The following is a 72,089-nucleotide window of genomic DNA, read 5'->3' as shown; positions in this document are numbered from 1 at the left end:
TTTATGAAAGTTACAGGGAATAGGTTTTATGATGTATAAGAATGGAGGTCAGTGAAATTACAAACCCATATCTTCCTCCTTTGTAATACAGGACCCTAAAGAAAATACCAAATTATTCTTCTGATTTTCCAAGAAAGAACTCATATACAGTTGAATAACACCGATGCAACATTTCATTGTGATGTAGATGAAGGATGCTGGGCACTTTTAGTAGATGACAAACTTTGGTTTTCAAACTTTGGAACAAACCCCATTCATATTAAACTTCGGTCATACCACAATATTGCAGTAGTATTGCAGTATTCTCTGTGTATGAATGGCCAATATTGGTACATGTATACATGCAAGTATAACCGTTACAATTATTGCAGTATTGGCAGGGTATTATATATTAAAAAGAAGCAAAGACATATAGCTAAGAGGGGAATAGATGAAACTATAACAGATTTCAATTCTTGTCATCTATTGGGGGACAAATAAATACACATCAGTGGAATGTTGGTTTGCAATTCATTATTTATTGATGAGAGAACCTGAAATACAAAACATGAACACAAAAATGTTATTCAAAAAGAAACCTATCATCGAAACAGGTGCTAATGAACAACAAAACAAGGTATTCCTAGATAAGAAGATGCTTCAATCATAAGGGAAATGATACTACCGATTTAGCTTCCAATCATTCAAATTCATGCCAGCTAGATTGGCTGGGATAGACATGAGTTAAGACTTGGGAACTAAGGAATACACACAAAAAGAAACACTAGCTCTGTTTTTTAAAGGAAAATTTCATCAAGGATAACCTAATTTTCATTCCAATGTCATTATTTACTAGTACTTAGCTCTAAAGAAATCACCACTATAATCCAGTTGAACAATAAAACTCTAGGTGGTAGAAAACTAGAAGGATTGGCCAGACAAAAAACACGTTACACTAGAAAAGGCTAAATTAAGCAACGGATTACTCAAAATAATTTGTTAAAATATTTAAAATCAATGTTCACATAGCTTGAAGTTGATTGTACTAGCCACAAAGTACATCTAGCCTAATAAAAAAGAAGAGATTGTGGCTTTATAATTGATTTTCTTGTTCGATTACTACTATCAAAATAAGTAAAAGGGGAAATTTTTCACCCACAATACGTAATGTTTCAGATATTTTCACATACAGTATCCCTTCATTCAAGTTTTATTGCCAGTGGCCATGGATAATGTTACCAATCACCAGTGATGATAAACCACAATGTCTGAATGCTCCTATGTTGCTAATGGTGGTTGATCACCCTTCTAAGCATGTTTGCGCTATATTTTGTAAAACTTGTAACGTATCATAAAGTGGTAATAATATCTGAATGGCATTTTAACAATCGCCTACTGTGATCTATCACAAGGTATCACAAAGAGTACTTGGTGAATGGCACATTACTGATAGTGATTTATTGCTATCTATCTTGAGTGTGGTGATAACATCTGAAACCATCAAAATTATCCCCCTACCTCCTTGCAAATAAAGTACCATTTATGTACATTACTTAAAAAGACGTAGAAGGTTAAGGACACATGATGGACATAAGACTAAAAATTAATTTGTCTATGCCTGAAAAACAGAAATGTCACATCCATAGCTGCAACATTCTTATCATTCTAGCAAATAAAAAAGCTAATTGATGATTCAGTGCCAATACATGTTAAGTCAATCCAAGTTTCTAGAAACTAAAAGAAGCAGGGTATATTATATATTCAACAATAGCCTAGTTGAAAATTCAATAAAAGTCATATATACATTATTATTTTTAACGATTGATAAACTAAATATAGGCCAGTCACAAGGAACTGATCATAGACTAAGGACCCAGAAAATATTTTCAAATAGTCCTAAAACAATGTTTTGACATCTTTCACCAGTGCTAGAAAATCTTGATCCATGATTTCTTAAATTAACACCAAGAGAAAAGACAGAATATTCTTTAATGAATGTAAAAAGATTAAGTCTATGGCTACAAAAATTACATCTGTACATCTTGCTAGTCTAGAATATGAGCTTCAGAGGGCTTACATGTACATATTTTTAGTGCATGTTTGCACAAAAAGCAGATGTACATGTATATGTAGTAAATAATGTTTGCATCGTATGGGCTTATATAGTAATAGTAAGTTATGGATAGAGCAAATAATTATTTACAACCAATCTTACCTTTCAACAGAAAGAGAAAAATACATGTCTACATGCAGATGCTTTTTGAAAGAAATTCAAAAATCATAACTTTATAATACATACAATGTCCACATTTTTATGTGTCAAATATGTGGCTTGTTGTGGTGTCAAGTCATTTCACCATCTGCGACAAATTTTGTTAATAAGACCTTAAAATGTTTTTTTTTTTTTTGGATTTACACTAGATTTCATATGAAGATAACATTCAGTTAGACTAAATAATTTTTATAAGAAGAACAAGGTATAACAAATAATCACTAGCAAATAAATATATACACTAGAACACATAGCCAAAGTCTTGAATTTACTTGGAATATATATGCTAAAATTCAAGTTGGGGTCTTGGATGTCACATCACTAAACTAACCATGTATCAAGTAAACCTAATGTTAACTTAATCATTGAAGTCAAGTGTCCTGCAGTTAACAACCTAAAGAAAATAATGCAATCAATATACTACATATAATATTAACATTGATTGCATGATACAGGACACAAGTCTCACACTTGAAAACCTTAAATTCATTTCAACTCAAGGCCGGTTGGACTTCAATCAGAAGAAATAGAAAGCTAGAACTTTTTGCCCCAATTCTATACTCATTGTTACAACAACTTGACATCTAATATATAACTAAGTTAAAAAGTGATAGGATCCTTGAATTCTCCTTTATTGATACCATTGTATTCACATAGACCTATCATGAAGAGCTCTATTCTAGTGGTAATACCATGAATTACAGCACTATGCTGTAGAGTTGTGATCACCTAGGTCACAGGTTGTAGCTGGAATCTCAAGGCAAGTACTCAGTAAAGTACTCAAAATAGGTGGCTAGTGACTAAAGAGTAGGCCGACTGGAAGGCTAAAATAATACAATCTGTGAGGTGAAGAAAAAAAATTATGGAGATTGAAAAATAAATAACATGTGAACATCTACATTCATGTCACAGGCTAAATAGAAATAGAGAATATGAAAAATTACATGTAGGACTAAATGTGATCTGACACATTATTTGTATTTTAAACATGACATTCCTTTTGACAACTCACATTGGAAACTATACTAGAATTACAGATTAAGGGAATGACTGGGAGGAGTATCATTAAGGTTAACCACCATAAAGTTGCCGGATGTGAATTCTGATTAGAGGTCAAGTCCACCCCAGGAAAATGCTGACTTGAATAATTAGAGAAAAATCAAACTAGCATAGTGCTGAAAATTTCATCAAAATCGGATGTAAGAAAGTTATGACATTTTAAAGTTTCCTTATTTTTCACAAAACAGTGATATGCACAACTAGGTGAGTCAGTCGATGATGTCTATCACTCACTATTTCTTTTGTTTTTTATTTTTTGAATTATACAATACTCCATTTTTTTATAGATTTGACAATAAGGACCAACTTGACTGAAACATATAGTATTAAACAATGCTAATTCCACATGTTCAGGGAGGAATAAATCATTGCATCACTTAACAATGAGGAGAAAATTAGAATATTTCATATTTCATATAATAAAATACAAAAGAAATAGTGAGTGGATGACGTCATAGTCTCCTTATTTGCATACCAGCCAGGACGTGCATATAACTGTTTTGTGAAATTTTAGCCTTAAGCAAAACTTTAAAATGTCATAACTTTCTTATTTTAGATCCGATTTTGATGAAATTTTCAGTGTTATGCTTGTTGGATTTTTCTCTTTTTATTCAAATTAACTTTTTGTTGGGGTGGACTTGTCCTTCAAATAATGATTTTTGGCTTTAGAGTGATATACCACTGTTAGGATGGCAACAACCTACATAGACGTGCCTGTTGCACTCAAATTATAAAAGACAAAGAAATCAAGTAAAACATCATTTTCAAACAATCAGAAATAGGCATTTCAGAATTGCATAAGAATTATGAAATAATGGATAATCAAAAAATATTTATGCAACTGGCATCAAAAGAGGTTAGCAACTTTGCTGCTCTAATCGGAATCCACACTATCCTCATAAATAGTTTTCACCTAGACGTTGCATGCTTGCTTGAGTGTTTTAGTTAAGTGGTGACAAATGTGCAAAATATCACATTCTACAATTGGTCTTCAGGGCCTCTGCATTTATATGGAAAATATATTCTTAAGACATGCTTGAAAGAATAAAATTACATGACAGCACATAAAATTCTGCTGATTGAGTTAACGCTGATAGTGGTTTTATGGTAGTGGAATAATGAAAATGCCTTTTGGAGTGACACAAATTTGATCCACGTCTACATGCGTTATTTACCATTTGTAGAATATAGACCTATATTTACCAGACTACAGTTGAAATATGAAACAACTAGGGCTAATAGCTTTGTTACTAGTATTATTACTGTACAGTTATTCTGATAGAATATTGTACAAGACCATAAACAGTGACAGCCATAAAAACTGAGTAGTAAAACTAAATTACATTATATAATTCAAACTAAATAGCTTGATTACATCAATTTCTCCCCAATAATAATTTCTAACCTCTACTAGCTTGAAGTTTGAAAATGAATCAAATATCCACCCCATAGCCACAAAAAGAGCAAATACTTATTACCGACATTGCCAGTCATTGTTACTTTTGTTTTGAGTAAAAAAGTGCTTCTTGTATCTGGCCTACATGATCCTTTTACTAAAACCAATTTCTCATCAGGGGGAACTTTCCCTTTAACACATACAGTATTTCCATCCACTGGATATCCCAAAACAAAAACTGATACACAAGAATGATAGGGGCAATAGACAAATTAGATGCCCATTGTAAGACACCATTAACCCTTATTAAACTGGGGGGGGGGTCAATTTGACCCCCCTCAACAAATTTTGTCACTACGCCGTCGCACAAATTTTTTTTACTGCGCCGCTCACTGACTTTTACTTTCAAGTCTTGCGCATCTTTTGAGACCAAATTTGCGACGCCCGGGTACGCGGTTCCAAAATTACGCAACGTTTTGTAAGTGCATGTCAGACTTGAAATTGCTCAAAAACGTTCCGTGTAAAAAGTCAATGCAAATTATTATTTTCGACCAAAAATCATCAATGTATGATTATTTTTAGTTTTGTTGGTTTAAATGGATTTATTTTATGCTATTTATGATCGCAAAAGGGTCCTCGACAAAGTTCATTGGGAAAAACAAAGGTTTGAAAAAAACAAAGAAATACATAAGAATTTAAAAAACAATAAAATACATAAGAAATCAATTATATTTATGCTATTGTTTGGGTAGATATTTGTTAGAAATGTAATAATTGGTACTTCCACCAAAAATTAGCATTCTACTAGCTATATAAATTGAGTTAAAGGCAAATACATACACAAAAAACCAAATTTATGGCAAATTTCATATGCTTATTTGCATGATTAATTAATAATTTTTTTTTTTTTTTTAAATTTTGAAAATGTTACTACACACTCTTGTAGTTTAAATCCGGCTCTACGCGCTCTCGCGGCGATTGCGCAATCAGCGGCTGAGATCTGAGGGGGGGTCAAATTGACCCCCCCCCCAGTATATAGGCCTACTGGTCCGAAAAAGCCCAGTTAAGATAGGGTTAAAGTCTGAAAAACATGAAAATGGAGCAGTGTCACTACCTGTTATTAGGAGTCAGGCCAAAAATTAACTTTGCTGGACACCTTTATACCACAATACAAAATATATATATCTTCAAGTTTGTCCTGTGGATGCAAAAGTAAATTCTTTCATTGGAATCTGGAAGCAAACTGATACTTACCTTTGACTTGTTTTTCAGATTCTTGAACACATACAGTTCTCATATTCCTGGCATTCCCCCATAAGGTCCTGTACAAAAAATATGGGAATAAATGGGAAATACATGTTTTTTTAGGTGACAAACATGTGATCTTCCAAGAATAGTTCAGATTGTCTAAATTTCTCCTACCATGATTATTATCATTCACAGAAAGGAAATACAGGTCTACAATGGAATTGCGTAACTAATTAACAGTATTAATTTACTAACAGAATTATTGGGTACATAATATATTGTCTTACAATATTCCTATAGTCAGATTCGGTTTTATCTTTAAAAAAAGTTTAATTTAACTTTAATGGTAGCCAAATGTGACAAGTCCAAATGTTACTGCTAAACATTTCATTCATCATTTTTTTTTAATAGTAACTAAAAAAAATATATAAATTGTGGGGTTTTTACCTTTTTGACAAAATTTGCCTGCAACATTTTGGTCATTAATAGCATCAAATTTATTATCAATAAAAGCAAAAATAACATAACTCATTTTGATTTTTTAGCTGAAAACACACGTTGCATTGACTTTGTGTATGAAATTACATATTTTTTTAGCAATTTGGGGTCTGACATGCATTTACATAATGTTGCATATTTTTTTAACCATGTATCCGCATCCCAATTTTGGTCCAAAAAGTTGTGCAAGATATGAAAGTAAAAGTCAGCATGTAGTGCGGTAAAAAAAAATGGACAGAGGATTTACCAGGAAAAAATTGTTTTGAGGGGCAAGAAAGCCCCCAGTGACTATTCGACGTGCAGACAGGTTAAATTATTTTAACTATCCTCTAATATTTCAATTACAATTGCAGAAAATGATATCGGTTATTACCTCCAAATGAAGAGCCAGGGTAAGCAGGTTCTGTCTTCATTGGACCATACTTTGAAGGCATGTTGCCATAGTTTGACCCTAGACCACCATAGCTAGTGTCTTGATCTTGGTTCCCATAGCTGGTAGTCTGACCTTGGTTTGCATATGGATGACCTTGACCTTGGTTTCCAAGGGAACCACCATGACCTTGATTGCCAAAGTTGCTGCCAGTATTACCAGCAGCTCTACCTCCAAAACTGTCAACCTGAGCTCTGTAAGGGTCTTCATTTCCGCCACTAATTGGTGCCACCCCTGGTGGTTGAAGGGGTGCCCGACTCGGTGCTTGACTAGGTGCTTGCCCGAGTGTTTGACCAGGCATTTGCCTAGGAGCTTGACTTGCTTGACTCGGAGCTTGAACTGTAGCTTGATTTGCAGCCTGACTAGCTAGTTGACTCTGGGCTTGACCCCATATCCCATCTACAGCACCAAAGGAACTAACTTGCGGCTGGCTGGTAGCTGGAAGGGGGTCTCTAGAAGAACTTGCTGTTATGCTATTCACGGTTGCCTCTGCAGCAACAGCAGCTACACGTAATCAATCCAAAGTAGAATTAGAAAATATAGAAATCAAATTCATTTTCAGTAATTTTTAGTATTCAAGTGAAATTCAGATCCCATGGAGAGCTATCCAACCTTACAGTATCTCACTATAAGTAAGTTATATCAAATTGCTTTGAAAATTGAAATGGTATGCCATTCTTAATTTCAGGTTACAAATAATATGTCGATAATGACTGATATCTGCCATTTTAACATAAGGAATCTTGATATGTTAATATGAAATGAATTAGGATAAACTTTGACATTTATCTTGAATCAATTTTGGTTTACTGTTCTAATGAGAAATGCAGCTCTCATGGATAATAACAGCACATCAACTATTGGTAAAAAATATAAGGAAAATCCTAAAATAACCATTTTGGATGGGGTGAGTGTTGCAAAAGAGTTCAGTATGTTTACATGTCATTTAACTTGCATTTACTGTATGCAATGCCTTATCTCATGAGCACACTACCTATCAGTACACTACATAAACTAAAAGTAAAAATGTCACCAATGTTTTTATGTTATGTACTACATGGAAATAGAAATTTAGGGGCAACTTTAGCCCCTGATCTGGAACAGATTGTTATACCTTTGGCTGCTGTCCAGGTCTTCATCATTTGATACCACTTGAGCTTCCACATGTACATGGTTTTGTAGTACTCCTTCATCTTGGCCTTAGAAATTTCTGTATTTGTATAATATGGAAAGTGTGGGGTATGGTAAACACATGCACACTGTAATGCTGTAACACTGAATTAGGACATTTTGCTCTTGGGCCTTTAACACAACATTTAGTGTTAAATAAAACATTGAATTGCAGCAACTGACCACATGATCAATCACCAAACGTTGTGTTACAGGGCCCTGTCCTGCAATGGCAAAATAAAGGAAGGGTTAACAGTACCATTTCCTGAAAGAAAACAATTACATGTACAATGATTTCAAAACAAACATCAGACATGCCTAACAACACACATTAATACAAATGCAAATGGCACACATTCTTCTGAACTGAGGTTGCTTGCTTTAAAGTTCTACACTGTTTCAATTAGCTGGCTCTTGGCTGGCTACCAATGTGATGCCCCATAGTAGTCCCAATACACCCTATGTAAAAAAAACAGATCTGTTGTAATTAAAAAGAGGATTAGGACAAAGCGTGGGAAGATCTGTTTTATTTGGTCCGACATTCTTTTGCCTTCTGTCCCACATGTACTTTGGAAAGCTCCCTGTTATAATTCACTAACAGTAACCTCAATAACAGTTCTTCTCAACCAATCAAAACTATAGTTTATCAAATAGTTAACAAATGAATCTTCATTACCAGCAACTTTCAGGAAATAGTGCCTTGGTTTAGCATCTAATATTATATTTCTTGGAACAATTATTGATATCAGTTTTATAACATAAGATGTGGTAGAAACCTGATACTTAATGAATACCAAATTATAATCATCATTTAATTGTTATTATTAGGAGGATGAAGAGAAGAAGAAGAATGAAGCACTTTTTTACCTAGTTGCCCATTCAAAGGCAAAATATACAGTACCCCAGCTTTATGTCCAGCTAATGTTTCAAGCACTTGGTGCATTGAAGGCATTATTCAAGCCATTATTAAGTAGAAATGGATGGATAAATGCAACCTGGATGACCAGGAAAGATAATAATCAAATAATAATTAATATATAATTGAGTTTAAACTCAACAGATATAATTACCAAGATCCCTTTCTACTTCACCCAGCTCTTGTTTGAAATCTCCTGGTATTCCTCCTGATCCACCAGGACGAGATGGTGGTCCATCTCCAGGGAAACCAGGGAAGTCCATGGGACCATCTCCAAACTGACTTCTTAACATTTCGTCTGTGGGCATACTGTCAAACATTGCCTCTGTACACAAAATAGAATAATAATGTCAGGAATCACAATCATTTTATTTTTGTATGATGTTATGAGAGATTTTGAAAAAACTGCACCATCTTTAATTTAATAGATGTAAGCAATGAAGCACTTTGAACCACACACTTTAATGCAATAGGCTCTCACAGATGGATAGACAAAGTCTTTCCTGTTTATTATTAAAGGTATTCAAAGTATTTTAGATATTTCGTGATTATGTATGGACACTAACACTATAAATCTGAATTTGTTTGTTTCTTTTGAAGGAATCATCTTGTGGAAGTAATTCAGTCTGAAATTGTGAAAATTTTTAAATAGAATTATTGTAATATTGATGATGACAATGATGATGGATATTAATGATGACGATGATGATGAGAATGGTGATGCTGCTGCTGCTGGTGGTTATAGCAAATGATATGTTACATCTAAATGCAAATGGAATTTACAAGTGACATTCATTCTTGTTTGTCTTCAAACCCACATTAATTTAAATTGAACATATTTGTCTTTTGTGCAATGGAAAATTTAGGTGACGGCTACTCGTACATGACTAACTTACCATCCCATTTATCCATGTCTCTAAATCCTTGTCCTCCCCTTCCTCCTCGCTCCATACCTCTCCCTTCTCTTGGTCCTCTTGAGCCCATTCCCATCGATTCCCCTGGAACTCCAGGCATATCTGGTCCTAGTGATCTTCTTCGATGCATATCTGGTCCCATGTCTCGCATTCTGTCCATCATTCTCCCACGATCCATTCCACGGTCCATTCCCATCGGCCCTTCTCGTCCCATACGGTCCATTCCCATCAGCCCTTCTCGTCCCATCGGCCCTTCTCGCCCCATCGACCTTTCTCGTCCCATTGACCAATCTCGTCCCATTGGTCCTTCTCGTTCCATCAGCCTTTCCCGTTCCATCAGCCTTTCCCGTTCCATCAGCCTTTCCCGTCCCATCGGTCCTTCTCGTCCAAATGGCCTTTCTCGTCCTATTGGCCCATCTGGACCCATACCCCCATATCTATCTGGTCCCATGTCAAAAGGGGGTCTATCCCGTCTGTAGCCTTGGTCGAAGTCTCTATCAGGTCCAAATTGTTCGGGACCATCAAACATGTTTCTCATGCTGTCTCTCCAAAGATCTCTTCCACCAGCATCATGTCTCTGTTTATCACCACCCATTTCTCCACCTGTTCCTCCTCCAAAGCCTCTGCCACTACGCCCTCCATCACGGCCGCCACCACCACCACCTCTTCCTCCACCTCTTCCACCACCTCTCCCACCATCTCTTCCACCACCTCTTCCACCATCTCTTCCACCTCCTCCTCTTCCTCCTCCTCCTTTCCCTCCTCCCCCTTTTCCTCCTCCTCTTCCTTGCCCACCTCCCTGCCCTCCTCTACTTGCTCCCTCGGGCTTGCCTTTAGGTGGAGGTGCTTGTGGAGGAGGTACAGAGTCTCTCTGTAGTTTCTCCTTTTCGATAGCTCTTTTCACCTCTACTTTCCGCCCAAAGAAATTTAAATATTTCATTCCTGAAAATAAAAGAAAAGAGTTAGAGAAATTAATCAAGATGCACATGGAAGTTCACCTAAATTAAAAATTCATTATCCTTAACCCTAAATAGACTGAGCTATTTCGACGCTTAAGAAGACGGGGCGGGGGACCCCCCTTATGATCTCAGCCGTCGATCACGCAATCGCAACAAAAATTGGCACGCGAGTTACCCATGGCATAATCTACAAAACTATAAGATCAAACCTCACTGCTAATACATTATGCTAATTTATGTGTAAAATCAAGTTTGGTCTGTTTAACTAAATAATACCCCTAAATGCTAAATTTTGTTTCATAGACTCTTTATATAGGAATCTAATCAAATCATGTACTTTAAAAAAATTTCAACATCGCAATTATTTTCTAATGTATTATATTGTTTTTATATTTCTTATGTATTTTTTTGTTTTTTCAATAGAAATTGTCGGGAACTTTATTTTGACCATCAACAAGATGACATTAATTTTTAATAAGTAAAAGGAAGAAAAATGATACATTTTGGCTAAAAACACTATTTGTATTGGACTTGTACACGAATTCACGTTTTTGAGCAATTTCGGGTCTGCATGCTTTTACGAAATCTTACGTAATTTCAAAACTGTGTACCCGGCGGTCGCGATTTTGGTCTAAAAAGTAGCACGAGACATGAAAGTAAAAAGTCAGCGAAGCGACATGGTCAAAAAATTTTGCACGGCGGATTTATCACGAAAAAATGGCGAGGGGGGCTGAATCAGGCCCCCCTGTCTTATTAGGGTTAAAATTGTAGTAACACATTTACATGTATATTTACACATGACATAAAGCCAGAATTCTTAAGGGGGACAAAATAAAGCATAAAAATACTACATTTCTTAATACTTACAGTACAGGCCAAAATTTTGGGCCACCCCCATATTTAAAATAAAATCATACAAAACACTGCATTCTATATTCATTCAAATATATTGATATTGAATTGGTTATGGCAGTTCCATTACATCGCACAAGCATGTTTCCAACCAGTTTTGATTGCCCTTCTGTCAAACCCCAGTCGGTTTTCATAATATATTTAAATTTTATACATACATTTAAACTTTTAAGTCATGCATAAAATTTCAATATATATATATTTAATGCAAAGATTATTTTTTGACAACCCGAAAGTTTGTCAGAGGATTGTCTGACATAGAAAGAAATAATATATGTCAACATGCAGAGTAAACCTGTCAATTGGACAGTCAACCTGCTTGAAACGCTGCGTTTCATCTCTATAACTCATTTAGCAAACTCAAGCCAGCTCTCATCTTCTCAATCTTCTTTCCCCCTCCAACTCAGCCGGCTTCTACTCAAGCCTCTCATCCTGCTTTAATACTGCTCAAGCTTTCCACTCTTTCTTGTTTACAGTCCTCTTTAAGACTACACTCATTTCAGAAAAATACTGTACCTTCTAACCTCCACTTTCTTACCTCTCCATTCTGTTCTACCTCTATCCACCTTTATCTCAGCCCTTTCCAGGACTTTATATATATGGTTAAGCTTGTAACCGATTTTGCAATCGGCAACCGATTCCATTCGATTTCACCACAATCGGCAATCACTTGCCGATCTTCGATCATGCCCCTTGAAGGAAAAAATAGAAAATAAATAATCGGCGTAGATCTCGTTACAGTGCGTGATCGCTCAGAACATATTTCAAGATTGTTTTTGAGGTGCTAGCTATTTAGAGGTGGCATTATTCAGGGAGAAAGACGCGGTATTATCTATGGCGATGTTTAAGAGGATAGATATCTTCTCTTCCGCTTCTCTTCCAACTCATGGTGATAGCGGATGCCGCCGTGAACTTTGAAAGGTCGTATTACCGACGGAGCTCACTGCGTTACTCTCTTACATCGTTTATGATTATATACATTTTATTTTCAACCTCGTGGTGATAGCGGATGCCGCCGTGAACTTTGAAAGGTCGTATTACCGACGGAGCTCACTGCGCTACTCTCTTACCCCCTTTATAATGATATAAATCTTCTCTTCAACCTCGTGGTGATAGCGGACCCCGCCATAAACTTTTAAAGACTGTACTATTGACGGAGCTTATTGCGTTGCTCTCTTACATCGTTTATGATGATATTCATTTTATTTTCAACCTCGTGGTGATAGCGGAAGCCGCCGTGAACTTTGAAAGGTCGTATTACCGACGGAGCTCACTGCGCTACTCTCTTACCCCCTTTATAATGATATAAATCTTCTCTTCAACCCCGTGGTGATAGCGGACCCCGCCATAAACTTTTAAAGACTGTACTATTGACGGAGCTTATTGCGTTACTCTCTTACATCGTTTATGATGATATACATTTTATTTTCAACCTCGTGGTGATAGCGGATGCCGCCGTGAACTTTGAAAGGTCGTACTATTGACGGAGCTCATTGCGTTACTCTCTTACATCGTTTATGATGATTTACATTTTATTTTCAACCTCGTGGTGATAGCGGATGCCGCCGTGAACTTTGAAAGGTCGTATTACCGACGGAGCTCAATGCGCTACTCTCTTACCCCCTTTATAATGATATAAATCTTCTCTTCAACCTCGTGGTGATAGCGGACCCCGCCATAAACTTTTAAAGACTGTACTATTGACGGAGCTTATTGCGTTACTCTCTTACATCGTTTATGATGATATACATTTTATTTTCAACCTCGTGGTGATAGCGGATGCCGCCGTGAACTTTGAAAGGTCGTACTATTGACGGAGCTCATTGCGTTACTCTCTTACATCGTTTATGATGATATACATTTTATTTTCAACCTCGTGGTGATAGCGGACCCCGCCGTGAACTTTCAAAGATCGTGCTACTGACGGAGCTTATTGCGTTACTCTCTTACATCGTTTATGATGATATACATTTTATTTTCAACCTCGTGGTGATAGCGGATGCCGCCGTGAACTTTGAAAGGTCGTACTATTGACGGAGCTCATTGCGTTACTCTCTTACATCGTTTATGATGATTTACATTTTATTTTCAACCTCGTGGTGATAGCGGATGCCGCCGTGAACTTTGAAAGGTCGTACTATTGACGGAGCTCATTGCGTTACTCTCTTACATCGTTTATGATGATTTACATTTTATTTTCAACCTCGTGGTGATAGCGGATGCCGCCGTGAACTTTAAAAGGTCGTATTACCGACGGAGCTCACTGCGCTACTCTCTTACCCCCTTTATAATGATATCAATCTTCTCTTCAACCTCGTGGTGATAGCGGACCCCGCCATAAACTTTTAAAGACTGTACTATTGACGGAGCTTATTGCGTTACTCTCTTACATCGTTTATGATGATATACATTTTTTTTTTCAACCTCGTGGTGATAGCGGATGCCGCCGTGAACTTTGAAAGGTCGTACTATTGACGGAGCTCATTGCGTTACTCTCTTACATCGTTTATGATGATTTACATTTTATTTTCAACCTCGTGGTGATAGCGGACCCCGCCGTGAACTTTTAAAGATCGTGCTACTGACGGAGCTTATTGCGTTACTCTCTTACATCGTTTATGATGATATACATTTTATTTTCAACCTCGTGGTGATAGCGGATGCCGCCGTGAAATTTGAAAGGTCGTATTACCGACGGAGCTCACTGCGTTACTCTCTTACATCGTTTATGATGATATACATTTTATTTTCAACCTCGTGGTGATAGCGGACCCCGCCATAAACTTTTAAAGACTGTACTATTGACGGAGCTTATTGCGTTACTCTCTTACATGTTTATGATGATATTCATTTTATTTTCAACCTCGTGGTGATAGCGGACACCGCCGTGAACTTCAAATTGATTTGAAAACGCTAGCTACCCAAAACATTTTAATAACATATTTCAAATCATCGTGCGTGCTTGCGTCTTCTACTTCATTTTAATTGCACTTGCGACTTTAAGATGATGCGTCGTAAGAGATCATTCCAATAATTCTAAATCGCTAGCACCTAAAAATACTTCTAAAAGATGTCCCGCCGATCGTTCATTAACCTGTGATCTATGAGAAATATTTTCATTTTATTTTCCTTTGCGCCTTTGCTCGGAAGATGCGTCTTTCGTTTATCTTTCTAATAAAAATCACTCGGTTTATTTTAAAGCAATAACACCTCAAAACCCCTGGCTTTAAAACGATCGCGCATGTTGGCGACTTCCATTCCAATGCATTCGTCTTTGTGACTTTGTCAGGAAGATGCGCGCGACCGCGAACAAAATTTTGATGTATTTCTTTGTTTTTAAACATCGCCGATTCGATTTTCGATTCGATTTCGATTTTAGAAGCTTAACTGCCGATCCGATTTTCGATCTGATTTTTGATCCGATTTACAACATTATATATGGTATACTGTATAAACTACTTCAGCAATTGTTTATGCCACTATGCAAACATTCAACCTGCTAGAATCCCATTTGCATATATTATGTGTTGCCATGTCAGACAAGCCTCAGACAAATTGTTCAGGGTTGTCCAAAACAACCTTTGCTAATTTAAATTATATGCATACCTTTGAAAATGAAAAGGTATGCGTAAAATTGAATATATTATGAAAACTGACTGGGGTGTTCACAGAAGCGCAGTTAAAACCAGTTGGAAACGCGCTTGTGCGATATAATGAAACTGTCATAGCCCATTCAGTACCAACACATTTGCTATTATGCAAAATGCAATGTTACATGTATGATTGTCTTTTAAATCTGAGGGTGGCCCCAAACTTTTGGCCTGCACTGTGTAGGTAAAAGAAGGGCTCAAACTAATCTAAGGATGAACTAATTATTTGCTCCAATCCACTAATTTTAAACTGAGAATACTGGAAATTTACTCTGATCTACATGTACTATTTGCTTAAACTGATCAAAGTTCATATGCATTTTCTTATAAACATTCAGCTAATGTAAAAAAATATATATATTGGTCTACATTATACTAATTCACCACATATCCCACTAAGTACAACGGTATCTTTCAGAATTGCTTAGGATTATTCCAGCTCTTCATTGGCAGCTAGATAGCTAAAACCAAAGAAGCATCTGTGGAGCACCAACAGAGCTGTGCAATGAATAAGCTACATGTATCATTATTTACAATCATTAAGCTTGACTTGCTCTAAAGTATTTCTAATTTTTAAAACAATCTTTTCTACCAGAAGAAATCACAGATAACCCAATACTTGATTTCGTATTATAGAGTATTGTATTGTAGAGAATAACTACCTGTCGCATGAAAAAAATATTTGTGAAAATAGTCAAGGACGATGAGTGAAACTAATAGAGAAATTATAGCATTGCGTGCTTGAAAAATCTAGTCGGCATGGTATCGGGATATCATAGTACTGTAAAAGAAATGACAAAATTTATGACCCTGTCAAATATTTTATCTGATCTCTGCATGTACTGGGATAATGCGTATTTATGAGCGCTATAGAGAAGATAAAAAAGTTATGACAATATTAATGACTAAATATATGACTTCCACCAGAATACTGATTCTGTCATACATGTATCTCTGAGAACAAAAAAAATATCCAGAAAAGACAATGTTTTTTTACTGCCCCTGGGCCCTGTAACACAAAGGTTAGCAATTAATTGCTATTATGAAATGGCATATCACAAAAACCATTGTTGCATGTGCATTTTGCTAAATAGACTGACTAGAAGCCAATCAGAATTGTTTTTAAAATTAATCTCTAACCATTGTGTTACATGCCCAGGTTAACAAAAGCCTACACAATAACTTCTCCAAGTCTCTATAAAGCTTTTAACTACTTCATTTAAATGTCATATAGGGCTTTAGATGCCGATAGTCAAAGACTGCCAAAATGACCAGACACTTACCCACAACCTTTCCCACACTCTCCTTGCTTGCAAATGTAATGAAAGCAAAACCACGTGCCTTTCCAGTCTTCTCATTTGGTGGGATATCAACTTCTATGATTTCCCCATATTCACTAAATCCCTCTCTCAAGTTTTCTTCAGTGGTTATTTCCGAAATACCTCCAACAAAGATCCGTGTTGTATTCTCATTAGGCACAGCAGCCTTTAACATAGATGCTTTAGAGCGGCTGGGCTAAAAGAAAAGCATCAAAAACTGGGAATTAACCTCATATTGTTTTTATTAAAGCATTCTAAAAAAAATTAAAAATTCATGAATAATGGTGGACCATCATTCTACCATTCCAATCTTAGGTTAAGGCAATGGTAGATTATAAACCTCTCAAATACATAGCTGCCTTTGATTTTTATGCCTGCAAAACCATTTGAATCATACTGTACTTGTCTTCCTTAATCAAAATTAAACTTTTGAACATATTTACCCTTGCACACAAAAATAAGAACTTTTTGCAAACCTTTCTGTGATTTCACTTATTGGAGAAAAATACATGTTTGTCTCTTTAACTCCCTAATTTACTACAAATTAAAAAAAAAGGAATAATTTTTGTTACATATACATGCACTGAGTATCACTCTTTACACATTCATGAGTGAAAAAATCACATCAATTTGACCTTTTCAGATGACGCAAAAAGTTTTTTTTTCTTTCTTTTCTTACTTGTAAATTATTTTCATGTCTAGAGGAAGATATTTAAATGCCTTTCCTAAAAAGAGCATTCAACAACAGTTACTGTGTAAGCTGTTATTTTTGCGTACAGAATTTTTCGTGAATCGTGGGGGTCCCAACATTTCACAGGTGGTTGAATTTGCGAATCGAAGATGTACCAAACCGCAGCATTTCAGAGAAGTAAAAATAATACCAAACATGTGCAAAATATATGTATGCTCCTCAAAGTCACCATGCATCCGCGAAAATGAAACCCACGCGAAAATAACAGCTTATACAGTATCATATTTGAGAATCACCAATAGATTTCTGTCTTTGAATGAAAAAAGAGGATATTTATTCTTCATTACCTCGCCTTCAGATAATCTCTTAACTTCCACGTTCTTTCCATCCACAATGATGCGATTGTCTGGATGGTCAGAAAATACCGCCTCTAACATGTATGATTTGGTAAAAGTAACAAATCCAAATCCTTTGGGTTTGCCATTTTTATCACGAACAAAGAGAACCTCCAAAATGTGGCCATATGGGAGGAGAGCTTCATAAAGGTGTCTTTCTGAACTTTGACTTCTGAGTCCACCCAAGAACAGCTTCCTTGACTCTAGAGGCTCATCAATTTCACGGTACAGATTATCAAACTCCTGGAATAAAGTGACAAAAATAAAGCAAATTAAAATCAAATACAATGAAAATGTACATATATAGCAAAACAGGAAAGAGTTCTATATCATGTACCCCCACCAAAAAAACTAAAAGATATTGACACTTCTGGTGTACTCGCTTACGAATCTACTCTCGAAACCTTGATTCTTAAATTTTATTCTGTTACCTTTTTTTACATGTCTCGAACTCACCCCGAAGGAACTGCAGTCAAGAACTCTGTCCACTATGCTAGCGAGAAAATGCTGATAGTGGAAGTGCTTTTAAGCGATTATGAGTGTGTGCGCATGTGTGTAATTGAGTTGTTTTTTTCAGACGTGAACCAATCAGATATGATTATTTACATCTGGGACCAAACTTTAACATCACCATCCAAAGACATCACCTAGGCTCAAACCTCTGCATCAGTTTGTATCTTCCCACATACTCATAGCTAGGATTGCAAGCACAAGCCACAATGGGCATTGTGAGCCAATAGTTTGACTCGTCTAGGCGTCACACCATAGTAATTTTATTTTCTGACTGAATAAACTGATGTCTATGGATAATCACACACGCTTGATCCTGTAAGAAATTTGACGGAATAAAGCCATATTTTGGTAGAGTAACCAGGCCAAAGTTCAGCATGTTCGGATTTTCTACAATATTTTTTGTTCTAAAATGTCTTTTCACAAAATGAAATTAACAGTACATCAATGTTGTTGAATAACTTTTTCTATTTTTAATTGCAATGTTTATTTTCAACTCCATTTCAATATTACATTTGACATCCCCCTGCCCTTAGTTCGATAAAGTGCATTTGCACGTTCAAAAGTATTAAAGTGCATACAAATAGTGTTTCCCCGCAATTATTAGTATGCTAATAATTATTTATAATCACATATTAAATTTTGGTATTTGTTAAATAATAATTTTTATCTATAAATTGTTCTTCAAAACGGCATTTTGTAACAGCGCTAATATCGAAGGTACGTCATAATGAAGCGGTTCAAGGGTCAGACCTATTGCTTGTATTTGCTTTGTTGACAAACGGATCGATGGATCTACACGAGATTGGTCTGGTAAGAAACCTTAAATTTTTCACCTTTTTATTAACCAATTTTTGAAAACTTCATAAGCATTAGGCATATGAAGGTGTAAAAATAAATAAAATCACTAACATTTACGTGATTTCTATCTTCAAAGATGGATTTCTTAGGGAAATCCATCTTTGTTTACATGTGTCTCTTATACATATATGGGAGGCGGTTCAAGGCTCCATGATGAAGAAATATATATCAAATTATAAAAAAATATCATCCTCAAGGCTAGGTAGTCGGCTAATCGGCCGGTGCGAAACTGCATGCTATTAAAGGCATTAGCGTCGAGTCGGCGACAATGAACTCTGCGACACCAAGTGACCAAATAGGTGGTTTTGTAAAACGCCTACTTAAGTCTTAGCTTGTTGTACGCGAGCAAATGGGAGGCTGAATGTCAAACATTCGTACCGTTGCACAAAAGACACACCATCCAAAATGTACCGCTGCACGGCTTTAGTTTACTTTAGGTGACGTCACAATACGATTTAATTCATTGCGCTCAGTAAAAATGAACAATACGTGTATAAGCCAGCTGGCTAAATGCGCAAGGCTGCCCAAGCCAAGGTCATGTGCGCTTGTGGGATTTTGCTTTCTGCTTTCGGTATTTTTGCTCCCTGTTCAGTCTTGTTTACTATAGCCCACTCACACGTATTGCGAGGTTAGTATTAGTATACTAACCTCGCACCACGAACCGCGTTTGGCAGTGGATTTCTAACTAGTCCTGCTAGTGGGAGTAGTGGGTCGCGCGTGCTGGGATCTCACTTCTTGGCTCCACAACACACGACTTCTATGGCTTGATTTTTCTGTGCGTGGCGGCATGTAATGAACCCTTGCAGTTGCATGCCTTGGCTTGGGTGCTATAGCCTAGGGATAAACTCTTTGTTTTTCATATTTTCGCTAAATTCCGAGGCGTTGTAATAGGGTGTCTGGAGAAAAAAATTATTTTTCTTATTTCAAGAAAATATCACATTTTCTTTGTGAATTTGAAGAGAAATGACCTTCAGACTGACAGAAATGTAACATTTTTGAAAAAAATCCAATTATTGGCTGCAAAAAAGAAGAATGAAATTAGGTAAATTTTCAGCATTTCTCTGCCATAGACTGTGTAGTTAAGAAATGGACATACACAAATCCAAATTTTTAGCTTCCGAGAGCTGTTATAAATTTATTATTAATGCCAAAAACTTGTCCATAAAGAGTCCAATAGGATTTTTTATGCTCTATCTGATGGTATGATTTTTATAAAGATTTGGAAACCAGATCACAATGAAAAATTGCGACAAAGTGAAAAAAATTGTGCAAAACAGAAATTTCATTTTCCCATAGAAAACGCATGGAGAAATGGCAATCTCAACACACACAAAAATAAGGGTTTGCAATTTATCTCTAAATCCTTATTTAAAATGATCATATAAACTTGTCCTTCAGTAGAGGCGCACGGCCAATATGGGAGACTCTCTCCAATAGGGGAGACAATCTCCCACATTGGAGACTTGCTTTGCAAAAGGACAAAAGAAACAACACCAACAAAAGCATGATTTTTTCCACCCAAAATTTTGTCTCACTGAGGTCAGAAGCCCATTTGTTTTGTGTGTGATTGACAACAAAAATCCTTATCAAAACAAAAGTAGATGGTGAATATTTAAAGTAGACGGTGAAAAGGGGTAATTTTTCATGAGGAATCTGCTTATCACATTTTTATTTGCCGCCAAGGTAATCCTTTTGCAGCAAATGTAAACAAAGGAAATTGGACTCCAAAACTGGAGACTGTCTCTGAAATTGGATACCCAAATTCTTTACAAAAGTCTCTGATATTGGAGATAATCTCCCACATTGGAGACAGTCTCCAATATTGGCTGTGCGCCTCTACTGTCCTTACTGTCAAAAGAAGCCCCTGAATTTTCTCTTTCCATACATGCCAAACACAAGTTAATAATCAATTCAGATCACATTTTTCTAGTAGGCCTAGCCTGAACTTCCCCGAAAAAATGTGCCATATTTTCCCCTAAATTAGCCTGTTTTATGCTGACACTTTTCAGTGTGGCTTCAGACACCCTAGTTGTAACTTGTAGTTTAGCGAATATTCTTATTCGTGCAATGGTGCGAGATTTTGCATTCGGTGAAAGAAAGAAACGCTCTATTCAACTCGGCTAACACCTCGTTGAATAGAGCATCTTTCTTTCACCTAATGCGAAATCTCGCACCATCGCACTCATGATCATGCCTATTCGCTATTTGTAATTGTATAATACGGTATACCGGCGTCAGTGACAAGGTACCGGTACCGTACCGTACACTAACCCAGAGAGCTCCCGCCCGCACAGCGGGCGGGAGCCCAGAAGCTTACCGTGTATTTTACCATTGTCACCGGACTAGGGTGATTTATGGTCTAAATATTTCTCCAAATGAATTGTGAAAACAGAAAGTATACAATTACCATGATTATATGGATGAAGGTCTAACGAGTGGCAGATTCCTGACATCTGGGCACAGTCTGGAACCTCAAAAAAACGAAAAGTTCTCTCCTTCTACCCCGTCTCGATCGGCCATTTTTGTTAAAAATCGTAACAAAATGGCCGATCGAGACTGGGTAGAAGCACTTGTTCACTGCAACCATCCTGCCTGTGGGGAATGTACAGGTTGGACTATGGCATGCCAATTCTGTACAGAGTACACACTTTAAAAAATCATTAAAATATCATTTTTGTGACCAAAATTACTAATTTCCATACAGTTGCAATTTATTTTCATAAGTAACTTGGGAATAATTTTTGTATTCACTAGAGCGCTCAAAAATTTGAATTTTGTGCATATTTTTGTGTACGCCCTCTATTGGTGGAAAATAATATGGCAAGAAAAATTTCATTTTTTATCTTTATTTTTAATTAAGAAAAAAATAATTTAAAGAATCAAATTTACTTAAGGGCCAAGTTGTATGACGAATAGCTGTAATGAAAACTGTCAGTGAAAAAAATCAAGCATTTGTCCCAAAGAAAAAGAGAAAATAAGCCAAACATTGCCATCCTTATTTTGCCACACATGGAGATATAACTGAGAACAAGGTTATATCATAACCTTGTTCATTGAATGAGTGGGTAGGAGAGAACTTTTCGTTTTTTTGAGGTTCCAGACTGTGCCCAGATGTCAGGAATCTGCCACTCGTTAGACCTTCATCCATATAATCGTGGTAATTGTATACTTTCCGTTTTCACAATTCATTTGGAGAAATATTTAGACCATAAATCACCATAGTCCGGTGACAATGGTAAAATACACGGTAAGCTTCTGGGCTCCCGCCCGCTACGCGGGCGGGAGCTCTCTGGGTTAACCGTACACGAGACAAGCCCGAGTTGACATTCCTAAAATCCTAGTTTTGACACATCGTCAACGTACTTATAAAGTTATACCTCATAACATTACTTATAAAAAAATGTTGAAGTAGTCTACATACCTTATTTCCCATCGCCATGTTTGATTTGATGAGTAAACTCGTCAATTACCCCCCGATATCAACAATAATGATCATTAATAATGACACGCACAAGTGCAGGCCAGCGCCAATTACCGTACGCTGCCCAATTCTCGCTCACCCTCACAAGCGCGATGCGCACGCTGCTTATTATGATTATCATTTTAAATTCGTCCCAAATTCCTTATTGTTTAGTATACTCGCATAATTAAGCACCCAAGAGGAGACCATTACATGAAAAAAAAAAGTGTAGAAAAATAAAATCAATCCCTTAATAAATCATCGTGAAATACTGCTTTAAATTGTAGGGTAAAGGGTAACCCGATAACTGTTTGAACTTCGATCAACTGTACCGCAACTGCACCAAATTACGTTTTTTTTTCAATCACTTTAAAAACTCCTAAAAACAGTGAAAAATATTATATTCTTATATGATGAATTAAAATGTGAGAATCGTAGGTGCGGGAGGTCCTGATATGTCGTCACGACAAATTTTTCTAGAATGAATATTTGTTGTGTGAATGAATTAGCGAGGGCATACCTTGAGATAGCAGCCTGCCCTAACTCCGCTCACCCTGATTGTGTATGATAATCATTGTAAGAGTATAGGGCCTAAACGGAATTGGCATAATTTTTTAAGTAGACTTTTCTTTAGAATCTGATTTTTTGTGTCATTTCCTCTATTTTGATGGTGCTGAACATGAATCCGCTTGTTGCCAGTTTCATAAATGCCTCCTTCCGCCGTTGCCATGGCAACTGATTAATATGTTTTAAAAAAATAACATATTGAGCCTATATATATGGCACATTACCTCAATTTAAATGGTCCAATCTATCATTCTTAAGCCTTTCAAATTCAATTTCTAGATATAGGCCTATCAAGTCATTAAAGTATTTACAAAAGATCCATTGCCATGGTAACGGTTTATCTTTCCCGCAGAAAAATACAATTGTCTTGATTGCCTGCAGAGACAGGGCGCCGCTTTTTCCGACGGCGCCGCGCGGGCGGCGTCGTAAACATTGAAATCTTAAAACAGGATAAGTTTGTGAAATGTAATCATAAGTTTGAAATAGGCCTACAGGTTTTTATAGCTATCATGAAACTTAGAAATAAGGGAGTCAGTGAAAATCCTATAGTGAGTTTCAGGTCATACCACGGTCAAAGGTAATTTAAGGTCAATGAACTTTGGCCAATGACGTTGGGGGCATTTATTGAATTGCCATCATAAATCAACATTATGGTGGGAAAAGATGAATGGTGGAAAATGACAATGAAAATGCCAAAATCTATATAGGTTTGACCAATTCATTTGAATTAAATATCGAAAACAACAGAATGTTCTGCATGGATATAAGTTCATTTGAATGCATGGTAATGGTATGTTGCCATGGTAACGCCTGATTACTCTACTAATTCAACTCGTGAATTTAATATGAGATGAAAATTAAGTGTAAACAATGTAGGAATGTCTGAATTTATTTCAGGTCATAATTCAGTATAGGCCTACCTCATAAGAAACATCGCTTCAATAAGAATAGTGGTAATATTTGTTTGTACAACTTTCTAAGAGAAATCAGCTCGATTGATCAGCCTATATTATTATGCTCATTATGTTAGCTAGAGCAGATTATAACTGTAATGCATGAATAATAAAGTAAGTCTTAAAAGAGATCGAAAAGAGATCGAGTGTCATATGAATTCATGAACAAATTTTTTTGCTTGTCAAATTTTCCAGCCCCTTGCCCCCCCCCCTACTCTTTGGGAAAGATTTCCGCCCCTGATTCAGAGAAAAAACGAGACATTTTAAACACTTTTGCAATGATGTTTTATCTTACAAACCGAGAATGACTTGAAAACAAGACATGAATAATGAAACAAACGGGCAATGCGGGCGCGAAGCGCAGGCTGAATAGTTATTTTGTTCTAAATGAAGGGTACAGGTATTTGTCGGTCCCCCAACTCTCATTTTCGTCTTGTCTTCTTCCTTTTATTTTCCTTCCTCTTAATCTTTTTTTTCATTTCATTATTTTCCTATTCCGGCCTTGATTGATACCTCTTCCGTTGTCTTTTTTGCGACGCGGCCATTTTTTCATCTTTATACTCTTTTACATTTTCCTCTCTCACTTCTCCTATGATTTCTTCTCTATCTCCCCCTCTCCCTTTAGCTGAGGGTGACGGCAAATAAAAGCCCCTCGGTCGTCAACGATTTATCATGGAGCAGGCAGATAAGCTGACGTTTACAGAAATGTTGAAAGATGATCAAAATAGTTTGTCACTGTTCACCAGAAATATTTCGAGATTTAATTGTAATCATTGTCCCGGCCCAAAGTGTTTGGGAAAAAGTTTTACAAAAATTATTTTGCTCTATAACGAATCGTAGGGTCATCAATGCTAAAAAATGAGACTTCGATGTTTATCACTAAATACCGACATACAAACAACTTGGAGATATAGGGATAGTTTTTTTTTGTTCTGGGGTGAAGCCCCTCCCCCGGTTCCGCGGCCCCTGGCATGTCTTCTAGGCTATTATCGATCGTAATACTGGTTTTTTTATGTGGCGTATTCATATTTTGATGATTACCAATATTATTTACTCAGAGTATGAAATTTAGGGATAATTTAATTGGAATGAAACAAGGATTTTATACACGTCACCTCAAATAGATGTGTAATTAGGCCTATATGTGATAACTTATGAGCCTTATGATACATATATTTTATGTTAGGCCCATACGCATTATCTGCATGCCTATCTGATTCATATCTATAAATCTAAATAAAATAAAGAATTTAAATGAATAAATAAGAAAAAATCTCCCACTAATGGGCCTATATAGGCCTTTTGAAATCGGTCAGTAGTTTCCTGATTGATTTGAATAGATGAAACTTTGTCATGTTTCTGGAGATTTCCTTTTTTTAATTGTGTTTTGTTTGAAAACGGAACAGGATTTAAGGGAATCCCCCAAAAAATATTATCGGAGTTCAGGGTTCAAGGTTTATGCACATCAACATTTCACATTTTCAAAAAATAAAAAATTCAATACAAACAATAATATTATACAATACAAGTTTTCATAGATAAGCAAAGCTTGTTGGATGAAGACTCCAAAGAATATGCAGTGAGACTGTGAGAGTCCCATAAAATATCAATACGACAAGAAAAAGTAAAGAGTAAACAAAAAAGTGGGATACACGAATACATACTTGATAAATAATGAGTCAAGACAGTGTAAAAGCAACACATTTGAATTAGAACCTGAAGAAGGATGCAAATAATTATTTCTAATAAAAAAAATAAATAATGGAAATCAATGGTCAATGGCATCAGGGGACGATGAGCGGAAGGAACGACAAGGGGGGGGGGGGGCACTCAAGTTGGATGAGTGGCGAAAATGATTACTTTGAATGGCGAATGTGCTAAAAGAGCTTTATAGCGTTTTATTTATAAGAATGTAAATTCATCAATATTGATATCTTAAGTTAATTAACTGATTAAGTTAACTTAACTATATCAAGCATGTTATTCTATTATATATATTGTTCTTTAAACATTTTTGTTCATGCTGACTCTTTTATCCGCTTCCGATTTTATGTAAGCACCCTCATTATAGCACTGGTTAGGGTCATGGTCTTTATTGACAACAGTAATTTATTTGACCCAGTGGGTGCTCAATCTATACTCTGTTAATGTTGTATTACATTAATTGTTCCAATTTCATATACTTTTAATTTCCGAAATAAATAAATAAATAATAATATACTCATAAAATTCATGAATGGATTATAATCATATTCATATTATTAGACAATTGAAATCAGTTAAAAGTTTGTCGGGAAAGTTTTTTTGAAAATATGTTTTTTATAAAAAATACGGAATAAAGTTTGGAGGATTAAAAAAAATGATATATAGGCGTAGATCAGTAACAAAAAGTTTGAGGCCCTAAAAATAATTGCACTTGGCGAAAGAAACATTTTATACAGTGTATAGTACTATAAAACTTGTAAACAATACATTTAATCACAACACAATTACACACTTTCTCACTGAGAAGTGCAAGAAAAAAGGGTAGAAAAAAGAGTTAGACAGTATCAGGCCTTATAAACTACATGTATGAATGCGCGGGCTAAGTGAGCGGAGTTAGGGCAGTGGTGAGCGACGAATGGGACAGGCGCAAGGGGTGCCGAAAACGGCGAATTACGCAGCGGTGCTTTAAAGACATATAATTATTATCCTATGAAACAATTTTCCAGGATTTTCTCTTTCAGTTGACATATAGAAGTAAGGGTATCATAGCTAATTGAATGAAACATAAAGGAAAATACGTAAACTGAGCGACGATTGGGCAGCGTACGGTAATTAGTTGTTGTTGTTGTTGAATATGATGGCGCTCTTCAATCTCTCCAGATTATATACGCGCCAGTCACTTTCGTAAGTAGGACGTCGTCGGCAAAGGAGATCCATATAAACCATTGGTGACGATTATATGACATATTAATATAGATTAGTCACCCATCCACCTATTATATTAGTAGGTCCTACAAGATTAAACATCTTCGAGGAATAATACTTCAATACAAATAGAGAAATTAAATATCGCGCGTGCTAAATGATTGTTCGTGAAAAAGGGCACACCAGCTATAACCAATCGACTACTAGTTATATATTTATAGAATTTCTTAAAATATTCGTCAAATAACAATTCAAATGTGATATCACATACAATTACACGTCCTTCTTATTCTTTTGTCTTGTCTTTTCTTAGTTTCTTATTAATACAATTTTTAAATCCTTCTTGTGTTTGAAAGAAAAAAAAAAAAAAGGGGGGGGGGGAAAAGGGGGGGGAAAAAAAAAAGGGAAAAAAAAAAAAAAAAAAAAAAAAAAAAAGGACACACACCTAACTGTAAAAACGGTTAGTGGCATATATAAAACATAGTAGTTCCCGTGTATAATCGGGATTAATTAACAATTGTTTAAGATTCGGGTCATTCATCTTAAGTTTATTAAACATAATGCGTCTCTCCTTTACATATTTTGAACAAAATAAAACATAATGTTCAATAGTCTCAAATTCTTTGCACACCTCACAGAGGCCGGAAGAGTGCTGTTTAATTTGAAACATATAATAGTTTAATTTGCACTTACCTACTGTGATTTGATGAAGGAGGCATTCCTCTTTCCGAGAAAAACCTTTTCTATATGCCTGCTTAAAAACATTATCATGAATAGCATATAAAAATCTACCATTTCTAGACGCATTCCAATCTGCTTGCCAGACACTTTTATAAAATGTCATGCGTGAGCATGTGAGTTCATTTATAGTGTTTGGTAAAACGATGTCTACAAAATTTTTCGCGGCTCCTTTCTTGGCAGCTTTATCGACGATCTCATTGCCGTTAACATCACAATGTGAGGGAATCCATTCAAAATTAATACAGATATCATTCATACTGAGTTTATGAATTTTAAATAAAATTTCATTAACAATGGTGCATTTTATGAAATATGAATCAATCACATTCAGCGCTGACAAAGAGTCGCAAAAAATTACAACTGAACATGGTTTATCAAAGGATTCTAACCACTCAAGTGCCATTAAAATGGCCAGGAGTTCCGCTCTCATGATACTTACATTGGATAACCTGAAATACTTTTTTATTTTATATTGAGGAACATAAAATGCTGCCCCCGTTCTAAAATTTTCCTGTTTGGATCCATCAGTATATATATGTAAATAACCATTCCACACAATTCCAATTCTTTCTAGAACGATAGCTTTCATCTCGGCCGTTAGCATATCCTTTTTTCTAATTATACGATGAGCACAAAACGACACAGGAGGGCGGGACAAACGCCATTCCGGGATTCTTGTTAATAAGTTGTCTTGCTTCTCTACAAGTACCTCATCAACAGGCTCGAAGTTTGAAAGGTCTTTCCCCTTCCTTCCATTCGTGTCTGTTCGTATGTTCAATGAAAATTTCTCTACTTGGATGGCATAAAGTGCTAAACAACAAATAATATCTAAATTTATCATTAAACAGTTTTCTCCGAAGATACAACGGTAATTCACCAGTCAAAACTTGTAGAGACTCTAATGATACATTGTATATCGTTCCTGTAATGATTTTCAAAGCTCTATATTGTATAGAGTCAAGCTTTTTCTTATGAGATGTACAGACAGAATCATACATTTCACTTCCATAGTCTAAAACAGATAAAATAAGACCTTTGTATATCATCATCAACATTTCATACCTATTCCCCCAGGACGTACCCGAAACGCAACGTAATAAATTTAATCTTTTCTTACATTTATCAATAATCGCATTAATGTGGCTAGACCAAGTTAGTTTTGAGTCTAACCACATACCAAGAAATTTGAACTGCTCACAATGAGGCAAAACATGCCCATTTATTTTCAAAGTAATATCTTTCTTTTGTTTATTGGTAAAAACTAAAACTACAGACTTTGTGTGAGAAATATTTAATTTCCATCTCCAGCACCAGATTTCGATTTCATGGAGGGCTTCTTGCAGCTTTTGGCGAACCAGATCTAAGTTTGAGCTAGTAAACCAAATCGCGATATCATCTGCATAACATGATAGCTTTACTCCACTTTCTTTAATCTTTAAGTCATTTAACATCAATGTAAAAATGACAGGACTTAATGAGCTCCCTTGCGGGATTCCGTGCTCTAATACATACTTGTCTGACATACTATTGTTAACTTTCACGTTACAATATCTATTTCTTAAGAAAGCTCTAATAAAGAAAAATAATTTTCCACTAATATCTAACATTGACAATTTTTTCAAGAGACCTCCTTTCCATAACGAATCATACGCCTTTTCCAGGTCTAGAAAAACTGCCACGGTATATTTTTTCTCCTTCAATGCTAAATGAACATCTGTTTCAATCCTGACTAAATGATCTTTGACGCTACGATATTTGCGGAATCCTGATTGAAGTGGGTTTAACTTCTTCTTATTATCTAAAAACCAATTCAGACGGTTTTTAATCATTTTCTCCATGACTTTAAACAGGGTTGATAATAAAGAAATAGGTCTATAGGACGGCACTAAACTAGGATTCTTTCCAGGTTTCAAAATAGGTATTTGAACAACTTCATACCACTGACAAGGGAAATGTGAAGTTTTCCATATGTCGTTGTACAGATCTAATATGACATCAAGCGCTATTTGGGGTAAGTTTTTTAACGTAATCGAATGAATATCATCCTTACCTGGCGCTGAGTTTTTCAAATCTTGTAAAACATTCTTCATTTCATTCATGTTAAAATCGTCATTAATGCAGTCATCATTCGACATTTCTTTACATAAATTATCTTCATTTTCAGCATCATCATGATCATTATTATAAAAAGATCTGTCAATAGACTTGAAAAAACGGGCGACCGCATTAGCCTTATCTTTAGATTCACTAATGATATTGCCGTCAACGATTAAATTGTGGAAAATATGAGTGTTCATTGCGCTATCTCTCATTCCTTTTACTTGTTTCCATACTTTTCCGATATCTGTAAATCTATTCATTTTACCGCAGTATTTAGACCAATAGTCATATCGTGCTCGCCGTTGCACCTTCTGAGCAAATGCTTTCTTTTTCAAGTATAGTTGAACATCATTTTTATCATAATATCTTCGTAATCTGTTTTTAATATGATTTCTCTCCGCCACCGCTTTTTTACATGCTTCGTTCCACCAGGGAGTTATTTTACCTCTGTTTTCTCCTCCTATTCGCACTCGACGAATACACCTCTTCGAAGCATTCAAGATTACCTTAACTATCATATCATATCGTCCTTGAATATCCAAATTACATGCCGAGTAATGTCTCTTGTAATTTAGATTAAGTAATTCATTTGTAATTGCTTTTCTATACTCTTCCCAGTTTACGTTTCTAAAACTCCATCTAAAACCTATAGTTGCGTTTTCTTTAATATTTACGTTATTTGTCTGTATTAATTTGATCACGATTGCATTGTGGTCGCTGCCAAAGTTATTGGTCAATACTTGCCACTCCATACTACAAGCTAGTTCCTTGGAGACTATAGATAAATCCAACATGGAATAAGAACCAAAGTGCGGGTCTAGTCTTGTTGGTGATCCGTCATTGAGTAATGCGAGAAGTTCTACAAGATATCTTTGAACGCAAGATGGCGCTCCATTCACAGTCTTGCAGGGGGTGAAACTCCGCTTCTGCATCCGGTCAGAATTGAAGAAAATTTTGGAGGGTCAAAAGATCGTATCTCTGTGCAGTCTTGGAATATTAATAAGGGACGTTTTATCGATATCATGTTTTATCCCGGGGGGATACGAGTGGAAACCATGCGCGACCAAAAAAACACGTAAAAAGGATGTCTTTTTCAAGATAGGGCACGTTACGTACGTAACGTGATTTAGGGTCAAATTTGCGAGGGTGTAAAAAATTAAGACTAAAATGTTTTATGAAGGAAGTAGGCCTACTTTTGCCCCAAGTCCAAGAGTCAACACTACGTGGTTAGACTACGATTTGGGCGAGATGTGGGAGGTGGGGCTGTACTATATAAACCCAATGATGTGGGTGAAGGTAGGCCGACGACCAACGTCCGTGACATAGCAATAAAAATATTGCTGTACTTGTTTAGGGGGTCAATTCAGGGAACTTGCCAAGAGTATCGTTTTGTTTCCAATACTTGTTAAAGGGATGGTCCGGGCTGAAAATATGAATATCTTAATACATAGAGTAGAATTCACTGAGCAAAATGCTGAAAATTTCATCAAAATCGGATAACAAATAATAAAGTTATTGAAGTTTAAAGTTAAACAATATATTTTATGAAAACAGTCGTCATGAATATTCATTAGGTGGACTGATTATGTACGTATGTTAAGGTCTTAAAGTGTTAACTACTGCTATAGCGTAACTCGCTCCCTAGCTTATTGAAAATGTGTCCAGTGTGTGCGCGCACTGCCTCTGTGTTTGCCTCTGTGTTGTTTGGGATCGGATGCACGCATAGGATCCTCTACATGCACAAGCACACGATTGCCTCCTACATGTATGATTTGCTCTTAATGAAAAATATGCTGCACTTTTTTACCAAGTTACTATATGTCCTAAATTTCTTTTTATTTGTATTTTTAGAATGGACTTCAAACCAAAAAGGATGAAAAACTTAACCAGAAGCATATAGAGTGGTTTGTGCGTGAATATTTTACAAATTAGAATAACATGGATTGAAAAAGTAAAGGCTGGGGCAATGCTTAACATATTTTCATTTGGAGGGGGGGGGGAGGCAAACACATAAGGGAACTTATATTCATCAGGTTATTATATGTCTTGAATTTCTTTTATTTTTATTTTTAGAATGGACTACAAACGAAAAAAAGGAGAAAAAACTTAACCAGAAGCCTATAGAGTGTTTCTACAATTTCCATAGTTCTCACCATAAAAACATTGTTTGGCATCTTATGCATGGGTTTTTACGTTTTGTTTACAAAGGTTTTAAGAGCAATACTATTATATATTTTTTATTTCAACCGACAATCATGACAATGTTGACTATGTGAGCATTTTCATTGATGCTTACTTCTACGCAAGACACATTGCTGCAGTAAAACAAAAAAGAAAATTGTGCCTCTCGAAAGTAGATCCGCCACTGCTGTCCCTTTCAAAAATATTTTCAACTTCATTAAATTTCATGGGTGATCATCTGTATGTCAATCATGGCGTATTCGGAAGGGGTGTCTCCATCAACCCGTGTTTTTATTATAGAAAAAATATTCCAGTTCATTCCATCACATTATTTCAAATATTACTAACAGGAAAAGTAGGTATGCACATGAAATACAATCGCCGAATAATCACCATGATTTTAAATTCGTTGACGCGTAACATATAAAAATTGAAATAAAAGATTTGAATCTGAAATTGAGCGAGAAAAGCTCTATTATCAGCCTCAACTTTCATGGGGTGCACGCCTTTCCCCTGTGTACTGCACTTGTACTAATTGGTACCTAGTGCACATATAAAAAAAAGAAATGACTCATTGAACCATTTCCCTTCTCAAGCTCTTTCTCTTTCTTATTTCCCCCCCCCCCCCAGTTTTAGAACTTTTGAGAATAGAGCCAGAGTCTCTTTTTTGTCACATTTTAGAGAAAAAAAAAATCACTGAATATTAATTCATAACTCGTCAGTGTCAAAAGTGCATATTCGTCACATCTTTTCAATTCCACGATACTTTTACTGTGCTGGTGCTCACACACATTATTCATTATTTACATATATTACCCTAGCCCCTTGTCTATGGCCAAATACACGGTAAGCCCCTGGTTACCTAGCCCGAGAGCAGCCAAGACTGGCAAGAGCAGGCGCGGATCCAGGATTTCGTAGGGAGGGGGCCCAAATTCGACCTGATTTTGGCGCCCCTGTGTACTTTTCGGGAAAATGGCGGCCCCTCCCTCCCCCAGGCAATCATAAGTGCCTTAAATGCATGTTAAATTATCTAATTTCATAGGCACATGAAGAAGAGGCAATTGAATAATGGTTTTATAATGATGTGTTCATGAATAAATGCAATACCACTTTAAAAAAAGAATCAATGCGAGCGCGAAGCGCGAGCGATTTCTATTTTAAACATTTAATGCTTTCAATCTCGTTTAAGATCTCATCAGAGTAGGCCCTGCAAGAATTATGTGAGCGGGAGCCAGGCACGGATCCAGGATTTCTTAGGGGCCCCTAATTTCAATTTTTTTCCTCTCGTCCTTCCCCCTGTTCCTCTTCCTTTTTTTCATTCCCCCTTTCTCGCTCTTTTTTTCTCTTCTCTCTTCCCTCTTCCTCTCTCTCTCTCTCTTTTCTCCTTTTCTTTTTTTTTTCTCCCCCCTTCCCTCCCTTCCCCCTCTTCCTCTTTTTTCTCCCCCTCCCCCTCCCCCCTCCCATTTCTTTTCTTCCTTCCCCCTCTTCCTCTTTTTTTCTCTTTCTTTCCCCTCTTCTCCTTTTTTCTTCTTTTCTTTCCCCTCTTCTTTTTTCTTCTTTTCTTTCCCCTCTCTTTTTTTCTCTTTCCTCCCTCTTCCTCTCTCTCCTTTTTCTCCTTTTCTTCCCCCTCTCCCTTCCCTTTTCTTCTCTTCCTCTATCTCCTTTTCTTTCCTCTTTTTCCCTCTCTCTCTTTCCCCTCTCTCTCTTTTTTTTAATCCTTTTCCTTTCCCTCTCTTTTTCCTTCTCTTTCTTTCCCCCTTTTCTCTCCCTTTTCCTTCCCTTCCTTTCCCCTCTTCCCTTTTTCTTCTTTTCTTCCCCCTTTCCTCTCTCTTTTTTCTCCTCTTCTTCCTTCCCCTTCTTCCTCTCTCTTTTCCCTTCTCTCTCTCTCTTTTCTTCTTTCCTCCTTTTTCCTCTCTCTTTTTTCTCCTTTTCCTTTAATTCCCCCTCTCCCCTCTCTCCTTTCCTCTTTTCTTCCCCCTTTTCCTCTCTCTTTTTCCTTCCCTTCTTCCCCCTCTTCCTTTCTTCTTTTTCTTCTTTTCTTTCCCCTCTTTTTTCTCTTTCTTTCCCTCTCTTCTTTTTTTTTGGCCGAAGGGGGGGGGGGCAAGGCCCCCTCGGCCCCCCATGGTCCGCGCCTGGGCAAGAGTATTCAAGGCAATTACATACGAATATCGAATGAAATGCGTTAGACCGTAGATTGTATAAATTCACGCGCCGAATTATATTACATAAACTGAAATTGTATTATTCTTTCTGTATTAATACTCACGTGTTTTATGAAATATTGATGGTACCGTCTTGGTACTGTGTACAACTGAACTGAAGTGATTTTCTCGCACAAACTCGGCATTCAGTGCGCGCGCGTACATTATAATTGCAATGGAACACTTTATCGCGAACTTACCCGGCGAGTTACACGTTAAGCTCGAGTCGCTTTTAAGACCTTAACATATGTCACATCCCCACTTTCCGTTTTCTTATTCCATAAAATCGTAATTTTGTCATTATTTCATACTTGTGTGATTAATTTGTCTCTCTTATAATGAAAAAAGTTGCATCAATAAATATCTAATGCACTAAATCAGTTGTCAATCCGATTTTTCTTGTTCTTGGATGAAAAAAATTGAATAAACCTAATTTCATATAATAAAATACAAAAGAACAAGTGGGGATGTGACATCATCAGCCCACCTAATGAATATTCATGATGACTGTTTTCACAAAATATTGCTAAACTTAAAAATTCAATAACTTTGTTATTTTTTATCCGATTTTGATGAAATTTTCGGCATTTTGCTCAAAGAATTCTACTCTATTTATCAAGCTATAAATACTTTCAGCCCGGACCATCCCTTTAAGGGTATGGTTTCACACGCTATAAGGGGTGCATTTTCAGAAAATGGAAAATAAGTGTTTAGGGTGCTTTTCGAGACCCCATGGTCGCGCATGGTATCCACTCGTCAATGGAAGTGCCCCCCCCCCCCCGGGTGTTTTGAATTTAGACCTAGAATCTGGCCATTCTAAATACATTTTCTATCATGAAAATGAATAATACGAGCTGGAAGCGCGAACTTAAAACATTTTGATATTCCGCTCTGAAGGAGGGTCAATAAAAATTCAAGCTCTAATTCAAGCACTGTGTAGGAAAATTGTGGACATGGATCATTATCATCATAACAATATGCATTGGGACACATAAAGACAAATGAAAACAAATGCATTGAGTCAACTTTAGGGTAATTTTACTCATACTAATCCCAGGTCTGTATATATATAGGTTAAAATTTTATAACTCACATGGGCTCTCATGAGGTAGTTGTTCGATCTGTGCCGGGATCTGTGTAGACTGTAGACCGCGGCAGATCTGTATATATATATATGGAATTGGATATGAACAAATTACTCGAATACAAAAAGAATTACTCCAGTGGCTTCCTGTGTCAAGAAGAATTGTACACAAGATCCTGACACGATATAGGCCTAGTATGCTGGGCACTAGCGTACCTACGGGGGGGGGGGGACGAGCCACAACCCATGCGAAGGACGTATCCCTGCCCCCCTGACGAGCTTGAAATACCTTTTTTTGCCCCCCCCCCCCCTGACGAGCTTGAAGACCTTTTTTTTTTTTTTTTTGCTTGTCAAATTTTTTGGCGGACGGTTTTGCCCCCCCCCTGTGGAAAATCCTAGGTACGCCACTGATGCTGGGCAAACCCTTCACTCGAGCTAAGGGTCTGAATGTGCGGCCTACTCATGCCTTGTGTACTGAAGGCTCTCTCCAGCAAGTTTTGTATGTGCTAGTCTTTGCGTGAGGCACACTTGTTGATCAAAGTTCCAATCAGGGTCTGTGCCTGCTGACTAATATAGTCCTACTGTTCAAACTTAAAGGTTCTCCACTATGATGCAGTACCTGCTTAGTCCTATCAAGGACTTTCTTGTCATGAAGCAGATATATTATAATTATCTATAAATATCTACCACCCTAGTGATTCCGCGTAGCTGAACCAAGCATTACGGAGAATTGGTATTTTAGCCATGTTGCCCGGGCCCAGTTGTATAGGCCTACTTCCAAGCAATATTAGAGCAGTGTAAAGACGTTCCAATCAAGTGAAAACATTATTCTCACTTGCAAAATTATATTTACCCCCCAAAACTTGGCAATGTACGAAGATACCATCTCGTTTAAGTCATTACCCCCATCTGTTGGTATTTTTTGTTATCTTACTGTAATCCTTCTGTTCTGTACCCTTTGTTACCCTTTATTTACTTTGTTGTTATTACGATTTTATTTGTATGGTTTTGTTCTATTTTGCTTGTTTCAATACATTATAGGCCTGATGAAGGCCCTATACTGGCCGAAAGCTAGCATTAAATTAGATACCTTGAAAGCTACGTCTATAGCGTCAATGCGGCCTGGATAATTTTCGGCCTATATACATAGAACATGACGCGCTGCAACACACGTTGTGCAAAAGTCCCCTTCCTTTATATATATATATATATATATATATATATATATATATATATATATGATTATATATTTTATGATTATGTCAGGGGATTATGTCCCATATTGTACGAGTATATGGAGCACCTTTCGATAAATGATATAGGCCTATCGTTATATTTGTTGCACAGCCTGATCACGGAGCTATAGCTCCATGTATTTCAGAGCTGCAATATATGAACTGCAGAAAACGCGAAAGAGAACAAGAAAATGCAATGAGGAAAAATCATAATCTTTAAAAACGAAGTGTTAGGTCTATGCTCCGGAAATTAAGCTTTTGAAGATTAAAAATACCACAATTGAAAGACTTGGGTCGCTTCGCTCCCTGGTACAATTTCTGTTTTTTAACCATATTATGTCAGGAGATTTTCCAGAATTACGTTTACAGTTTATACTATTTTATATTTATTTTTGTTATCTTTATTCATTTAAATCAACTAGTTCTTGAAGAAAATACAAAGCCAATATGTGATTGTATTGATTATAGGTAAAAAAAAAAATCATTTGGAAGTAAAGTTTGAGAGGCTTCATTCCAAACAGGGTTGAAGAAGGCTTACAGATGTACGGGCCTGAACTATGTGAGGGGGGGGGTGGGTGTGCTCGTGTGTGTGTTTGTGTGTGTACATTTCAATTGTGGGGAAGAATTAGACGATTAGATGATAGGGCCTATCATTGGCGTAAATCCGTGACGTCATATTATTCATGCGGGGGAGGAGATGAAACAATAGATCACCCCCCCCGAACAATAGATTCGCCGTTTGGATTTAGCCAGTCGAGCCTAGGGGGGGGGGTAACTTTTTGTTGCTTTGTTGAAGGTTTAGTGAATAAGTTCACATTAAGCCTCAACTTCAAAATGACCCTTTTGAGGACAAGAAGTGAGTCATTTTTGCGAAACTACATACCTCCAAGACCTACTGATCTCTATGATTTACCCTATTCTGTTTTTAATCCCAGACATTATGATTTTGTACATAATAATACTTAAATCAATCACTCATTAAAAGTAGCAATCCACAATCCAACTAAATACTTGTTCCCCCCCCCCCCTCTCTCTCCCTCCCCCTCTCTCCCTCTCTACCCCCATCCTATCTCTCTCCCTCTCTCTCTATCTCTCGTTATTCTTGATGAAAATGACTGTCCCATTGTTTCCAAACTTTCGTGTTTCTTGATTCTTACTCATTTCTAACCAAGGCTCACAGACACCGGATTTCTAATGGTCAATAACTTATCGCAACGTAACGTCTATTTCCTATCATGTGAAATCTGGAAACGGATAACGACAACGACAAACCTAATTTCATACAGTGAAATACAAAAGAACAAGTTGGGACATAACATCATCAGCCCACCTAATGAATATTCATGAAGACATGATAAGAACTGTTTTTGACTGGGGGTGCTGATGTAAATTTGAAAAAAAAAGATCACTACAAAATGCATGACATTTTGGTCCCGAGAAATTTGAAAAGCAAAAAAAAAAAGGGGGGGGGGCTTAAAATCAAAGGCTTCACTAGAATGACACACAAAATGAAGTTCATTTGGATTACATTTCTCCATTTTTCACACCTCCCAGAAATCCAGGGGATGCTGTCTATGGAGAATACATGCAGCACCCCAGGAAAATCTTGGGGTTTCTTTAGCACCCCTAGCACCCCGCGGCCATGACAGATAATAGATAGATAGCTCAGATATAGTTAGTTAGTTAATTAGAGATAGATAGATAGATATATTGATAGATAGATAGATAGATAGATAGATAGATAGATAGATAGATAGATAGATAGATAGATAGATAGATAGATAGATAGATAGATAGATAGATAGATAGATAGATAGATAGATAGATAGATAGATATATATATAGATAGATAGATAGATAGATAGATAGATAGATAGATAGATAGATAGATAGATAGATAGATAGATATATTGATTGATTGATTGATAGATAGATAGATAGATAGATAGATAGATAGATAGATAGATAGATAGATAGATAGATAGATAGATAGATAGAAGTTTTTAACTGAATAAAACGACTAATCCTATAGACTCTTGCTGATAATAAAAAAACTTTCATGACTGTATAATTGGGCCTATACCTTCTATTTGATCCTACAATGTTTTACGCAAACTCATACAAAATATGAGTTATTTTTGTAATAATGATTATTCGCAATTTACGATATTCTTTTGTTGTAGTTCTACATTCGCGGATATGCACCGAAAATGAAACTATCACTTTTTTCTGATAGATTGTTTGAAAACTGAAAGAAAATACATGACAAGGAAATGAAGACAGGAAATGTTATTGAAGCAATAAGTCTGTGAACAGAAGTATGAAAAACGAAAGGCGATCAGAATGACAATGAGCTATTTCATTTTTTTAGAAGTGTGTTTCAATATTGCAGATTTTGATTCAATGTCAATGTAGACAAATATATAAAAGCATATCATTGAAAAATATTGGGAAATGATATGCTAGATTAGTGCTCAATAATATTGTTGGAACCATCATTTTCTTTTTGTGGGCCAATGTATAAAGAAAATGACTTAACTTTGCTGTGACTTTGGTTCTGTACATAATGTAGCTCGGCGTATAGTTTGGTGAGAATTTTTCTTTTGAAACTGTGCAAATTTCCGATTCAAACGATTCTTTGAAGTTACACTTTATTGAAGGGCCATAAATGATGTATGCGTTCCATAATCTATTCATAACCTTTCACATACAAAATAACATGACAACAAGTCGTGTACCTCGATCATGCATACGCAGTCCGTCGTATTATTTGTTTGATATCTAAGTAAATATGAATAAAATGGGTTGTTCCATTATTTTATTATGGGTAGATAGCAAAATGCTTCATAATAATTATATATGCCTATAATATATTATATGTATCTGACCAGCGTATAACACCATAGACGATGATATCAGAAGTCTTATCAATCTCTTCTTTCTTCTCCCTACATAGGCGGATCCAGGGGCGAAAGGGGGAGGGGGGGAAATAAAAAATAAACAAAATAAGAGTTTGAAGAAAAGTGAATGAAACAAGATGAAGAGAATAATTGGAAAATGAAAAAAAATCAGGTCCGAAATTTCGCTCGCACTTCACGCTCTCATTGCCTTGCGTGAGATGATAACCTGCTCAAGAGGATATTCAAACAATTAAGTAACTTAAAATATAGTGTTTTTCAAGTTAATATGAACAAAATGTTGTGCTCACTTTTCAAGTTTTTATTATTTGTTAGTTTTAGAGAGATATACCCATCTTGTTAAGGATAAAAAACAAATGCTGAATATCAAACGTACTCGCTCAAATTATTTGATGAGCGATCCGTATCCTCTTCATTAATTTCCACAAAAAGTCTGTGAAAAGTACCCCTTTTCAATTCATTAGTCCTATATGTATATCAAATATTTTTATCGCGTTGCATTCACACTAGCACTAATAATCTGTTTAGTTAGATACACATCATGTTGAGTTACAAAAGATGATTAGAACGTCCAGTTTGTTGTCTAAATCGCAAAAATAATTGATTTAAGTACGTGCTTAAGCTGTTCAGTTTTTCAGGTCGGAATATCAAATATTTTCTGCTCGCGCTTCGCATCAATAATTGTTTTATTTGATTACATCCTGTTCAAGATTATAAAAAGTGCTTACACTCTCCCAAAAAAAGATTGAGTAAAAATGTACTCAATATTGGGTAAAAAGGGGAACAAGCATGTTTGCTGCGTAATTTTTCCCCTCATATTGGGTAAAATGCAAGTTTAAAGGCTACATTTCAACCCAACATTGCGTAAAATGTACAAAGTATCTGGTATCACTTTACCCAGGAAGCATATAATCATATTCCAATTTTACCCAATATTGGGTAAGCTGTCGAACGTCCCGTACTTCCTTATAGCCTTTAGGTCCAAATCGCCAAAAAGAATTCAGCTCGCGATATGCGCTCGTTTACTTTATTCTTTCTTTAGTGCTGTATACCTGAGCAGGCTTTCGGAATATAAACAGTTTTACCCCCGCCCCCGCCCCATGACGAAAGCTGGATCCGCCATTGCCCTCACTCTCTGCTTCTTCATTGTCTCCCATATGTCTCCCATAAATAAATAAATCTTGAATCACGTGGTACATCCCGGATTCACGTGATAGTGGTTAGACATGTGACACAGAAGGAAAGAGAGAGAGTGTGTGTGAGAGACAAGACAGCTAGAGAGAGCGCGAAATGTTTTTATTTATATAAATAGACGTCACAAACACTACTGATCACTTTGCTTCTGCATACTCCTCCCCTATTCAGCTTCACACACGAGGTAAGTCAAAGCCTGATCGTCAACATGTATTTTGTACGTAGATATTAAAATACAATGCAATGAATGCATCAAAAATTATTCAGCCAAAATTCGAACGGGAGCATGGGTAAGTAGTGAATATAATATTTCTGTTCGAATATTACATTGTTGTTGTTGTAGAATTGCTTACCGGTTTATATTTTAACATCTTATTCTACGGGATTCCATCACTCCGAACCTTTTTTATACTGAACATTCAGAAACCTTTAATTTCTTTCTTTAGATTTACATTTGCCTTCATTCATTCGTCCATAACTTTATATCTATTATTTCAAAAAGCTTTATTTTGTCAATGTAATGTTGATTACAGCTAGATGTATAAATTTATATTGCTTATTCATTTACTTTGAAACCTTCTAAATAGGCCCTAAATGATTGTACTTTCCATTTAATTTCATCTTATTTGAATGGGATTGCTTTTCATGAGCAGTATATGTATAGTATAGTATAACAAAGTCGTTCCGGTGAAATTGTACTACATCATATTATGGTATAGGTCTATGCATAGCTCTGTATGATAATGCAAATGTACCTTACACTTCATAAGCCCTGCTTTCTCATGACTGTCTCCTTATCCTTTTTTAGATTATTGTAATCATCTTTTTAAAATTCTGATCATTAAATATCCAAAGTAAGGATGCTAAATGACTGAAATTGTTCTGAAAGAAAGATTATAAGAGGCTTAAATAAAATTGAAAGTGAAATCACTTACCACATATCGTTCTATAGTGTTATATGATGGAGGCCTATTATAATCATTTTTGCATTGTATATTTTCCAGGAAAAAAACTTACAAATTGTAATATCAAAGAACTCGCAAGCATAGTTAGAGATTGTGGGATGGAAAGATAGAACGGGAGGGGGGGGGGCTGATCGTTATTCGAGTGATTTTCAACAAAATGAAATAAGTGAATAGCATGTTTGCATGTTATTTTTCAAGGTTCAAAGTCCAGTCAGTCTCCGGAGTTGGAGGAGAACCGTCGATATACTATTTCCTAACAGGAACTGTTTGAGGGGAAATTTACTTCATTCGCTCTATATCCCATGTTGTAGGCTGTACCGTTCAGAGATATCAGATTTATACAACCACCCTCCTCTCACCACTTGTTATTTGACCTTAGAATCTAATCGTTCAGTGATGATGACAGCACAATGGTAGTTTACAAACACAAACCCACACTAGTAGTTCAATCACTTTCTGAATAGACATTTAAAACTTCAAATGTGTTGACAAAGTACTTTTCATCAATATCAATATTAAGAAACCAAGACCACTGATGAATATTTATTACAGTTTCAGGCACCCTATTTAAATTTGATCGGTATATACAATAGTACACACTTAAAATACTATCCACTGTGTTGGGTAATGTATGTTGGTCGTGTTGGTAACAATATATATTCTGGGCAATTATCATCCAATTGAGCAAATTTATTACCCAATTATTAGTTTTTATTACCCAATTTAGGCACATTTTAACCAATAGTTGTGTGGAGAGTGTGTTGCCCAGCAAAAAAGTTTGGCATTTTTTGCTCATATTTATTATAAGAGCGTATATATTATAGATAATAACGGTCTCTCTCTAAAAACAAATTGTTGCGACTGAAGAGATGTCAAAATTCGCCAACTTGTTGACAAATGGACATCACAAAAAAAAATCTTTAAAAAAATTATTTGCGACATCAGAGTGTATTTATTAAATATTTTGAACAGATATTCGACGCATATTCTTCTGAATGGGCTGATTATGAAGCATGTATGGTCACGCTGTCGTATAAAAAAATGTTTGCAAAGGCTGAATTACAAGTGCTAGCAACTTATTTTCGAAAAATTAGATTCGTACAGGAATTATGAGCGAGTATTAAAAAAAAATTGTGGAGGAGCATGACATTGTCCAGAATTTCTCTGCGAAAAGAAGAGCTGTTTGTGACAAGACGATCTATATAATTAAGAACTTTAAGTTTCTTGCAACCTTATACGAACCTGGCGAAAAACTATAGGCGGGGGCTGCAGTTATTGTCTTTGCTGTTAAGCTGAACGCAAGCGATACGTCTGATCTGGCAAAGACTACGCATTGTGGCTGCTCTCAGGGTGACTTGGTAGAAAAGTACCAATAAACGGGTGTCCATGGGTGAGTGGTATGGATCGTTTGGTTATATAAGGAAGACTAATTTTGTATGTGGTTGTTTTGTTAGATGTTATAATACTATGAATTTTAATTCGAAACTATATGAGATACACTTGAAATGATACCATAGCCTTCATAAAAAACCCTGCTTTTGGCATCAAGTTTATCAGTAAACAAAAACAATTTGTCATCACCATCGTCAGCATCACCATCATCATCACCATTATCATCACCATCGTCGTCATCATCATCACCACCACCACCACCAACAACAACAAAATCTTCATATTATTCGTAGTCAGTATACAGCTTCCAACATAGTTTGGAAGTAGGCCTATCACCTTTTGTTCATAGTTTATGTAATATATTTTTTTTTAATAAAGGGACATTTAATAATTTCCACTCTCCGCAGCCTTATATCAAAAGACCATGAAGTATCTCGTTATCTTGTTACTCTGTGCGGTTGGCGCCCTTGGTGCCAGAGTTCCATCACGTGACCTGGATGAAGTATGGAGTGAATGGAAGTCGAAGAATGGCAAGATGTACGGAGGCGTAGAAGAGGAAAATAACAGGCGAAAGATCTGGGAGGATAATCTTAGGATCATCGAGAAGCATAACATTTTGCACAGCTTGGGAGAAAAGACATACCGTCTTGGCATGAACGAGTTTGGCGACATGGTAAATAATATACATTTTGTTATCTGGGCGACGACCAAAGGATTTGACTGAAAACGCGGTCAAACGCGATCATCATACCTGATGAATGTATTCACAGGCATAACTTTTGTATTATCCATATAGGAATAAACAGTCCTAGATTTAGAGTAAAATACTGATTCAGTAACTAAACGACCTCCATCCATGAAATAAAAGAGAAAGAAGCTAATACACAGTTCACCAAATTTATAGCTAAATTAAATAAAACAAAATCAATTAGAGATAAACAAAGAAATGATATGAGTGTCATTTGGCACCAATACCACTTATTTCCCCAAAGTTGATAATAGTTCTATTTATGAATTTACAGAGGATTAATATAATCTACAAGATCCCAACTTTGCATTCAAATAAAAATTCTTAAAGTAAATGATCAAGCTATTAGAACGTATAATTCCTGATCTTTTAATTCAGACAAGTGCAGAATTTGTAGCGACGAGGACCATGAAGAGGTTATCAAATAGGCCATCTGTTCATGGATCTACCTTTCTCCCCTCGGAGTTCCTTAAGCTTCCTAAGTCTGTAGATTGGAGAACAAAGGGATACGTCACGCCAATTAAGGATCAGGTAAAGTACAACCTACTTGAACTTATATAAATGAATGCCATGTCGAATATTATCTATAAAATTCGTGCAGATATTAGATTTAAAAAAAATAATGTGATGAAAGGTTATCTACATGCTATCAATTGTGATCCTCAAACATGTCAAAGTAACCTGTAAACTAAACAAGTGGAACGCCTCTGGCAGTCTCGCCTGCATTACGCAATGCGATATAGCAGCAAGCAGTGCTTTCTTTGAAAATAGCTAATGAATATTATTCACAGAAGAAAACACTAATATGATAATAAAATATTATGCCCATTGACCCAAAATGACCTTTAACCAGGATCATGTGACCCAAGGCATGTGCAAAACAATCATTCATACTTGATTATCCTTATGTCGATGTTTCATGAGCTAGATCCATAAACTTCCTTAGTTATGATGCCAATTCAACACATACTCCCAACACGGCCAGAGTTCATTGACCTTTAAATGACCTTTGATCTTGGCCATGTTCCTGAAATGCATACAGGGTATTCAGGGATACACTGCTGCTCTTATGTCCAAGTTTCATGAACTAGATCCATAGATTTTTTAAGTTATGATGACAATTCCACAAATACCCCCAACATTACCAAAGTTTGTTGATCCTAAATGACCTTTGACCTAGGTCATGTAACCTGAAATTCGCACAGGATGTTCGAGGATACTTGATTGCTCTTATGTCCACGTTTCATGAACTAGATCCATAAAATGTCAAAGTTATGATGACAATTCCTCAAATAACCCTAACATGGCCAAAGTTCGTTGAACGTAAGTGACCTTTGACCTTAATCATGTGACCTGAAACTCAGGCAGGATCTTCAGTCATACACTATTACCCTTATGTCTACGTTTTATGAACTAGGTCCATATACTTTCGAAGTTATGACAACATTTCAAAACTTAACCTTGGTTAAGATTTCGATATTGATTCCCCCAATATGGTCTAAGTTCATTGACCCTAAATGACCTTTCACCTTGGTCATGTGACCCGAAACTCAGGCAGGATGTTCAGTGATACTTGATTACCCTTATGTCCAAGTTTCATGAACTAGGTCTATATAATTTCTAAGTTATGATGACATTTCAAAAACTTAACCTTGGTTAAGATTTCAATGTTGACGACGCCGTCGCCGTCGGAAAAGCGGCGCCTATAGTCTCGCTTTGCTATGCAGGCGAGACAAAAAGGCAGTTTCTGGTCAACCATTGTATACGGATTTTTGTTATTTCTCAAATTTACTTTAAATATCTTTAGAGAAGGTAGAAAAAATGTATAGTACATGTAAATTTCATAATTCATACATTCCTATTCTATGAAAACAAAAACATTTTGGTATTTTCCTTGTCTTGGTCCAAATATAAATGCGTTTTAAAAATCTAAATCGGCGTTAAAATGGATCACTGGTCGATATTGGACCTGATATCTTTCTCTTCAACCAAGGAATGAAGTATTTAAGCTACTGAATCCTCAATTGTATATTTTCAGAATAATATTTGTGACAATTTCGAAGAAAATTATTTAACATATTCAACTATAGACTGATAGACAAGACCCCTTTTCTCAGTTAGGATAATCATTTATTTTTTAATTTTCTGCAGGGTGCATGTGGATCCTGTTGGGCCTTCAGTACCGTGGGTGCCTTGGAAGGCCAACATTTCGCTCAGACTGGTAAACTGGTGAGCTTGAGCGAACAGAACCTGGTGGATTGCTCTGGTGCTGAAGGTAACGACGGTTGTGAAGGTGGTTGGCCAGCCTGGGCAGATGGATACATCAAGAGTAATGGAGGAATCGACACAGAAACTGGATATCCTTACGTAGGACAGGTGTGTTGCAACCCTGCCCCCTCCCCCCCCCCCCGAGCCCGTAACATAACAAAATTTCAAACAAAATTCCTAATCAATGATAAATCAGTATTAGCCGAAATGTGATGAAACGAACCTTTTATGACCGGGTAACCGGTACATTCAATTCCGCATTTCAATCTTGTCTCTATTTCGAACAGAATCAAAATGCGTTTCCTCGTGAATTTTATCTCGGTTTCATAAAAAAAAACACCACGAAGTAGTGAATCACATTGAGTTGTTTAAACACTTTTGATGTTAAATGTTAACTTATAATTTTTAATGTTTTGATATTAGGATGAAACTTGCCACTTCCGAACATCGGACATTGGTGCGACCATAACTGGTTTCTCTGAAATCGAGGCTGAAAGTGAGAAATCACTAGAGAAGGCTCTTGCCCAGGTCGGTCCAATCTCTGTATGTATTGATGCCAGCCAGCCATCCTTCCAGCTTTACGAGTCAGGTAAGAATAACAGGTGTAGTGTAACGTGGCGACGCCCATATACTTTAAGACCGAGGCGCCATTTTGGAGCTTTCAAAAACACACGGCGGAAAGAGGAATTCATCAGATTCGGATAGCAGGCATACCGCACGATGAGTCTCAAGGAATCTTCTATCATCTTTCTTCTCTTTCTGCCTTTTTCTTTTCAAACATTCTATTTAGACCAACCTGATAATTTTGATAATGAACTTCTGTTTGTTTCTCGATCGCGAATTCATTGTGTTCATAAGGGTTCCTGTGTGGAAGAGAGTGACACTATAATTCCCAGAACCACAACGCCAAGAGACGATATTGCATCCCCATAATAATTATTGAGAAAGGCCAAAATAGAGAATGCGTGGTTTAAATCAAATCCTTACATCTTTTCTGTGTTTTCCGAAAAAAAAATCAGGTGTGTACAACGAGCCTGACTGCTCCTCAACCTTATTGGACCACTGTGTTACAGCTGTGGGATATGATGTCACAGAGAACAACCAAGATTACTACATCGTGAAAAACAGGTATGGGCATACTTAGTGTTATGTTTTCCAATATTTAAATTAAGAAATCGCGCAGAATTCCCTTTCAAAACAAATATAGTTTCAAAAACATTTATAAAAAGAAGCACAGACTAGCTCTAAACTACATAATTCGTTTTCTTAGATTATTTAAATAATTCATATTTTTTCTTATTTCCTCCCATCTTTTTCTTTCTCATTCTCTTTATATCCGCTCACTCTCTTTCTCCCCCTCACCCCCCCCCCCTTCCCCTCTATCTCCCCCTCTCTCTCTCTCTCTCTCTCCCTCCCCCTCCAGCTGGGGAACGACATGGGGTCAAGAAGGATACATCTGGATGTCACGTAATCAAGATAACCAGTGCGGTATTGCTACAAACGCCACCTACCCATTGGTTTAAACATTAACTGCCTAAATATAAATATGCAAATGGTACCGTGTGTTTGGGGCCGGAGGGGGGTGAGAAAAAAATACTGAAAAAATGCGTATTCACACTATGCTACCATTTTCTTTATTCTCACTCCACTCTTAACACTTCCAGTGTCACTCTTCCATTCTCACTCTGTCTATCTCCTCCACTCTATTTCGATTGGCTTTCATTTCTTAATATGATATCAAACTATAGTGTCGTCCTCAATGTAGCTTTGCCACTGTGAAAGAAATATCATGACATCCATGATCAATTATCTTGATTTTGTTCTAGGTGGAACATAATGTTCAAAATTCTTAAAGGACAAGTCCACCCCAACAAAAACTTGATTTGAATAAAAAGATAAAAATTCAACGAGCATAACACTAAAAATTTCATCAAAATCGGATGTAAAATAAGAAAGTTATGACATTTTTAAGTTTCGCTTCATTTCACAAAACAGTTATATGCGCATCCCGGTCGGTATGCAAATGAGGGAACCGATGACATCACTCACTCACTATTTCTTTTGTATTTTATTAAATGAAATATTTTGATTTTCTCGTCATTGTCATGTGAAATGAAGTTTCATTCCTCCCTGAACACGTAGAATTCCATTATTTTAACATTTTGTGGTTCAGGCAATGAGGTCCTAATCGTCAAATTCGTAAAAATTGAAGTATTATTCAAACAATAAAAAACAAAAGAAATAGTGAGTGAGTGACATCATCGTCTCTCTAATTTGGATGTCACTGGCTCGTTCATATAACTATTTTGTTGAAAATAAGCGAAACTTTGAAATGTCATAACTTTCTTATTTTACATCCGATTTTGAATAAATTTTTAGCATTGTGCTTATCTGATTTTTCTCTATTGATTCAAATCAACATTTTTCTGAGGTGGACTTGACCTTTAAATGGTATCAATGTGTTTTTACGCAAAGGAAATTTTCCAGTACTTGATGATAATGAAACCATTTTTTCGATCATGGAACTATGTTTTTAGTAATTTATTTACAGAAAAGAGATTACGGTCCAACATGGAGAGGACCCAATATTACATTGTTTGGACTATGAGCCCCGTCCAAGATCAATATGTGATATGATTGTGTGTACATAAAAAAACCGATGAAAAGTATATTAATTTCATAATTTAAATAATCTCTCGCATTTAATAAAAGTACTATATCCTCTGATTATATTTTTGTACGCTGTTAGTTTTTCTGAAATTAAAGAATAATTTTGCATAAAACTTTCAAGTATTAATTTCTTTAAGAAGTTTTGAAACGAGAGACGAGGAGATTTAGGAAAAGTTGGTGATAAGGGAGTTTAGTATGGGTGTACGAGATGAGAGAGAGGGGGAAGGAAATCATGTATTATTGGAAAGTATGAGTGGTGTACGTATACAGTATGCAGATTTATAATTTAAATCGAGGGAAAAGTGCATAGAGAAAGTAGGAGAAAAGGAAAGAGAGAGCTAGACAAAGAAAGAGAGGGGGAGAGAGACACCGTTCTCACTATCTTCCTAAAACTATATAGGTTTTAAACGTTGAAACGTGTGATGAGAACGGTCGCAGCGATCTTCCAAACCGGTTCATAAAACCACTAGTCCGGGTTATAATTGAGCAAGGTGCCACAAGGAAAAGGAGACATTTTCATATAGTGCCTCTAGACCAGTTTTTTACGCTGAATATGAATATATGAGGTAACCAGGCTGTATCTTGAAAATTAACCCGTGAGGCCGCTTTTTTCAAAATGGCCGCCAAATTTTCAGAACATTTGAATTTTCGTACACAGATTTTGACATAGACATTCCATTGCCACAAAATTAGTGTCATATGAAAGACAAAATAAATTTCCCACAATTTGGTACTATTTATAGGGGATAAGTAGGTCGTTTGGCTGAGATTTTAAGTAGAAAACTGTATTTTTTGTCATTTTTTCCCAAAAATTGAAAATTTTGCAAATACATGATTTTACATAATTCTAAGAAAAATCGATCAATTACCTTGAAATGTTCCAGAAAACTTTATTGATATACTATTATCATTCCAACTCTGTATCATTCTTCTTCGCAAATTTAAAAAGGTATCAAACTTGAATACTTCAATTTCAGAAATGTCGCTTTTTGCATGCATTTCCATAGACTAATACGTATAACATGTATAATATGTATAATGTATAGTTAAAAATTAAATGCAATTATCTCCGCTCATTAATCACTTGGATAGTTAAGAGTATACTTTTCTCTATCAGCTACATAAAACAAAATGTTGGCACATCGAGGCCTAACACTCTCATGGGGTGGGGGTGTCGAAGCCCCCCCCCCCCCTTGGCTATATCATGTTGTTGTATATTGCCTATTTATTGGAAAATCACTATTTTTTAAGCAACCATTGAGGCAAAAGGCATTTCTGCTGTACAGTACAGCCACTTTAATTACTTTGAAACCACTTGGAGAGGAAAAGAGTAAGCTTTGTTCTACCAGCTACATCAAAAGAAGTGGCACGTACATCGAAGCCAACCCCTCTCGGGGGGGGGGGGCGCTGGGGAAGTCACCCCTCCCCCTTTTGCTTATTGCCAATTTATTTGGAAATTCACAATTTTGGACCCAACATTGAGGCAAAAAAGCGTTTGTGCCTTACAGTATTTTATTGATTTGAGAGAGTAGAGTTCGTTCTACCAGCTACATCAATAAGCGCTATCACATCGAACCCTAGCCCTCTCAGGGGCTGTCTAAGTCACCCCCTCCTCTATGTCATGTATATTGCCTATTTATTGGAAATTTCACCATTTTGGGTCACCCATTGAGACATAAGGGCGTTTCTATATGTAGCCAATTGTATTTTCTTGCAATTACTTAGAGAAAAAATCGTAGGCTTTGCTCTATCAGCTACATATTATTAAGAAGCGCTGGCACATCAAAACCTATCCCTCTCAGGGGCTGTCCAAGTCAACCCCTCCCCCTCTATATCATGTATATTGCCTATTTATTGGAAATTATACCATTTTGAATCACCCATTGAGGCAAAAGTGCGTTTTTACTATATAGTACAGCCAATTTCATTTTCTTGCAATGACTTGGAGAGGAAAGAGTAGGTTTTGCTGTATCAGCTACATATAAACAAGTGCTGGCAAAGAAAAGTCTACCCCTTCTGGGATGCTGTTGAAATCACCCTATCCCTTTTGCATTATAGCATATTTATTGAAAATTCACCATTTTGAATCCCCCATTTAGGCAAAAAGGCGTTTCTGATATATAGTTCTGCCACTTTTACTGCCTCACTTAGGGAGGAAAGAATAGGTTTTGCTTTATCAGCCACATATAAAGAAGTGCTGGCAAATAAAAGCCTACCCCCTCCGGGAGGCTGTTGAAAGTATCCCATCCATTTTGCTTTATTGCCTATTTATTGGAAAATTCACCATTTTAGAGCCCCCATTTAGGCAAAAAGGCGTTTCTTGGAGAAGAAAGAGTAGGCTTTCCCCTAACAGCTACAAATAAAAAAGTGGCTCTACTACTGGTATATACCAGAAACACGTTTTTTGCCTCAATGGGGGCTCCAAAATGGCGAGTTTTCCAATGAATTGGCAAAAATCGTAAAAAGTGGGGTAACATCTATAGTCCCCTGAAGTGGGTCAGGCTTCGATATGGCAACAATTCGTTATATATAGCTGAAAGAGGGGAACCTACTCTTTCCTCTCCAAGTGGTTTCAAGAAAATGAAATTGGGTGTTTTATACAGCAGAAGTGCATATCGCCTCAATGGGGGCTCAAAAATTGTGAATTTTCATATAATTAGGCAATAATACAAGAGGGATGGGGTGATTTGACAGCCGCCCACATGGGTAAGCTTCAATGTGCCAGCACTTCTTTATAGAGCAAAGCATATTCTTTTCTCCTTAATTGGTTTCAAGGCAATAAAAGTGGCAGAACTATATATCAGAGATGCCTTTTTACCTCAATGGGGGCTCAGAAATGGTGAATTTCCAATAAATAGGCAATAACGCAAAGGGGTGAGGGGGGTGATTTCGACAGCCCCCAGAAGGGGGAAGGCTTTTATTTGCCAGCACAAAATTATGTAGCTGATAGAGCAAAGCCTATTCTTTCCTCTCTAAGTGGTTTCAAGGCAATAAAAGTGACAGAACTATATATCAGAGACGCCTTTTTGCTTTAATGTGGGCTCCAAAATGGTGACTTTTCAACAAATAGCCAAATACCGAAAATTAGTGGGGTAACTTCTACAGCCGCCTGAAGGAGATAGGCTTCGATTTGCCAATACTTCTTGATATGTAGCTGATAGAGCAAAGCCTACTCTTTCTTCTCCAAGTCATTACAAGAAAATAAAATTGGCTGTACTATATAGTAGGAACGCCCTTTTGCCTCAGTGGGTGATCCAAAATGGTGAAATATCCAATAAATCGGCAATATACATGATATAGAGGGGGGGGGGGTGACTTAGACAGCCCTGAGAGGGCTAGGGTTCGATGTGCCAGCGCTTATTTATATGTAGATGGTAGAACAAACTCTACTCTTTCCTCTCTAAGTGGTTTCAAATCAATAAAATGGGGTGTACAACAAAGCACAAACGCTTTTTGGCCTCAATATTGGGTCAAAAATTGTGAATTTTCAAATAAATTGGCAATATTAAGCAAAAGCCCCCCCCCCCCCCCGAGAGGTGTATGCTTCGATGTGCCACTTCTTTGGATGTAGCTAGTAGAACAAAGCCTACTCTTTCCTCTCCAAGTGGTTTCAAAGCAATCAAAGTGGCTGTACTGTATATAGTAGAAATACCTGTTTTTGCTTCAATGGGTGCTCCAAAAAACAGTGATTTTTTCCAGCAATTAGGCAATATACAACAACATGATATGGGCAAGGGGAAGGGGGGTGACTTTGACATCCCCACCCCACGAGAGTGTCAGGCCTTGATGTGCCAACATTTTTTTATGTAGCTGATAGAGAAAAGCCTACTCTTAACTCTCCAAGTGGTTAAAAAGCTGAGATAATTGCATTTAATTTTTATTAAAGGGGAATGAAACCTTTGGAACAAGTATGCTTGTGTCGAAACAGAAAAATCAAAGAATAAGAACAAAGAAAGTTTGAGAAAATTCGGACAAATAATGAGTAAGTTATGAGTTTTTGAATATTGCAATCACTATATGCCATAGAGATCCGCCCATTGGCAATGCGACAAGGATGTGTGATGTCACATGTGAACAACTTTCCCTTTGATGGACTATAAAATACCCTCAAAATGTCTCTTCTTGCTTTTTCTTATGGTGATACAAACTCTTTATCCACGATGTATTCTTTAAACATCTGTATTACATATACCCTCCTATAGAAAGAACACATGATCTACTGATAGATGTGATAAAAGAGGCAGTTTAAGTGAAATACATACTAAAATAATGGGGAGAGTTGTTCACAAGTGACACCACACATCTTTGTTGCGTTGCCAATGTAAGGATCTACATAGCATTAGTGATCGCAATATTCAAATGCTCATAACTTTCTCATTATTTGTCCGATTTTTCTCGAACTTTCGTTGACCTGTTTCTTTGATTTTTCTGTTTTCACAAAAGCTATCTTGTTCCAAAGGTTTCATTCTCCTTTAAACTATATATTATACATAATTATTATACATACATGTTATACATATTAGTCTATGGAAATGCATACAAAAAGCGACATTTCTGAAATTGAAGTATTCAAGTTTGATACCTTATAAATTTGCTAAGAAGAATGATACAGAGATGGAATTTCATTCACATGATAATATTATATAAATAAAGTTTTCTGGAACATTTCAAGGTAATTGATCTGTTTCTCTTAGAATTATGTAAAATCATGTATTTGCAAAATTTTCAAATTTTGGGAAAAAATGACAAAAAATACAGTTTTCTACTTAAAATCTCAGCCAAACGACCTACTTATCCCCTATAAATAGTATCAAATTGTAAGAAATTTATTTGTCTTTCATATGACACTAATTTTGTGGCAATGGAATGTTTATGTCAAAATCTATGTACGAAAATTCAAATGTTCTGAAAATTTGGCGGCCATTTTGAAAAAAGCGGCCTCACGGGTTAATTTTCAGGATACAGCCTGGTTACCTCATATATTCATATTCAGCGTAAAAAAATGGTCTTGAAACATTATATGAAAATTTCTCCTTTTCCGTGTGGCACCTTGCTCAATTATAACCCGGACTACACCTCGCGATGTAGTTTTCAAGATCGTTTTGCCTCGTTTAACTGGTTTTAGCGTTAGCGCAAGAGAGGACACAACCGTTCTTCGGGAAGCGATCTACACAGTGTGTAGAACGCCGACGCTGCGGTTTCGAATTTCGCGCGAAACGTGTCAAACCGCGAAGAGCATTGCCACTGCAACAAGACCGCTTTACGTGAATTGATTTTCATGCTAGCAAAGCGATCTTACAAACTGGTTTCCTGAACCGATTTCCAGTAAACTAGTTTAGAAAGCGTAATGAGAACGGGGTCAGAGTGAGAGAGAGAGAAAGACAAAGGAAAGAAGGTGTGTCATGAAACTGGTATAGCCCTAAAAGGACTGGGCTATTTGAGATGTATTGATGACGGGGGGGGGGGCATGATGCCCCCCTTCTGATCTCGGCCGCCGTTCGCGCGATCGCGCCGAAATTTGGCACGCACATTCTTTACCACAAAAACTACAAGCTAGTACAAAAAAAATTCCGAAAATATATATTTTTTATTATGAATAATATATGCAAAATTACTAATGAAAAACATTATCTGCGTAAAACTATGTAACACACAATTTCACTTCAAATTTTCTTCATTTTTGCAGATCTCATCTTTGTAATCTAATTTAAAGGTTTCCACAAATGTCTTTATGTATTTCTTTGTTTTTAGAATTTCATATGTATTTCTGTGTTTTTTCATCTTTTGTTTTTCATTGTTGTTTTTCAATGGAAATTATTACAGACCATTTAACAACTAAAAAAAAACCTAAATTAATTAAGCAGACCAATTAGAACGAAAATAATCACCCTTTTATGAATTTCATCTTCCGTAGACTTTGTACACAAAGTATAAAAATGAGCCATTTTAGGCATGACATTGTCTGGTAAAAAGTCACGTGACGTCACGATGCTATACCCGTATGTCGCAAATTTGGTCTCAAAACTTGCGCGAGACTTGAAAAAAAAAGTCATGAAATTTTGCGGCGCTATCCTTTTTGCGTTTCGGAAATATCGTGCGAAGCGTCGAAGGGGGAGCATCATGGCCCCCAGTCCTTTTAGGGATGGCCTATTACAATATCCTGCACCAGCTCAACACAATATGATATTATTTTCTAGACATAAATCTTATCGATATGCAAATACTGCTTCCTCGTGATCTTATAACATCAATAGATTATATCACATGCTCTCTCTCTCAGTTCAAGAGTTCTTATTCAGCGCAGTATATAGAATATATGATTCTTTTGAATACACTACGTTAAATCGACTTTTATTCTGTTGATTTAATTTCATTCTATAATAATATAGTTTAATATTAATTCCCGCACTCCAAAAAAAATCTCTCTTCCTCCCTAAGTATACATACTTTTTTTTTTTTGAATAATGTTTTTATTCTGATTTCATGAACAAAAAAAATACATAACATTTCAAATTAACATTTCAAATCACATATAATACTTGACATTTCATATTTTCACTTTTTTTTTTCACTAACTTAATAAAATCATGAATCATATATATCTTAAAGAAAACAATGAAATCAGTTATTATAAAAAATCTTAAAGACCAAAACTTCCCCCTCCCCCTCCCTCTCCCCGCCCCAACACACACACAAACACACACACATACACACCACACACACACAACACACCACTGTCCAGAAGATCTGCCCACACTCATCATAAATAAATCATGTTTAAAAGTACAAAACAATTCGATAAACAATTTTGAATACAACAAGCTCACGGGAGAAGCATTACATATATTGAAAGTAAATAAAGACTTACAACTTAACCTTAACACAATTTTACTGTTTCCCATTTTTGCAAGTGCCGCCCTAATTTCCCCATTTTAATAGCTATTTTCTTTTCTTGATCCTTATATTCTAAAATAAGTTTATGTATATCGTCAATGGTTGGTAATACCCCCTCCTTTCTAAATATAAATAATATATATTTTACCATAAAGATAATAGTATTACAACTTTTTATTCTATTTGTATTGCCTGACAAACCAACAAATATATCCCGCCATTTCAACTCCTTTATTTCATCTAATTCAAATCGCTGTATCAAAGTTTCCCATATCAGTTTGACCTTTAAGCAAGACAAAAATATATGTGAATATGTTTCTGTTTCCCGTTTACAGTACGAACAGAGATTATCTTCAACAAATCCAAATCTAAACAAATTAACTCTAGTGTAAATTGCCCCATGCAGAAGCTTAAATTGAAATTCCCTATGTCTTCCAATTAATAATGTTATTCTTGGTCTAAAAAAACATTCACCAATTTCTTTCTCTGTATAATTATAATTATTTTCTCCATCTCTTATCTGTAAATCATATGACTTTTGCAGTTCTTTAATAAAATATTCATATATTTTTCTTGATGGTACCTCTTTAAAGCTAATTTCCCTCCCGAACAGAAGCAAGTTTATATTAAAATTAATTAAGTCTATCTCACAAAACTGTATCGAACCTAAATCATTTCTCCAATCACTTGGAATTGCATGATATATTTCACCTATGGTAAACAAAAGATCACTTCCCATACCAAGATTCAAAAAGTATGCGACCGGTTTAACATGTCCATTGTCAATGATATGTTCAACCTTAATTAACCCTCGTTCTAATAAATCTTTATCAAATATCATCTTATTTTTAATACAAATATTCTTATTATTGAAAATGATTGGATTTTTAGAACCATTGAAATGCCTTAAATTATCAATCTCTTGCCAAGCATCTAGCATTTCCAAATAATAAGATGGAATATTCAACTTACTTTTTATCTTTTTCATTACATAATCACATAGAAAAATTAACCTTCCTCCAACTGAACTTAGGGAATAATCAAAAAATAACTTCCACCCCAGATTTTTTTCTCCATACAAAAGTCTTTTTACCCACATTATACGCTGCGTTCTAACTAATATTTCAAAATTTATAATTTTAACCCCACCACAATTATAGTTCTGATACATAATTTTTCTTTTAATACGATCTTTCCCTCCCCATATAAAATCAAATGATAATTTCTCGATTTCTATATACACCCATGAGGGGACAACAAGGATGGATGAAACATAATTTATCTTTGTCAATGCATATGTTTTCAATAAATGTATTTTTCCCATAATAGTCAAGTCTCGTTGTTTCCACCAACCTAAAAGCTTTTTTATTTTACTTAATATTTCTTTATAGTTCAGATCATCTTTTAATCTAAAATCAACTGAAAATATTACTCCTAAAATTTTAACTTCCCTAACGTATTTTCCAAATACATATACAGGGTCATTTGTTTTTCCATTTTCCTTACCCATGTACATAAAATGTGTCTTGTCCATATTTACCTTTAAGCCACTGACTTTTTCAAATTCTTCAAAAATATAATGCAACCTTTTTATTGAATCCATGTCTTTCAAAAAGATTGTCATATCATCGGCATACAATACCTGTCTTATTTCATGCTCCCCCAAACTTATCCCTTTAATAATTTTGTCTCTTCTTATTTCATGCGCCAGTAATTCTATTGCAATCAAAAACAAATAGGGCGACAGTGGGTCACCTTGTCTGACCCCCCTTTCTACATTAAAGTAACCGGTGGAATACCCTCCATTCATAACACAACTACTTATATTCTTATATAGTATTTTCACCCAAGAACAAAATGACTCCCCAAAACCAAAAAAATTGAGTGCTTTCAATAAGTATTGATGAGATATAGAGTCAAAAGCTTTTTCAAAATCTACCGCAATCAAAAATCCTTGTCCTTGCTCCAAGTAATGTCTAGAATAAAATAATATATCTTCTATTAGTCGAACTGCTTCCCCAATATTTCTATCTTTTATGTATCCCACCTGATCATAATGAATTATTTCGTTTAAAACCTGTTTGATCCTTGCTGCCAAAACCTTAGATAATATTTTGTAATCAACATTTAATAACGTAATAGGTCTGTAATTTTTAATATATAAAGCATCTTTTCCTTCCTTCTCTATCAATGTGATAGTCCCTTGTTTTTGAGAAATTGTTAATTCCCCTCTTATATATGTTTCGTTTAATACTTCTACCAACAAATCCCCTAACACTGGCCAAAGTGTATCATAAAATTCTACGGTAAAACCGTCATTTCCAGGTGACTTATTCCATTTCATTTCTTTTAACACCTTAAAGCATTCTTCTTTTGTTATTTTACCTTCACATAGTTTTCTGTTCTGTTCACTTAACTTTAAGACGTCGTTAAAAAATAAACTGTTATTATAACAACTTTCATTTTTCAAAGAATATAATTTTTCATAGAAAATCTTTATTTCTTTTAAAATATTATTTTTGTCCCTAATAATTTCTCCATTTTCATTGACTAATTCTTTAATAACACTTTTCCTCTTATTTATTTTTAACAGTTGTTCGAAGTACATACACACTTACACACACACTCACCCACACTCACAAATAAATGTGTTTCTTCATAAAAAACATTAATCATAATGTCAGAACAGTGTTGTTTCACCAAATCAATACGAATAAGAAAAGCAATCATACAATTGACAAAACTGTTAAAATGAACAAGTTAACATAACTCGCGAGGACTGACGCTTCTCTATATTGACACACACAAAAATGTCTAAATTTAGATCATAAATGATAAAACTTTGTCAAACGCTGGAATTTTTTTTCAATTACCTAGTGAAAATTAAAAATCTTCCCCTTCAGTGGAACATGCACTGTAATCGAATTCAACTCACTGCCATATACAGAGGTGTAGTGACTGGGGGTCATGTTTTAAAAAGTTTCGACATCAAGAGAAAGGGGATTTTTTTTTTTAAATATATTGTCTAAAGCTATCACAAAAATCGAATTTCCGTTTAAACAGGATAACAAATATTAGCGACTAAGAAATATAACTCCATTCACCATGTTTGGCCCCTCAAAATATATGGCTTATTATATGCCAGTAATTCAACTCAAATATAAGAGCAAGTTAAAGACGATCATGTTGAATCTTTTACTGTTCAGATCTATTCTCATTCAATTTTTATTAAAGATGTTCATATTTTGACGGGGAATTCCAGTCTTTAAAAGTGGAGTTAAAAATAATTCACTTTAAGCATATTTATAGAGCAAAAAAAACAAACGCTCCATTACCATCGATTAGATTATGGTTTTCCCAATTTCCTTATTTTGTTTTCAATTTCGTCCTTCCGCGTGACTGAGAAAAATGAAAATAGACGTTTGTTAATTAACATTGTTAATTTCCTTTTATTTTTATTTTTTAGTAATCATGATATTGACTCAATCCATAATGAAATCACGTTAAAATTTCGAGTGTTTTTTTTCTTTTTCGTCCACATGATGTTAAAATCTGTTATATGAGCTTAATTAGCAAGATTAGGGCTTCAAGATTATATATGTCGATGCAACCTATGTAAAACTGTACGAATTAAGGTCGTTCTCGAGGCTTTCTGTTAACATCCAAACTAACTGAGAGTTTATAATATAAATCTTATTTCTCCAGAATCAGGTGACATTGTAAAAATTATTGCAGCCTTGTGACTTTTATTGGATTTATATAAAGAAAGCACATCATTTTGTTTAAGTATGTAATAAAAAGTTTCCTATATTTACCATCGTGTGCAAGTATAATAAACACAATCACGAGGAGAGGCGGATTTATATTATGTTTATAACCCTCACATGACGATGAAGGTGATGCTTGTAAGGACTTTTTTCTATTCTTTGACTCATTACCTTTGTTATTCTCTTCTAGTTAGTAATGTTATTTCCCCCTCTAACATTTCAAGTACATTTATTTTATTCAAAAATATGTCTCTATGTATAATCCTCTTCCTTCAATTTTTTTTTATTTGAGGTGGTTCTTTTTCTTATTCCTTTTTTTAATCGAACCCCAAATGCGTAAATCCATAAATATGCCACAATAATTTATACAATCAGAAATATTCTTTCAAAGAAAAAATAATTGCATGCCCAGTGAATTAACGCAAAAATGTATTTTTCGGGGGAACTTTTGACTCCTTTTTTTCTTCATTTATGACTTCTTTATACATGACCGATTCATGCTCATACACCAAGAGAAGAAATCGTCAATTCAAAATATGTTACATGGTAAACGTTATTGTATTACTTAGGGGCAATGTGACCCTGACTGATTTTTTTATTAATTATTATCATCGTTATTATTTTGTTGGGGTGATGGGTTGATACACATCACAACATGTTCCCATTTTAACTCCCAAACTGAGTATTTCATAAACTCGAGAGTTTTCATAATAATCCAAAATAGTATGTTTCATTCTAAGCCCCCATTGTGGACAAATTATAATATAATAATTTCAACATGATTCTTTATTGAAAATATCACTGTCCATTTACTATATACTGATAGTGTTACCAAAAAAAAAAGAAATTTCTTTTTTAGGACTAAGATAATGACGGAGTAAATTCAGCTCTCTTTCCAGAATCAGTCAGTATTTTTAATGCTTGCATCAGAAGCTCATTTCCTATTTACGACTTTGGAAATATGCTGGGGGTTGAAAATAGTCATCTATATTTTGTAAATTTGTTGATATCTCGAAGAAAAGAACAGAGAATCCATTTGTTGGTTTTATTCTCGTCTCATTGATTAAGCTATGTACCATTTATTTTGTAGAATGTGCTATGAAATGAAAAGGATATGCTTCGTCACGATCTCATCTAGCCTATATACCATACAAAGCAAGGAGATATATAGGCCAATGCCCGTGTATGAAGCCCGGGGTACGAAGATAATAAACTGGTAAACATCAATCATTATTGTATCGCAAAGTATAATAATTTGTAGGGCTTTTGTGTTTGCTTGGCAAAGTTGAACGTTGGTCTATTCGGCACATGACTAGCACAGTCAACAATATCAAGTTCATGGTACCATCTGTATATAACTTGACGAACTTGATGATATCAGTTGCAATCCAGAGTGAGCTTCTCAACCAAACCTGATAGTTTTCTGAACCTCTGTTGTTCTGGTATTAGACAAGGTAAGGACAACCATGTAATTCAATATTACTTCCAGTATAATCTAAAAGTAGTGAGATTCTTATATCAAATGTTGAATAGATCACTGTCTTGTGTTTCTCTATATTTTCATCCATTGTGATTTCGTTTTGTGATTTCGAAACAATGATAAAAAAATGGTTTATCAATCTCTATTTATCGCGTGTCAAGATTTGCTTTAAGATTTTGAATATAAACAAAAATCTATGTTTGTGGTACTAGTGTTAGATGTTGTCGTTTTTTTTTCTTCAAAACAGACATGTATATTCATAGACCTCAAATATCGAAGAATTTTTTTCTTCTTTATGAGTGGTCAAAAGTGTGCTCATGAATGTCTTTCGGCTAGCACATGGCGCATACCGTATACTGGCCTGCCCATGCCCACGGGCTTTACCACGTTACGGACCCCTTGCTCCTTTAGAAACAACTATGCCTCCACGTAATAGCAGTCCATACAGTATATCTATATAATTGTATGCCATTTTTTTAATGAACATATACAAATAAATTAGGCCCGTCATTCTTTCGTATACCGTATGCTGACTGAGTGAGTGGTCAATTCGGTTTATAAATTTCATCAGTGGCGTAACTACGGGGGGGGGGGGGGCGGGGGGGGGAGGGGAAAAAGAAGGAGAAAGGAAAAAAACGTAGCGGGAAAGAAGAAATTATTGTTCATTATAATTATAATAATAATTATGTTATATTACATAAGAAACATTTTTTTCATAACTTTATGAGACATAATTTGCTCAGGGCCTATGTCTTCATTGTTCCTGGTGCTCGCATTGTCTGTTCAACGAGATGTATGATCCTGTTGTACTAAAACCTCCTGTTTTCAAGTCAATATACACCAAATATATTTCCTCGCACCTCGAGTTATTATTGTTTTATGTAGTGACAAACTTCTTTTTCATGACTACTTAAAGTGATTGCCCCATTCTAAGGTCTTAAAATGTCCCTTTTTCTAATCTGAATATCAAAAATTTTCAGCTCGCGCTTCGCGCTCGCATCATTCGGTTAGTGAAATACGTATGGTCTTAGTGAATTCCTACAAACAAGCCTTAGAATGCCCCTCTTCAGGTCTGAATTTCCTAAATATTCAGCTCGCGCTTCGTGCTCGTAGTATGTGATTAGTGAGATGCGTATATGATAATCATGATTACAATAACTACAAAAAGGTGCTTCGTGTATTTAAATGTAATTCTAACAAAATCAGCGGGCGCTTGGCACTCGCATTAGATGACTATGGTGAGATATGTATACTCTTAATTGATTCCTTTAAAAAATAGTCCTTAATATTGGGGTCAATATATGCAAAACTTTCAGCTCGCGCTTGGCGCTCGCATTGTTTGTTTAGCGAGGTACGTATCATGATTAAAAAAATTGCTTAAATGTCGCTTTTTAGGTCTTTTATCAAAAAATTTCAGCTCGCGCTTCGCGCTCGCACTATTTGATCAGTGATATACATATCCGTTTAATGGCACTGTCCTTGAATTGCTCACTAAGTGACTCAAAATTTTTGCTAGTGCCCCCCAATGCCGTGACCCACGGTACGCCACTGAGTTTCATAATTTAATAGCATGATGATACTATTCATGTCATATCAAAATCTTAACTACTGATTGTCTTTTTATTACATGCTGCAGAGTTCACTTAAAATTGTTATTGGTTTCAACTGCACATAAAAACTTTTTTATCAATACAATGCATGATCTATACGCTGATTATTATTATTCGATTGCCTATTATTCCCTTCTTGGGCTTCCCAATAGCTTATTTCATTGGTTTTGCTCACTCATAAACCATGTTTCTGATGTGTTTCTGAGACGGTGACAGAGGTTGGTTTTTTTCATAAGGTTGTTCCTAAGTTAGGAGCGACTTAACGACCAACTGGTAATCCTTTCTTAGGAATGAAATCAATGCCAATGAAAATCTAGTGCGTATCATTTACCACAAGAAGGGATCACACGCCATGCGTTAAGTCGCACTACGAACAGCTTTATGAAACACATAATACCCGAGGCTCCGTAACGCGAAGATTAGCGATCAATCGCTAAATGGACTGACCAATACAAGTCAATGTTACAGGCGCATTTGGTTCATAACACTGACCATGGACAAATCAGAAGTGTTCTTTCATATTTGCTATTCATCGCTAAGCTTAAACCTTGGAAGTTACATAAGTGTTTGAGGCTTGAAGGAAATTCAGGTTTTTGCTTTCTTTTATACTTACACCAATATTACTTCCCTTTCCGTTTGCATTGTCTAAATATAGCAGACCTCTACTTACTTTGATTGATGTTAAACAAACATGATAACTGTTCTATATATTCGCAGGGACTTTTTTAAGAATACAAAAGGTGTTTCGTGATAAGTGTCGAAAATGAAACCCTGAGTGAAGTTGAAACTTAAAACTGCAGGAAATCTATGCTCAAGTAGCATACATTCTCTGGGCTGGGTGTCCGGAGCATTCAGGTGATTTAGTTTTAACGTGGTTCATACATAATTTAATCTATATCCAGACATGAAGTATCTGAGTGTGTTGCTGATAGCGGCCTATGTGGTCGGCACCCTATCGATGACGCTCACCAACACCGAAAGGGATTGGGAAGACTGGAAGACAGCAAACGGTAGGAGTTATCATAGCGACGTCGAGGAAAACAGAAGAGGAAAGATATGGAAAGAGAACCTTGAAATCGTCTTAGAGCACAAAGTTAAATTCGATGAGGGAAAGGTTTCATATGAGCTGGGAATGAACCAGTTCGCTGATATGGTGAGTTTGAAAATAATAATTGTTTGAGATATTAATAATGGTCAAATCACAGTAACTGGTATCATGATGATGGAGAATATTTTCTCGGCAAAGACGTGGAAATAATATGACTCTGAATCAAACTTTCTCAGCGTGTACAAAAAATGGGATAGAAATAGAACACTGATGGACATTGGATATCGAAGTACACTGATTTTGCCACAGTGTTAGTTACTTGGTGAACTAGTCAAACTTTACAAGAGGGACAGGGAATGCAAAATGACGAGGTTTAACCGATGGAATAGGCTCAAACGTTCCCCAATAGGCAGAACTCTGAAAAACAATGTTGGCTATAGTCAAACTCGAGCCCCCTCTCCCGGACCCGCTCCCGGAGCTTTCGACTGTTTTTGTCACAATGTTATTTTTTTCTCTAGAGTGCGTATAAAAAAACGGGACAGATTTGAAAAGTCTATAAAATTTTTGTTTCAAATAATGATGTCTATATCTTGGTGTTAATACACTGCAAAAACTCCGGTGTTGATTTAACACCAGCCCGGAATCTATATATATGTCTACACCAGAGAAGTGTTAAACGACACCAGTTTTCGTTTGGTCTGACACCCGATAGGTGTTTATACAACACCAATTATAGTATTAAAACAGCCTCGGTTTGATTCCAAACTGATGTTGTTTCAATACCTCTCAGGTGTGGACATATATAGATTCCGGGCTGGTGTTAAATCAACACCGGAGTTTTTGCAGTGTAGATGCTCTGAATTCTTATCTTTCAAATGCCATTAAAAAAAATTATTTTCATTCATGCTTGAGCAAACACGGAATGTTTTTGTCTAGGGTTAAAAATGAGGCTTGCGCCAAAATGGCATAAAATGATAAATAAAAAACATGACGATCGGACTTCTTGCTAATCAGCAGACTTCCTTTTAACCTTTTCATTATCTTTGCCATAATTTTCGAATTGTGCGGTCAAAATTCATTTTCAAGTCTGTTTATTTGCTTGAATTGTTCTGTTGTTGTTTCTTTTTGATATATTCTCTTTTAGCTTTCAATATTCCTTCTTTTAGCAAAAACAAAAAATTTTCACCCGAAGTATGGGAGAGCGTGTATTTTTTTTTCTTCAAATCCTTCCATTGTGTGCTACAAAGGTTATGGTGGCTTTGAACAGTGGCATACAGATGGGCGGGGGCTCGGGGTGTTCCCCCAATAAAAAAAAGTGGAAAGGAAATATAAGGAAAGATAAAAAGTGAAATATGATTTATTTTCTGAATATTATGTCAAAAATCTATCACAAAATTTGATATTTTAATAAAAAGTGGAAATTTTTGCTTGCTCGCTTCGCTCGCAGCTCACATCTTTTTTAATACATTTTTTCCGATCTGCCATATCTAGCTCCTTCAAAATTGACTCAATACACCATTGCCATTGAAAGACGTGAATCCTTTCCTGTTTGTCCTGTCAAGCACATAATTAAACTTAGTCAAGGAATCAATAACACCTTGAAGATAGGATTCATGTGTTTTTAAAGGAACCATAACATAATTTGTTTCACATAATAAAATACGATTTGAATAATTCCAAGTTCTCCCAATTGATAATGCAAATCTTCTTGCTTGGGTTGACAAAAAGTCTTCTTTTCTTACTTATGAAGGAAAATTCAAAGGTTAAAGAAGTTTTAATGAAAAAAACATAATAATTCAAGTAAACAAATACATTTTAAAATTAAATTTGACAGCATAATTCGAAAATCATGGTAAAGATAATGAAAAGTTTAAGAGGAAGTCTGCTGATTAGCAAAAAGTCTGATCATCAAATTTCTCATTTCTGCCATTTTGGCGCAAGCCTCTTTTTGTATCCCCGACAAAAACGTCCCGTGATCGCTAAAGCATGAACAAAATTTATCTTTTAAATGGCATTTCAAATATAATTTCAGAGCATCTATTAACATCAAAATATCGATATCATAATTTTTTTTATAGACTTTTCAAAACAGTCCCGTTTTTTTATACGCACTGTATGTGGTAACTTCCAGTTCTTAAAAATGAAGTTGGATTAAAAATTTCGACCTTTTAAAATATCTTTCTATTTCTGACTCCTCGCTTATCGACCCACATCGGGATATAAAAGAAATTCTCTGCTGCAGCTTCATTTAAATTTCTTAAAAGTATAAGCACATTTTGAACAATCAGAATTCTCTACTACTACTACTACTACTACTACTACTACTACTACTACTACTACTACTACTACTACTACTAGTACTACTATAACTTATACTACTACTACTATACTACCGGGGTAATAATAATAATAACAATGCGCCCCCGAATAAAATATTTCTAGATAGATGGCGCTATATAAATGCCTATTATTATTATTATTATTACTACTACTACTACTTTTACTACTACTACTACTACTACTACTACTACTACTACTACTACTACTACTACTACTACTACTACTGCTACTACTACTACTACTACTACTACGACTACTACTACTACCACTACCACTACCACCAATACTACTACTACTACTATCACTATTACTACTACTACTACTACTACTACTATACTATACTACTATTACTTTACTACTACTACTACTACTACTACTACTACTACCACTACTACTGCTACTACTACTACAACTTCTACTATACTTCTACTATAATGCTTTTTCACCATCATTTTTGTATTTTCCTACTACATTTTTGTGGATACCTTTTACATTTAAACTCACTTCTTTCCATTTCTTGAATGATATATAATGGAATGAACTATACCCCACATAATTTTGAAGGGGAAAAAAACGCATATCTGGAACACAAAATATCTTTCAAGATATTCTATTCAATCTGAGACTATCAACATGTTTATTTTTTGGACCCTGATCTTAAAGATTAATACATCACGAGATTTAATCAAATATTGACCAAGTGGTAAAATACCTGAATCTAAATAAATTTGTTTTATCATCTGTTCTTGAACTTGCTGGTAGCTTTATATGGTGATAAGAAATTTGCAGCTGAATTGTCATGAAAATTATATTTCTTTTCCGATATTATATGATACACTCGTGACATAAATTGTAGTATATCAGTTTCTTGTGATGTTAGCTACTAGACTTTACTTTTTGCTCTTTTTAATTTATACTTAAAAAATATTATGAATAATGTGTATCATGAGAGAAAGGAGTCTGTGCGCCTGGTTGTCGGTTTGTGTGTTTTACCTTTGTGCGCAGAACTTAATGTAGGCCTACATAATCATTTGAAAATTGATAAACGAAACGATAATAATAGTAATGACAAAATACATGGTCAAAAATATAATATAAATATGGTATCAGAATGAAACAGGTTGTTGATAATTTGATAGATGAATAAATGGATGCATATTATTTCCATGTTTGAAAATTTTCCATTACATAGCAATCTAAGGAAGAAAATAAAACACATGGCTATCTGTTTACCAATAATTGGATTGGATCGTTTTGATATAGAATACTGGAATTACGTTTTTGTTCATTTGCTTTGTTATATCTGTATATTGTACTTCATGTATTTTTGTAAATTGACCCTTTCAGCATGTGCTGCTGGTCAATTTTTATGTGCATATATACCAATAAATGAATAATAATAAAAATAAATAAACATAATGATCACTTGTCTCATCTTCTGCGCGAACTAAGATACTCCACAAAAAAAATTATTTGAAATCTGTCCAGAAAATAATTTGATCATAATGAACTCAAAGCACGGCATAAAAAATAAGAAATATCTTATATCTATTATGTTACCTCGCAGACAAATGAAGAGTTCGTGCGCATGATGACTGGTTTCCGGCATAATGTCACATCCAAGGTACCCAGTGGCTCTACCTTCCTCCCACCATCCTACGCTGAACTCCCAAAGCAGGTTGACTGGCGCACCAAGGGTTATGTAACTCCTGTCAAGGACCAGGTACTATAAACTATACATGACTGTATACACTTAACTCACCAGACCCAGTCATATCAATGAAACAGTTCTACCAAACCGACCGAAAGTATGTCATTGGAAATAACTTAATAGCTTTAATCGGTCTGAATTCAGTTTCGTCAGTTTGTGACTGTAGCACAAGGGAAATAATACATGCTCTTATATTTTTGTTTATATGTTTACTCATAAGAAATATCTCGAATTAGATTGTTTGTATAAGTACATCATATGCAATGTCACTGTAATACTTCCCTTTTTTGTTCAAAATTAAATCAATGCAAATGGAAAGTTAGGCCTTAAGTTGCAATAACTTATAACAATCATTAAATCCCTCACATGTACCTGACCAAGTATTACCAGGTCGGGTAGTAGGTCCATGTTATTACCAAGTTCAGAACCTTATATGGCTATCCTTCCGTAAATGGTTGGGACCTACGCTATTCCATGTTAACAGCCTAAATTGTATTGTGAATCAAGAAATATAAACATAATGAACACTTAGATGACAATTCGCTTATAAGATTATCACACAATGACATCATTTTAACTAGACTGGAAAGCATTAAAGACCTATCTTAAAAAAAAATCTGGGTACTACATTGATTTAAAAAACAAACAGGGGAAAATCAATATAAAATACATAAATGTTTGTTGTGGATAGGCCTACTGTCTTGTTCATTGGTCGATTATCTCTCTCATTTTTACAGAAACAATGTGGTTCATGCTGGGCGTTCAGTGCTACTGGGTCTTTAGAAGGACAACACTTCAAGAAGACAAGCAAGTTGGTGAGCTTGAGCGAACAGAACTTGGTCGATTGTTCTGGGCCTGAGGGTAACGAAGGATGCAATGGTGGTCTTATGGACCAAGCATTCCAGTACATTATCGATGCACATGGTATTGATACAGAAGCAAGTTACCCTTACAAAGCAGTGGTAAGATGGCGCTAACTATTTTCATCTCTTTTTTGTTTTTATTCTTGTCAATCTTTTTTTTTTACATTATTACAGTCATACAGTGGCCATTGGGGCCGTGGTACTTTAGCACGCTCGGTGGGCTTTCATTGTGTTTTGGGCCACCGTTATCTATAAGTAATCGTATTTAGTCGTTGACTCAATAATAAAAAAAACACAACAGATAACAATCATGCAAAAAGACATTTTAAAAAAAGTTGGATTGTGACCCGGGTAAATCACTGTACGTTGTTGCCATCTGTAAAACGAGCTGTTTTATAGATGATTTACTTATACTTAAGGGTCAAGTCCACCCCCAAAAATATGGATCGAGTTGAATAAATGGAGAAAAATCAGACAAGCATAATGTTGAATATTTCATTAAAATCGGATGTAAAATAAGAACGTTATGACATGTTAAAGTTTTGCTTAATTTTCACAAAACAATTATATGTGCACAAATGCAAATGAGAGAATCGATGATGCCCCTCACTCACTTTTTTTCTTTTTTTTTTAATTGTTTGAATCATACAATATTTCATTTTTTTTGCAGATTTGACAATAAAGCCCAACTTGACTGAACCATAAAATGTTAAACAAGTAATTCCACATGTTCAGGAAGAAATAAAACTTTGTTTCACGGGTCAATGAGGAGAAAATTAGATTATTTCATGTTTCATTTAATAAAATACGAAAGAAATAGTGAGTGAGTGATGTCATCGTTTCCCTCATTTGCATACCGACCCGGATTCGTATATAACTGGTTTGTGAAAAATAAGCGAAACTTTAAAATGTCATATCTTTCTTATTACATCCGATTTTGATGAAATGTTCAATGTTGTGCTTGTTGGATTTTTCTCTTTTTATTCAAATCAATTTACTGTTGGGGTAGACTTGTCATTTAAATCTTGATAATGAACGACATGTACTTGATGACTATCATGCAAGTATTTAAATTATTTTTCAAAAAAATATTTGGAAAATGAATTAAAAACTATATCAAAATTTCATCTCTGCCCCTCCCCCAGGATGGACAATGCCATTTCAAAAAATCCGATGTAGGAGCTACCGTCACCGGCTACACTGATGTCACATCAGGATCTGAGAAGGCATTACAGAAAGCTGTAGCCCATGAAGGTCCTATCTCAGTAGCTATTGATGCCAGTCATATGTCCTTCCAGCTTTATAAGTCAGGTTAGATCCATCGTTCCAACAGTGAGACGAATGTCATATAAATTCTGATCTCGTGAATCATTTCTAGTTGATATAGAAAAAGAATGAGGAAGGGACACTTGAATTCATTATGGATGTCATAACATAGAATTTACAGTGACAATTGTGTATTCGCGTGAATATATATACAATTTATTATTACTGATGAAACTTGTTCTTATGTATTATTTTTTTACAGGAGTTTACAACGAGCCTGCATGCAGCTCTACCTTATTGGATCATGGCGTTCTTGCAGTCGGTTACGGAAGCACCAGTGACGGTACCGATTACTGGATTGTTAAGAACAGGTCAGTTTGTCTATATTTGTTTAGTGATCTTACTCTTGATATACCATATTTAGAACTATATGAGATAATAGATCCTGTATACCAGTCCCCCGATTGTGAAAACGAGAACTATTAAACATTATTTTGTTTGCTCTGTTCCCCCAAATAATATTATGGGTCTTTAAATCATCCTGATAGACACTGCTAAATGCTTACTCATATATATTTGTATATAAGTATATTATATATATATATATATATATATGTATTTGAACTAAAGGCATTACCTCTTTGTCTCTTTTGTCTCATCTGTATCCAACACGCGGAATATATACACACACAACAGTTATGACCACATGCCAGATAATATTATACTTATGAAAATCCACTTAGACATTAAGGCTGACCCTTTGCAATTTTAGCGATCAGATAATGATCCACGTGGCGAACTGTCAGCTTAGATGCCAAAATGAAATATCTCACTTGATTGTTAAGATTGAGAGAATCGACCAAAGTTTGGATCGGTTGACAATTTTCATTTTTCTCCATTTCATTTTTCACAGCTGGGGAGAGTCTTGGGGGATGAAAGGATATCTGTGGATGTCTCGTAACAAGAACAACCAATGTGGCATTGCTACTCAAGCTAGTTTCCCTCTGGTGTAATCTGCATTCAAACCCGTGAACTGTTTTGCAAGAACATCTAGGCATTTTCAAAATCACTCAATCAAACTGCACCCCACGTCTAATTTTGCAGTAGAATATAAAATTAACAGATGTTTTGGAATATACCAATATCAATCTACAATGGCGTGCTATAACCAATCCTTGTGGATACTCTAATGCGTTGACCAGAGTTCCTGAGGGTGCTATAGGTACACCATTACTATTCACTTTACTAAGTTTGTGTAATGAAAGCAATGGTGTCGATCCGCAGAAAAGTTCTATTCAGCTGGGGGTGTGATATTTCGTAATAATACAAAGCGCCATTCTCCCAAATGAATAGAAAGCGTAAGCGGATCGACACCCATGAGTAAGAGGTTATATTCATATTGTATCTTCTTAATGATATCACATGCTTTCCTTTCTAATTGCCTATATTTATGGCTCTTTTTCTCGGAAAACATGATACTTATATGCACAAAATATACAATTGCAATGGAAAAAGCGATGGTTTATCAAAACAGATATTTACTCAAGAGATACAATGTTGATTTGAGCCAATATAGTTAAAAACGATTCAAGGAAAAAGCTATACCATAAATAGGCATAACATTCTTGCGTTGTTTGCTTCAACAGTGATAATCATAAAAAGATAAGTTTGTAATTTAAGAGTGATATCACAGGCTAAATTTTATTTTTTCATCTTTATATGTTTTATATCATGACATTCAGATAACTGCAATATATTAAAAGAAATCTCTTCTTTTTATCACGATTGATTTCAATATTCTCCAAGGTGACTATGTTCAACATTCTTTTAGCATGAAAGTGAAATATTTGAGATTTTATACAATCAAAAGACAAAAGGGAAAGGATGACCTTTCATAAGTTTTTAAAAGTTATTTTTGTTCCAATTCATTTTGATGAAAACGAGTTCACACTTTCTTCTTTGTCATGTGATTAAACAAGTGAGGAAAATCAAACAAGAATTTAGAATGAAATTATTCATCTCAACTTTATAATTACTTGAACTGTTTTGTGGGTGTATTTCGGAAGGATGGCGAAAAAGTGAACTGTGAGGAAAGACCTAACAGACAATATCCCTGAACTAAAAAAAACCGAGTCACAACCTAATCACGATCCTAAATCTTATCCTCATCTAAATATGAGCATAATTATTATGCCCGACCTAAGTCCTTTATGTAAACATGACCGAATATTTATTTTATCTTGTATGTCCCAGTAAAAGAAATTTAATTTAGTTTATGAATGTGCGTATGATGATCCAAATAGAAGTTGGAAGTTGGTATAAATTATAGAAATTAAGTGTGTAA

General features: G+C 35.6%; 3 protein-coding genes across 6 annotated transcripts in view; 2 read left to right on the top strand and 1 right to left on the bottom strand.

Annotated features, from left to right (window-relative positions):
• LOC129257073 (collagen alpha-2(I) chain-like) overlaps nt 1–22,713 on the bottom strand; it is a 28,116-nt gene extending 5,403 nt beyond the window's left edge. The window contains exons 1-9 of one of the 2 annotated variants that reach the window (XM_064097321.1): nt 22,601–22,713; nt 17,761–18,051; nt 16,687–16,918; nt 9,865–10,824; nt 9,123–9,293; nt 7,997–8,092; nt 6,826–7,386; nt 5,961–6,028; nt 499–3,090 (exon numbers count right to left, since the gene is read on the bottom strand). In XM_064097321.1, the coding sequence (XP_063953391.1) occupies nt 6,000–6,028; nt 6,826–7,386; nt 7,997–8,092; nt 9,123–9,293; nt 9,865–10,824; nt 16,687–16,918; nt 17,761–18,051; nt 22,601–22,618 (2,358 nt within the window). In that variant the 5' untranslated portion in view covers nt 22,619–22,713 and the 3' untranslated portion in view covers nt 499–3,090; nt 5,961–5,999. Of the gene's footprint in view, nt 1–498; nt 3,091–5,960; nt 6,029–6,825; nt 7,387–7,996; nt 8,093–9,122; nt 9,294–9,864; nt 10,825–16,686; nt 16,919–17,760; nt 18,052–22,600 lie in introns of those variants that run through there. The other variant, XR_010293108.1, reaches the window with a different exon arrangement.
• Nucleotides 22,714–40,549: 17,836 nt separating this feature from the next.
• On the top strand, nt 40,550–48,879 carry LOC129257074 (procathepsin L-like). 2 transcript variants are annotated; one of them, XM_054895310.2, is made up of 7 exons: nt 40,550–40,907; nt 43,488–43,753; nt 44,207–44,359; nt 45,980–46,204; nt 46,520–46,685; nt 47,116–47,224; nt 47,520–48,879. In XM_054895310.2, exons 2-7 carry the CDS (start codon nt 43,505–43,507, stop codon nt 47,617–47,619), a joined length of 1,002 nt encoding a protein of 333 aa, XP_054751285.2. In that variant the 5' UTR covers nt 40,550–40,907; nt 43,488–43,504; the 3' UTR covers nt 47,620–48,879. The 2 variants fall into 2 exon arrangements, with proteins under 2 accessions (XP_054751285.2, XP_063953390.1); XM_064097320.1 differs by having other exon boundaries at nt 40,863–41,013.
• An 11,503-nt stretch (nt 48,880–60,382) lies between these two features.
• Nucleotides 60,383–71,769, top strand: LOC129255518 (procathepsin L-like). 2 transcript variants are annotated; one of them, XM_064097319.1, is made up of 7 exons: nt 60,383–60,881; nt 63,420–63,670; nt 67,473–67,628; nt 68,354–68,578; nt 69,625–69,790; nt 70,008–70,116; nt 70,659–71,769. In XM_064097319.1, exons 2-7 carry the CDS (start codon nt 63,422–63,424, stop codon nt 70,756–70,758), a joined length of 1,005 nt encoding a protein of 334 aa, XP_063953389.1. In that variant the 5' UTR covers nt 60,383–60,881; nt 63,420–63,421; the 3' UTR covers nt 70,759–71,769. The 2 variants fall into 2 exon arrangements, with proteins under 2 accessions (XP_063953389.1, XP_054749842.2); XM_054893867.2 differs by lacking the exon at nt 60,383–60,881 and having other exon boundaries at nt 62,524–63,670.
• Nucleotides 71,770–72,089: the final 320 nt, after the last annotated feature.

The sequence above is a fragment of the Lytechinus pictus genome, chromosome 3, assembly GCF_037042905.1.
Source record: "Lytechinus pictus isolate F3 Inbred chromosome 3, Lp3.0, whole genome shotgun sequence".
NCBI lineage: Eukaryota > Metazoa > Echinodermata > Echinoidea > Temnopleuroida > Toxopneustidae > Lytechinus > Lytechinus pictus.
The sequence above is the reverse complement of the archived record's forward strand: the minus strand, read 5'-3'. Positions and strand labels throughout refer to the sequence as shown.

Excerpts from the sequence above, each read along its gene's own strand:
- LOC129255518 (XM_064097319.1), top strand. The coding sequence starts at position 63,422 with ATGAAGTATCTGAGTGTGTTGCTGATAGCGGCCTATGTGGTCGGCACC. Across the intron at positions 67,629-68,353 it reads TAACTCCTGTCAAGGACCAG|AAACAATGTGGTTCATGCTG; the intron begins GTACTATAAACT and ends TCATTTTTACAG. Across the intron at positions 69,791-70,007 it reads CTTCCAGCTTTATAAGTCAG|GAGTTTACAACGAGCCTGCA; the intron begins GTTAGATCCATC and ends ATTTTTTTACAG.
- LOC129257074 (XM_064097320.1), top strand. The coding sequence starts at position 40,971 with ATGCATCAAAAATTATTCAGCCAAAATTCGAACGGGAGCATGG. Across the intron at positions 44,360-45,979 it reads TCACGCCAATTAAGGATCAG|GGTGCATGTGGATCCTGTTG; the intron begins GTAAAGTACAAC and ends AATTTTCTGCAG. Across the intron at positions 46,686-47,115 it reads CTTCCAGCTTTACGAGTCAG|GTGTGTACAACGAGCCTGAC; the intron begins GTAAGAATAACA and ends AAAAAAAATCAG.